This window comes from Pinus tabuliformis, chromosome X (assembly GCF_031772625.1).
Source record: "Pinus tabuliformis cultivar Carrire ecotype Pingquan chromosome X, CPIR1, whole genome shotgun sequence".
In the NCBI taxonomy this organism is placed as follows: domain Eukaryota; kingdom Viridiplantae; phylum Streptophyta; class Pinopsida; order Pinales; family Pinaceae; genus Pinus; species Pinus tabuliformis.
Window position 1 is genome coordinate 286941304 of NC_142308.1, and position 72089 is coordinate 287013392.

Sequence of the window (72089 nt, forward strand, 5' to 3'; positions counted from 1 at the left end):
TCCCATGAAGAGGGGAGCTATCCCTTTGAAAGAGGGGCTTATCCCATTGATGGTGGACCTGATTAACTTCCTCCAAAGCACTATAAATACAGGCATTGGGCCAGAGGGAGGGGAGGTTGAAAGCTGAACATTCCTAAGGGTAGATGCTGCTGAAATTAGGACTCCCTTATAGAGCTTGAGAGGAGAGATTCCAATCCTTCTTAGCTTCATTTGGAAGTGGGTGAGCTGATCAAAGTAAAGGAGAACTCTTGCTGGACCCTGGGAGGGACCTGCACAACACCAAGGCACTGGTTGTAATGGTTTCTTTTGTTTCCAATTAATACAATTAAGTTCATTTTTCTCAACAAGTTGTTATATATAATTTGTTTCATAAACTCCTTGGTCTTTATGATGAATATGTTTTATTATATGAGTTATTCAGGTGCTATGTAATCGTTTGCTTGTTAGTGAATGCAGGCTTCAAGGAGAAGGAGCTCATCTGGATCGAAGGGGCTTGGCTGCTACAAACAAGCGTTGGACTAAAGGTAAGCCTTAAACACCTGGTTGCTTTTATTTTAATGCATATTTAGGGAAAGATAGTGCTTGATTGTTTTGTTTGTCACTAGAAAAGCCTTGTTTTCTAGGGAGGTCGGTTTTGTCCGCAAAATTGACTCTTTCCGCATGACAAACCCTTTTCCAACTCATCATGAAGCATGTGCAGCATGGTCTTGCCTACGACAGAAACACCAATGTATTTCTGCATGTTTTCTGTGCTCATCTTCTAGTCATCGTTGGTGGCCTCTCGCATTATATGCTCCATGTACCTATCGATCTCCAGCTGGACTTGGTTCTTCTCCTTGGCTATGGTGAGGGAACCGATTGATGGGATCTTGTGCATTCTCAGCATGACATCCAAACTCTTGAACAACTGTGCATATGAATCATGTATGCTACTGACGAATGGGGAAAGCTACTCATAGTTTTGGATCTACATCCAGATCTTTGCTTTGTCTAGCTCTGCCTACGCCTTCATCATCTTGGGCAAGTGAAGTGGAGCTCCTTTCTATCTCATTGTTCATTCTTACACATGGGCGATAACAGTGTGTATGTCTCTGAGATTTTGGACAATCTTTCTGATCTGCAGCTGGAAACCAAATAGATGGACAGCCACCTTATGTACGGTGAGAAATCCATCATAGAGTTTCCACATGGTGGCCTCAATAGTTGATACTTTCCTCATCTCTGCAATTGTAAATTCTGCATATTTTTCTGCTTTCTGCCTGGCCTCTTGCAAGTTATTTGTCATATTTTCATTCTCTGCTAACAAGAACTTTACATTTGATCTCATGGCTCCTTCATAAGGCATAGTGGCATCGGCCATGATGACTGGATGCTTCCTAACATCTGGCACTATCACCCTTTCCTTTATAAATGCAGGTGACATGTGATCATCCAGGACATTATTTCTCTGCGCCTGTACAATCTTCTACTGCAACTCATCAAATGACAGACTGTACACATCCATCACCATATTGTCATCAAGGAGAATAGCCTCTCCTTTCTCACTCGAGACTAGTTCCGATACTGGAGGTGGTGGAGACTACAGGTTGACCTCAGATTCTATCCCAACTCCATGTTCGTTGCTTCAACCATTTGCTCGATCTGCTGAGCAAGCTCCCAACCTTGCATCTCCTCACCCTCTTCTTCATCTGCTAGTTGTTCTAACTCCTCAACCTATATGGGTGCAATTTTCTTTGTCATCGCGCCTTGCCCTTCTTCTTTTTCTTGTATCTGCTTCTCTTCCTTCTCTCTCCTTCATAGCTCATGTTCTTCTTTCAACTTCTTCTTTGTTTCCAGCAACTTCCTTTCTACTTCCTCCAACATTTTCTTTTCTCTCTTCCTTCGTTCTGCTCTCTTTATTCATTGTTGCCTCCGCTGCCAAAGCTTCTTTCTCAATGAGATGATCTTATTTGAACTTGTAGATTTGCTTAGCCTCTAGGTTCTCGGCAATCTTCCTCTTACTCTTGTCCTACGCCAGTTTATTGCTTATTTCTACTATGGTTGTTGCTTCCTGTGGTGTTGTTGCTTGCAAAGAAGCTTTCCATTTTGTGGCTATACTAGCTTGTTCATTGAGCTTGAAGTGGTTGTGAAAATATCTCCAAGGGTCCTCCTCTTCCCAATGACATGCCCCATGGATCCACGGATAATACACCCTCGCACAGTGGTTCTTGCAAATCTCATGGGGATCATATGGATTGTAATCTCTGGTGTCGAACTCAAACTTCGCTATCTCCTTGGCTTCAACATCTGCATCCTTCAAGCTCTTAATCTCGCACAATCCAATTCAGAAAGGAAGAGCCAGCCAAGGTGCCTTCTTCCTCCTATGCAGCCCTGATGATAACCCTGTGGAGATGTGATATGCAACCACTTGCATGACCAACTTGTTTGTGGCATACCTTGGTAGAACATGCAAAGGATTTTCTCTGCCAAACATCATGATGAAGGTGCCACCAGTTGAGGCATACCAATCTGCAATGTTAAGTAATGCATGCATCGCTTCTTGGGACATGCAAGGTGGATCCTGCTCAAAGATCAACTTGTACACCAGGGTGATGAAATGGTCACCTAACCTTGCCATAACTCCTTGGTAGCTACACTCAGAAATCAACTTGCAATAAATATTGACGGCATGCTCCTGTGGTGTCCATATCCCATGCCAGGAAACTGATGTTGGGCATAGATTGCATCAAGTAAATACGCGTACATGTAGAATATCACTTGCTCATCCTTGGGTGGATTATGGGTGTTAGTCACATAGACTTTCAACTGATGAGCCAACATATCTAACCAGTTGAATGGTTTTCCATCATTCACCCACCGGTCCAACACAACCACCCAATTTGCGGAAAGGTCTTTGTGCTCTCTTGACCATACAATCTACATTCAAAGATGATCAAGAACCGGTAGGCCTTTCTGAGTGACTTTGTCTTGTAAGCATGATTGGGCGTTGATTTGAAATTTGATGGCTCTTTCACCCAACGCTTTATAATATCTCTGGTGTTTACATAGCTGTGGGTGGCATAGAAAAGTTCATCCATGCAGTTCACCGGCTGAGGTAAGTGATACATCTAATGATAATTCTTTGTCCTGAAGGTAGCAAGTTGTGTTCCACTGGCACTGCTCAATGTCATAGTCTCAGGATATGTGTGTGAGACAATCCAGTGGATGATGTCCGCACATGGGAAGGTGGGGTACCTGTATGCAACCTTATGTAAGCCTGACCAGTGGATATTAACATACACTTGTCAATCCTCTAGATCTTCCTTGAAGTCCCCTGTAAAGATATCCTTGATTTCCTAACATGTTAACTTCATGCCCTTCTCAATGAACAATTGAGTGTCTGCATAAACTGGCAAATTCAGTGACACCTACTCAAATTCTTCCCCAGTGCTACTTTCAATGGTATCTTTTGATGCAACTCTCTTGGAATCCATGTGACTTGTAACTGTTGGAGATTTGTTCGACAACTGTTGTACCTAGAGATAGAGAGGACACTCATGGCATGGAAATATTAGCTTGAAACCAAAAGCACTTCAAGAATAGATCAAACAAAAAATTGGGCAACTGCTGGTAAGAATTGTGCAATACTAGCTCTCAGAGGTGTATGAACTCCATCTAGTTCTGCGCATTGTGCAGTCCTAGCTACAAGTGGGAAGGCACTGCTGACTGGAACTACACAATGTGTAGTTTAGTCAGGATTAGGCTAGCTGGGACTGAGCATTGCGCAATACCATTTGCCAAGTCTCAAGAATGACTCTTGAAACTGCGCAGTGCAAAGTTGGAGCCAAGCCTTGGCAGCCTCTACACAATTCCTGGAGCCAACGTAGAGCCTTGAGATCCAGAAATGTGCATTGCATGCCTAGAAGGAGCTAGATCGAGCTAAGGAAGCCTAGATCTGCACAATGGCAACATGAAAATGAGCATATCTAAGAGTATAAGTGAATGTGGGTGTAAATCTGAGTGAATGATGATCCATGCAAATAAAATGAGTGCAGGAATCAATCAAACTAAAGAAAAATGAAGCATGTGGAGAGAGTCACAGAAACGGCAACTGTTAGTGCAAAAACTGGGTTATGCATGCGACACTTGAGAAAGGAAATGAAAAACATAAAACAACACTTCTATAAGCTTAAACAAATCAAAATTCCAACAGTCATTCAATAAAACTGGTAAAACAACACTCTCACAAGCCAAGCAAACAAAAGTGACAAAAAAAGCAGCAAAAGAATAAAAAAGCAAAACATACCTGGAAATGTTGCAATGACCGTGCCAAATGTTCCTAGATCTCCTTGGTAATGCCAGAGCTCCAAGATTGAATGTGAAAATGAGCTTTGGCAGCGTCCATTAAATATATTTGGTCGATTTAAGGTTTATGACGCGAAGGCCAAAAATAAGGAAAAAGTGACACTTGGCGGCAGTTTCCAAAAATAACTCAAGTGAAACTTCGACTGCTAAAAATAGATCCCTATTTCTTAGGCATTCTTTTTCTATTTTTGCTTGTTCTGGAAAAAACTGTTATGCATGGACGGAGATATTGTGCAGATCTCAGGGGAACTAAACAACTCACTAGCTCATGCATCGGGCAACTTCTGAAGGAAAGCTTATGCGTAATTTCTAGGTTGAGTGGCCCAGGATGCCTCTTACACTCCGCATAGTTTCCCAACTGAAGGCAGACTGTCATTTGGCTCTGCGCAGTTTTGGAGTTGAAGACTCAATATTGGCTCGGACTACACAATTCGTGGACTAAAGGCTAGTTGCCCTCAAGGATTGTGCAGTTCACTAAGGCAAGCCTGGAACTGGGTTGAAACCAAGTGAAGAGATTTGCTTGTGGTTTAGATAGGAAGGCAAGTTAGAAAAAACAATACATAAGAAAAAGATAAATCTCAATTAAATCACAAGTACCTGGGTCGTCGTAAGATCAGCTACAGTGATTTTGGGAGGGAGGATCCAAAATGAAGCATAGGAAAAAATTTGGAGGGTGGTTGTAGCCGCTACAACACGAGGTGAATTCTTTGAACAAACATCTGGAGTAGCTATGGGGTCCTCGTTGTCCCCTATAGTAGCCAACCTCTTTATAGATAAATTTGAAAAGAAATCTCTTGACACTTTCCCATTGAAGCCCAAATTCTGGTTTAGGTTCATGGATGACACTAGTGTCAATTGGCCTCATGGAGACAAGGAGTTTAGTAACTTTTTGGATCACCTCAAGAGTATATCTAAAGATATAAAGTTCACAATGGAGGTTGAGGAAAACAACACTATCTAGTTCTTAGAATTCTCCTCATAAGAAATGAAGATGGATCGCTTGGACATAAGATGTTCAGAAAGAAAGCACACACTGATAACTACCTACATGCAGACTCACGCCATCACTCGGTGCAAAATATGGGGGAACTCAAGAATCTTTTCACAAGAGCTTTCAGAATATTAGATTCCTCCCACGCTGAGGAAGAAATTGAATATTTAAGAAAGGTCTTTGCAAACATCGGATATAAGAATATGGACATCATCAAGAACATTAGAAGAGTTATATCTAGAAATAAAGATAGACAACTTGAAACAAATTCCCAAGTTGATAGCGGAAGGGCTTATCTGCCATACATTCAGGGGGTCAAAGATAAGCTAACTAGGGTTCTAAAAAAGAAAGATATTGAAATATCTTTCAAGTCCATGTCGACCATTAGGCATAAGATGAGTTCAATTAAAGATAGCCCTGATCAACTCAAAGAACGTGGCGCAGACATCAAAAACGAAATAACTTGATCTTCAACACTGGCAGAGCATTCAACTAAGACTTGTCACCATATCTTCCTGGAAGACACAAAAGTTATCGATAATGAGAACCATAAGTATAAATGTAAAATTCTTGAAGCCCTTGAAATCATTAAACATCCTCAAAATCTCAATAGGTATGGGGGTTTGGAAGTAAATAGAAACTGGATCCCCTTACTCTCCCGCACAACCAACACATAATCCTTTTCTTCCCTCTCTCTTTCCATGGCCCCTTTTTTCTCGCCATTAATCACCTTCCCTTCCCTCCCCCCCATATTTGGTTACCTCTTCATTTTTTATCCTCACGCTCCCATCATGCCTTTATCTCATATCCAGATCTAATTATTTTCCTCCTATCTATAAACATTCTAATTGCCCCATTCTAACATAATATCACTATTAGTTCCTTCATATAGTTCCCCCTTATGGAATTTCCTTTTCATATGCCCGATCCCCTATGCCTCCTTTAATATGAAGTATATCCTTCATTAATAATTATTATCCCTATTATTTTATTAATTATAATTAATATTAAACTATAAAATTAATAATAATTAGCTTTATTATTAGTATTATTAATTAGCACTTAATTAGTAATAAAGAAAATCTATTACTAATACTTTGTAATCAATACTAATAATAAAATATTATTATTATTAACTTTATCAATTAATAAATATTCTTAATAAAATATGAATATAATAATATTGATTATTAAATACGCTAACATTAAAACTTATTAATAAAATTTACTAACATCTATAAAAACTAAAATTAAAATAAAATAATAATATAATTTTGTTACGTTCATGTTAATTTTTTATTTTATCTTTACTAGGGTTTTGCTTCATTTTTTGAATTTGTTGGTCGACTCTCAAAATCCCATCCCATATTTATTTCCTCTCACCCTTCTCTTCTTTGCATATTAGTCCTGAAGATGAGTCTTGTTATAGACTCGAAATGTAGACTGAAAAATGGATATTGTGGATAATCTGAATAAAAACTCTCAAAATTTTCACCACAGAAATCTACAAACTCTCATTAGTACCCTGTACAGAAGAGACAGTTGGAATGAGACTCGTAATCTCGAAAAAGTTAAGGTTAAAATTCAAAGAAGAGAAGTTGATTTGTTCTTCCTTAAAAATTGTCATGATCTTAACTTGGTTTTGTCTTTTGCTTTTATAAAACACAGACTTCGCAACCAGCATAACAGAAAAGCATTTGACTGGCTCAGCAAATCCCTGATCTGCCATGAAATCTGCAAAACCATATTCTCTCTAGATCGAATATCATCCACAACCTTCAAGAATCATTTAAATCTTGCAACGACTATTAGGCAGTTCCTGTGGGTTATCATCGATGCCTCAGCTATTATCAAAGCCAAAAGGGAAGGACAATTAACGTGGGAGAAACAAAATGGAAAAATTAACAAATTAAAGTCTCGGTTGATGGAATATCAAAATTCTAGAAACACTATAAACGACAACATTCCAAGCACGACAGTGTCTTGGAGAAAAAGGAACGACATGAATACAAGTATGATAAATGATAGGGTTGATAAACATATGGGTGAAATCATGAATACCTTGGCTAGCCAGCAGAATCACAAAACCAATGATAGACAGAACGTGGGTAAGACCCGCGTATCTGTGGATCCTGGTAACAGTGACATTGTTGAAAGTTCATGAACAAATCGTACACAAGAAAATTGTACCGATATACCATACATCATTAGAGAATGTGAGGAAAATTCGACAACAAACAAGACAACGCATATCAGGATTAATGATGAAAACTACATCAACCGAGGGCCTTCGATAATTAGAAATAGCAACGTTGTCCTCCCCCACAACTATTCCAAGTTAAATACAAGTGTGAGTAACAGCATTGCAAGCTCCTCCTGTAGTAGTTTATGTAATAATAATAAAGAAAAACATGATATAATTAATCAAGTTTCTAACTCTCCTCTTAGCTATTTAGGTAAAAAAGTGGTGAATATTTCTTCATATGAATTACAAAAGGAGGAAGTGGAGGTCCTAAATAAAGGACTCAACTTTTCCATAGCCCCCAATCAGATTCCACTAGAAGAAATTATTTGTAGTCTTGAAGATGGGATTCAAGCGCTTAGGGATGAAGATAGAGAGAAAGTCAGACAAGATTGTGTCATCATCTTAAGAAAAGTGAGGCCTCCTAAAATAAATTTAAACCATGAGAAATTAAGAGCCCTAAAATTTTTAAGGAATAATGAAAACATTGTAATCCTGAAAGTAGACAAAGGAGGGGCTACTGTGGTTATGGATAAAGAAGAATATGCCACCAAAATGAAAGACCACCTATATAATAGTGGCAGCTACAAGAAGCTCAAAGATAACCCTATTTCTAAAATTACCAAAATTGTTAAAAAAACCATCAAGGACTCAAACTTAGACGAAAGAATGAAGAATCACCTGTCTCCTGATAGTGAAATCACCCCGCGAATTTACGGAGCCCCAAAAATTCATAAAGTTGGTGCCCCCCTCAGACCTATTGTCAACACTATTGGGGCACCCACATATCAATTGGAAAAATATGTTGCTAGCACCTTGGCCCCTCTAGTTGGTAAAACAATCTCATTCATTAAAGGCGCCATCCAGTATGTAGAATTCATCAGAAAGGAAAAACCGAATCCTAGGTATAAGATTGTAAGTTTTTATGTTGTCCAACTCTTCACAAAGATCCCGTTAGAGGAAGTTGTATAGGTTGTAAAAGAGGTCACAGATCCCCAAACTGCAAAACTTGCCGAAATATGTCTTCGTTCCACTTTCTTCACCTTCTAAGGTGAATTATTTGAACAAACATCTAGAGTAGCTATGGGGTCTCTGTTTTCCCCTATAGTAGCCAACCTATTTATGGAGAAATTTGAAAAGAAAGCTCTTGACACTTTCCCATTGAAACCCAAATTTTGGATTAGGTTCATGGATGACACTAGTGTCAATTGGCCTCATGGAGACGAGTTAAGTAACTTTCTAGATCACATCAACATTATATCTAAAGATATCAAGTTCGCAATGGAGATTGAAGAAAACAATAATATCCCATTCTTAGACATTCTCCTCATAAGAAATGAATATGGATCGCTGTTCAGAAAGTAAGCACACATTCATAACTACCTACATGCAGACTCACACCATCACCTAGTGCAAAAGATGGGGGTACTCAAGACTCTTTTCGCAGGAGCTTTCCGATTATCAAACTCCACCCACATTGTGGAAGAAATTGAATATCTAATAAAGGTATTTTCATACATTGGATATAATAATATGGACATCATCAAGAACATTAGAAGAGCCAGATCCAAAAATAAAGATAGACAACTTGAAACAAATTCCCAAGTTGTTAGTGGAAGGGCTTATCTACCATACATTCAGGGGGTCACAGATAAGCTAGCTAGGGTTCTCAAAAAGAAATGTATTGAAACCTATTTTAAGTCCATGTTGACCATTAGGCATAAGATGATATCAATTAAACATAGCCCTGATCAACTCCAACAAAAATGTGTTCATAAAGTCATATGTTCATGTGGAAATTGTTATATTGGATAAACTGGAAGATCTGTCATGATTAGACTCAAAGAACATGGAGCAAACATAAAAAATGGCAGAACTCGATCTTTAGCACTGGCGTAGCATTCAACTAAGACTTGTCACCATATATTCCTAGAAGACACGAAAGTTGTCGCTAATGCAAACCATAAGTATAAACATAAAATTCGTGAAGCCCTTCAAATCATTAACCATCCTCAAAATCTCAATAGGGATGGGGGTTTGTAGTAAGAAGAAATTGGATCTCCTTACTCTCCTGCACAACCAACACATAATCCTTTTCTCCCCTCTCTCTTTCCATGGCCCTCTTTTTCTCGCCATTTATCTCCTACCCTTCCCTTCCCTCCCCCCCACATTTGGTTACCTCTTCATTTTTTATCCTCTCGCTCTCATCATGCCTTTATCTCATATCCAAATCTAATTATTTTCCTCCTATCTAAAAACATTATAATTTCCTATTCTAACCTAATATCACTATTAGTTCCTCCAATAGTCCACCCTTAGGGAATTTCCTTTTCATATGCCCCATCCCCCTTTGCCTCCTTTAATATGAAGTATATCCTTGATGAATATTTATTATCCCTATGATTTTATTAATTATAATTGATATTAAACTATAAAATTAATAATAATTAGTTTTATTATTGGTATTATTAATTAGCACTTAATTCGTAATAAAGAAAATTTATTACTAATACTTTGTAATCAATATTAATAATAAATTGTTATTATTATGAACTTTATCAATTAATAAATATTCTTAATAAAATATGAATGTAATAATATTGATTATTAAATACACTAACATTAAAACTTATTAATAAAATTTACTAATATATATATATATAATAATAATAATAAATTATTATGTTCATGCTAATTTCTGATTTTATCTTTTCTAGGGTTTTGTTTCATTTTCTGAATTTGTTGGTCGGCTCTCCTCCTCTTTTCTTCTCCTCTTTTCTTGCATCCATCCCATATTTATTTTCTCTCACCATTCTCTTCTTTGCATATTGATCCTAAAGATGAGTCTTGTTATAGACTCGAAAAGTAGATTGGAAAAATGGATATTGTAGATAATTTTAATCAAAATTCTCACCACATAAATCTACAAACTTTCATTAGTACCCTATACGAAAGGGACAGTTGGAATGAGATTCATAATCTCGAAAAAGTTAGGGTTAAAATTAAAAGAATAGAAGTTGATCTATTCTTCCTTAAACACTGTCGTGATCTTAACTTGGTTCCATCCTTCGCTTGTATAAAACACAAACTTTGCAACCATCAAAACTCTCAAAATATACATGTGGTTTTTTGTGCATATGGTGTTGTGTAAATGTTGTACATGTTGTGTTGTATGCAGGTGGTTCTATGTACATATCGTGCATGTGGCTTTGTGTACATGTGGTGTTATGCACATATCATGCATGTGGTGTTGTATACACATTGTGCAGGTGGTGTTGTGTACACGATTGTGCAGGTGGTGTTGTGTACATGTTCTTATTGTGTACACGTCATACATGTGTTGTGCACATGTGGTATTGTGTTATGTGTAGTACGTAGTCGTTGTATTGTGACATGTATATTCTTTGTGTTGTACTCTATGTACATATATGTATTGTGTTGTACACCAGGTGTAGGTGTATGTGTTGTGTTGTAAACCGAGTGTAGGTGTATGTGTTGTGATGTATACCAGGTGTAGGTGTATGTATGGTGCGGTGTTATATGTGGTGTGTGAATGTATGTGTTGTGATGTACATTGTGTATGTTTATGTGATTGAAGAGAAAGAGAAGCATTGGGTGTTTGTCGAGTTTGGAAACCAATTTGGTGTGTATATGAAAATGATAAAGGACAAAGGCAGAAGCAAGGATCGGTTAAAGGATAAGTATCAGTATTTTATTTCAGTTTTAATTATGAATGTCATCTATGAATCTTATTTATGATGATTTCATGTGATTCATGATTTTGATTCATGATGGTTTCATTTTGAGCTAACCAGATGTGATATGTTTGTACATGACGAATTAATCAACAACTAGTTTGAGTTTTTGTGATAGGAAGTAAACACCAACGAGATATTATTTGAATTGATTTCAAATTGTTTTTAATCTAATGGTGGTTATGTGCTTGGTACAGGAAAGCATGGAAATGCTCGGTTTGGGTGGTTGAAACTGACTGCAAGAATTAGCAGTAGAAAAAGGAATTGGAACATGTAGCAGCATGTTGGTAAAGAATTCAGGAGCAGGGCCATTATGGGACCCTAGTACCCAATAGTGTCCATTGATTTCCATGAGCATGTTATGACTGATCTAATGGTTTTGAGGCAGGGATATGCCTTGGTTTTTGGGCCTTTTGATGCGAGGAAACCTTGCCAAGGGAGAGGTCACCCAAGGGACTATGTAGCAGAGAAGGGAAGGTCAGGGAATGTATTTTTTTTTTTCATTAGCATTGTCAAATGGAACCAAAATCACATTGGGACTGTGCCCTAGAACAATGATCTGGTAACTGTTCACTGAGAGGATAAGTGGCGCAAGATTGTAGCGCTAGACATTGGATGGAGGGTTGACTATGGCAGTGGATTCTGGACTTCCTGAGAAGGAGGTGAATCCTGGTACTACTTTTGAGGGTGGAGGTCTGAGCCTCTAGATTCCATTGTTGCTGATGTGGGCATCGTATTCTTTTATTTGTTGGTTAAACAAAATGTGCATATGTATATATGTGTATATTATTGTAAATACTGTATTGAGTTGGATTTATAAAGTTCCATAGACAATATGACTATTTGATGGTCGAAGCAAATGTGCATAAGTATATTTGGTTGTTATTGTAAATATCGCAATGAGTTGTGTTATAAAGCTCCAGTAAACAATATCATTTTCATATCTTCAACAGTGGTCATTGTAAATATTGCAATGAGCTTCGTTATAAAGCTCAATAGGCATTATGCTTTGTTTTCTGTAGTTTGCTAGTTTATAGGTGTCATAGAACATTGAGGGTGGTGCTCCCCTAAGAGGGACAGGTCTGTAACAGCCCTGGGTTAAAATTTCATGTAATAAAGTTAATAAAGGAAAAAATAAGACCAAGGTCATGGGACATGTATTCCAAGATGAATGGTGGGAAAAACATCCTAGTGGGTGTTCATTTTGGTTTATTGTGGCTAAGGAAATTGGCAAAGGCAAAGAGGCATTAATTAGCATTTTATTTATGGAAATAATGAAAAATAGGAGAAAAGGAAGGTGAAAGGTCACATATTTGCATGAGAAGGAAATTGAATGGAAATGAAGAAAAATTAAGAAATTAGAGGCCTCAATAATAAAAAGGCCTATGAGGATTAGTTCGTGGCCTTTTGAAAGTTTTAGCTTGGAGCTCCCTCTCTCTCTATTCTCTCTCTCTCATACTCTTGCACACACAGAGCATTCTTAGAGCACTCTAGCATTGGAGGAAGGAAGGCAAATGAAGAACATGAAAGAAAATGGAAGCAAAGATAAAACAAGGAAGAGCGGGATCAAGTAGCTACAGCGGGATTACTTGCAGGTATCGAGTTGCATGTAGGATTTCATTGCTATTTTTTTCATGCATGGTACATGCATATGTGACTTTGGTTCTCTTGTTGTCATTGGCAAGGGTTTTCCTAGGTGTGATAGTGGTTTTCATCCCTGCCTTGCCATTTTTGGATAGTCATGGTGTGATGGGGTTCTCTTACTTGGTTGAGATGGATTGTCGGATGGTTTCAAAACTGAGTGGAGCGGTCTCATGAAAAATCACAAGGCCTAGGAATCCATAGACCCGTAAAGTTTGGATTGTAGTAAAGTTTGGTTGTGTATACCCTTGTTGGGCCTAGGAATCCTCGATCAGTAAATAGTGGGATATACGGTAAAGTGTAGAGGGTGGAGACCAACACATCCTCATGGTTTAGGTGGAGAGATCCAGAGGCATCCATGCTTGTATAGGCCTAGTGATCCCTGGACCGATATATGGTGGGATTGTGGTAAAGCCTGGTAGTGTATGTTTCTTATCTGGTCCTGGGAATCCCTCGGTAGGATATACAGTAAAGCCTAGTTGTATCGGTGCTTGCTTCAGGCCTATAAATCCTTGACCGATTCTATAAGGATGTGCATTAAAGCTTGAGAATCATATTTGGTTTTGTTGTGAGTCCCACATTCATGCTTGGAATATGGCACGGGGATGATTGGCTGAAAGAAAGATTTGGTTCAGCCCAATCTATGGTCGAGTGGTAGGTAGAAGTCCCTAACTTGGTTGTCTTTTGCATATGTCAATATGAGCTCTTTTCCTCTTGAGTTGTATGAGCAAATGTGCTTGGTTCTTATGTTATTTTTATGATTGTTCTATCATTGTTAATTTGTTGGTTATATGATGTTTATAAGCATGGATTTATGATAGATCTTAGTTATGGCTCTCATCATGGTTTTATTAGTAAATAAAGGAATAATGAATGTATGACCTAATAGATGATAATACAGCTATTATAAGAGAGCATCAATCATTCTTGACGATTCTTAGATAAGTATGAAACCCCTATGTTCAGATATGTATTTATGATCTGTACATTACATGTTCATTATGTTTTTGACAGAATGTTTGTTATGGATAGGCCTTGTTAGATCAAGTTCTTGTCTAATTTTTGTATAGAAGGCCTTGTCCCTATGTCATTTATCATTTTTTAGAGTTTCATTAAGTTGTAGGCAGAGGCCTTAGTCCTAGCCCTAGAAAAGTGGCTCAGAATTCATGGTTGTTGGCACAAAACTGCCTAGAAAAGTCTGCAGTCGCATGCAGGCCTTGACTTGGGAGTGACTGGGGGTCTAGTTTAGTTAAAAAGCAATTTAACTCGGGGGTTGGGCACCAGGAGTGGTTGGTTGATTCTTGGGAGTCCTATAGCACCTGCGGGAGGTCAATAAAGTTTTGGTTTTTTCGATTCCATGTCCTTAAGGTGATCTAGGAGGTTGAGTCATATCATAGTAACTCTTCATCACATATTTATCCTAGTGGACTGGTAAGCTTGGGTAAGTGTGGGAGAAGGATGCTACATTCTAGGAGAGGGTTTTCATAATTTACCACAACATGACTTGACACGGTCCCTAAGGTTTACGCTACCTCATCAAAGGGCTAATCTAGAGCAATACATTTGCATATTTTCATAAAAAAATTGAAAGGAATAACATACTCAGTATGGACCAAAAGTCAAGATTCCATTTTTTATTTTTAAATAGATAGAAAAGAAATGGGGCATTCATATTAATCACCAAGTTATACTATATGAGGGGAAGGTTCTCAATGAAGATTACCAAATCCAATATTGCAATACCAACATAAACTCAATAGTAATCCTAAACACATGACTAAGAGGAGGGACCTTTGGATATGGAGCTTCAGGTTCTAGGAAAAGAACACGAACATATCCCTTTTTCAAATAGGCTATGAAGGGGAAGTTTCCTTCCCCAACAAATTAAACACAAAACATGCCAGGTCCCTATATTGTTGACCAAATGGAGGAAACCTCATCCTTGGAAGTAAATATTCCAGAAGTAAATTCTTTATTCTCAGCTCTTCATTCAAAGGTGATTATTTGTAGATTTAATGACTTTTGGCCCAAGACACAAGGCTTTCATAAGTGGGTTTACTCCACCTGGACACCCAATTATGACATATTTTTATGCTCAAAGGGATTTTTGTACAATTTATCACATAGGAGAATATGGATTTTACATTAAATGAAGGGCCATGGTTTTGGGGTAGAGTAGGGCTCTTTATTACTCCATGGTTTCGAGAATTTTAATGCAACAAATATGGTTCTAACAACTCTACCAGTTTGGGTAAGACTCCCAAACCTCCCTCTTCCTTTTTGGTGCCATAAGGTTTTAGAGGGCATTGGGAATACTTTGGGCAAGTTCAAAAAGAGCAACATGGAAAGAACAAAGAAAGGTATTTTTACCCTCGCTAGAATATGTGTAGAGATTGACTTGAGCAAAGGCTTAATGGATCACACAATCTTGAAACATCAAAATTTTCAATGGTCTCAATCTTTAGACTATGAGAATATGACATTTAGATGTTGGTTTTGTTATCAAACGAGACACCTTCAAAACTCTTGCCCATAGGCTAAAAGAAACACTAAAAAGAAAAAAGTGCACAAACCAAAGGGATAGCAGTTCTCAGATACACTTTTAATTGATGTAGAAGACGAAGGAAATGTGAATAATCATGTGAACAAAGGGGGTACATAGGAGAATAATGATAAAACTATTCTACAATAGAGTGGGACAGGTTGAGAATAAAATCAGGAGACAGATCAACAAATAAATTTGGTACACAAAGAGGATAGCATAGTGGAAACAAAACACATCCATATATCATATATCTCTATTTCAGACAAAGAGCTTATCCTAGAGACATATGTTAATGATATGGTTTCGGTTCTAGTGGAGACCAAAGCTAGGGATTGGCAACAGGTTCAGAGAAAGAAAGGAAAGAAGGGGAAGATAAGTGACTATATGTGATCCAGGTGGATGTTGGTGGCCACCCACCTATCCCACTTGGACCCCCACAACTGTCTCTTTTAGTTTTTTAGTTTTCTTAATTGTAGCACAATTTACTATTTTTAGCAGTTTTTCGGGTCCTAAACTTCCGAAGTCGTTTTGAGGCCCTAAACGACGTTTTTGGGGAAAACTAGGACCAACATGGGTCCATTGACCGATGTTGCTCTTCCCAAAGTTGTAGTCATCGGATAGATCTTTCTAACGAGCTATGGTGCACGTCAAACGAAGATTGTATGCCAAAGTTACGACTCTGGGAATTTGATGTACCAATTTACCCAAAACGGGGCCCATAGTTTGGCGCTTCATCTCCTAGGGTTAGGTTTTTGGATGTTTAGGGTTTTTCATTGTTTCTCAACAATAAATAGGCCTTCGAGCCTCATTGTAAGACAGTTCAGAGGCATATAGCCGCCACATCTCTTCTTAGAGACAAGCTACCATCGCCCTAGCTAGTTTATTTCCATTTCTATTTGTAAGAATATTTCAGTATTTTACAGTAATGAAATGAAGTATTATTTATGCTGCATCTCTGTGTGTATGGTTATATCTGTAATTTGTTGCGTTCTTATTTAAATCCGGATCAATATGGCTAGATATTCCCTCATGTATTATAGTTTCTTTTTTTTGTTTTATTTCTATCTGCAGGGTCTTGTTGGGAAGAACTTTTTGTTATGCTTTTCTAGCATATGTATATGTTTTATTGCTTAGCCATTCTTGGATCTGGGCACATCCAGGTGAATGTAGGTGTGTATATGTATGAAAAATGTGTTTTCAGGTGTGTATATGCAAAATGTGTTTTCTTTCAAATATGAATAGAAACATGGTTTTTTTCTTAGGAAAAAAAATATAAAAAAAATTAATATATTGTTTTCTTTCAAATATGAATAGAAATACAGTTTTTTTCTTAAGGAAAAAAAATTAATATATTATGTTCTCAACTCTTTATCATATCTATCATATGTTCATTATGTTGATAGGTTTGTCTATTTTGGAATATGGCTTCCATAATTTTAATTAATTATTAGGTGGATGGTAGAGATTTAACCTCCACTAAATATTCTAGAACATTCTTAGTAGTATTCACAAAAAAAAAAGAAAAAGTTAAAATGTATTTCCAAAGTAGTTGTGCACCTTTTTTCCTTTTAATTAAATTAAAAATGTCACATGAACAAGTGTAATATTGGTTTTTTTGGGCATGGTATTAATAAGTCATGGTATTGGCTCATGATACTGTAACAAAGGTTATTTATATAATAAGAATTTCCATGATAAAATGAGGATGAATCTTCATGGTTAAGAATCTTATTATATATATCTATATATATAAGAAAATAATTTAGTTAATTCTTGTGACTATTTTAATTTTAGTAATGTGAGATGCATTATAAATTTTTTGACAAGTATGATGAATTAAGACCTATCAACGTTTACCAACCATTTAATATATATGACTATGCTAATTATCATATCTAATATTTCATATGTAACATATAAATTGTCATATCTTTACTATCAATTCGATTTTATTAATTCACTATTGATGTACTTTTTAGTTTTATTAATTCACTATTGATGTACTTTTTATTTCCATACCACATAATTATTTATATGACTATGCTAATTATCATATCTAATATTTCATATATAACATATAAATTGTCATATATTTACTATCAATTCGGTTTTATTAATTCACTATCCATGTACTTTTTATTTCCATATCACTTAATTATAAAAAAAATAAAAAAACCGTCTTCTGACATAAAAAAAACTCCAGAGATTTCAACTTTAATATGACCCATTAAATAAATAAATAAATAAATTATAAACAATTATATACTCTCTCTAACAACTTTTGTGATTCATATTGTTTCAAACAAAATCTGGTTAAATCAGATTCAAAAATAACCAGATTCAAAAATATGTGGCCAACACAACAATTAACCACATAAGTTTTAATGATTGACCACCTTTTTTTAATGTGATTTCACTTAAAAATATATATATACGCTATTTTTTACCATCTTTTCCCGTTGACAATGTCGAAAACAATTATACACTACTATTTAATGTAGTGACACTCCTCGCCTACACATGGTTTGAATGAATTATCTTTTACTCTCGACAATGTCGAAAACAACTATACACTGTTTAGCGTAGTAACACCCCTGGCCCACACATGATTTGAGTAAATTGATTTTGGATTTTTATTTTTTCTTAAATTAATATATTTTTGGCTTTTGACTTCTATTTAGAGTAAAGGAAACGCAATCATTCATCATTTCTGGGATTATTGTGTTGGAAATATAATAGTGCCCACTCCCTGTGTTCTGCTTCCTGGAAATGTCGACAAACCAAACCTCGCCCCCACACGGTTCCCTACTTTCGCTTTCTGGCACTATCGTAGAATACAGCAACGGAGATTACATGAAAACCAAAATGAAATGGTCAGCCCGAGCCTTTCGGAGCTTGCCTCAATCAGAATTATGAGATTGCCTTCGCTGGCTTCCAGAGTTGAATGATTCTCGGGAAACGAATAATTGAGTTTTAAATAAATTAAATCCCTGACCCCCTGATGATAAAGAAATTCAAGTTTTAAATATATTAAACTCCCCATCTCACGGCGATCATTGACCTTTCTAATTGCACTCAAAACTCATCCATCGATACAAGGGCATTGAAGGAGCAAACATGCGAAATCTCTCTGAACGAGAACTGCATTTACTCCCGCGTGCCTAGATTAGATGGTTCACGCGAGGGAAGGTGAAATTGGACAAAGTGGAACTCATTTTAGCAAGCAAGATCATCATGGTGGTTCATTGGGAACCAGGAGGTAAGGTGGAAGTCATTTTAGCAAGCAAGATCACCACAGTGGTTCATTGGGATCCAGGAGGTAAGCCCATTGTCTCACACTTCTCATTTGGCTAAGGCTTAAAAAATCTATAAATGGATGCATAACAGTGTAATTCCCTGCAAAAAGAGAAGGTTGTCTCTGTCCTAGTTAGTTTTGGTGTTAGGACCCTTGGCAGGGCCTGTGTAACCAGGGAATTCAGGGGAATTTTCTAGTTGTAGAGGCTGAGGGAAGACTGGGGGAGTGTGAGCTTTTAATTAGAGAGTGGGTCAATTCTAATTTAACATACCAGGGAAAAGCAATTGAGGGGGAGTGGGACCAGTTCGGCTTCTGTGTGGCCATTATTGGGATTCTTATTGTAGTGTGTACAACCTCTGATTCAATTGAGGCAATGAGTCATTCATATGATGAATTTTCGATTTTTGGATCCTGGGCCGGTGCCTCCCCCGCTCAGGCAGGATGGTGGGACGTGTAGATAAGAGGCAGGTGATGAGCCCTCCTCAATCAGAAATCACTCCACCCGACTATGAGATTTGTAACAGGATGGCGGGGCATGTAGATAAGAGACATGTGATGAGCCCTCACATGGAATTCATACCTCATGACTGTGAGATTTGTGACAAGGAACACTTTGAGCTTAGAGAGGGATTAGCGGTTATACAGAGGTGTCTTCAGCAGCAGCAGTCGTATGAGATGCAGGGGAGGAAAATCGAAAAGAATTTAAAGATCCACCAGTTAGAAGATGAAATTGATGCCATGAGAAATCAAATTAAGGACCTTCAAATCAAACTCGAATGAAAGAACTCCCAGTCTGCAGACGAAACAAGAGGAATAGACCTCAATCTTCTAGCCGCCATGGAGGACTAGCCAACTTCTTGTGTCTGTGTTTTGATGATAAAATATAAATGTATTTTGCTTTTAAATGAGTTATGTCGGGTACATAGTAGTAGTCAAGAAAAACTATGGGGTTTTTTTGTAATTTCGGAAGGGAATTGGGTCTCGATGAATTGTATGCAAATTGTGATGTCCAAGGTTGGAAATGCACTCAAATCTCCCAGTTTTTGGTGCAGATTAATATAATCATTTTACTCTTTTGTGTTAAAAAAAATTACTTAATATAGAAGAGATGTTGTAGGATTATGTGATGTTATGTAAACATTTTGACTTGGTCAAATTACATAGCTATAAAAATAACAATAAAATACAATTAAAAACATAAATAAAATATAAAAATATAATTATTAATTAAAACATTTTTGTTGGGTCAAAGTACATAAAAACAAAAACAAAATAAAAATAATTAATAATTATAATATTAATTCTTCATACTAGCCTAGATATATCTTGACTCTTCATATTATTTTGATCATTTATTTATTTTATTATTTTGCACAGACTCACACTCTCTAACTCAAAAGAGATGTTGTAAGGTTATGTTATGTAAACATTTTGACTCGTCAAATTACATAACCATACAATTAAAATTAAAATACAATTAAAAATTAAATAAAATAAAAAAAATAATTATTAATTAAAACATTTTAGTTGGGTAAAATTAAATAAAAATAAAAATAAAATAATTAATAATTATCAATTATTAATAATTAATAATTAAACCAAACTATATCCATCTTAACTCTGAATCCAACAAAGGCAGAGATAGATCAAATCTCTTGAAGTGCAAACCTCTTTTAAAGTGAAAAGAAATTTGATCCTTCTCTAAGCTTGGTAGGACTACATCTTCATCATGGCCAATATATCACTCCAATGGGCGCTGGAAATTGAACTGGTGACTTCACATCAAGGAGTGCCTTCCAGACTTTTTAAATCTAAAGTTTGAATTTTTGTAAAAAATTAAAATAAAAAATAGAAATATAATATTTTTTTGTCTTTTCTTCTATATCAGTAAGTTTTCAATAATAAATTACTTACATCATTAAATTCATAATAATATTTTCACAAATGTGATTATAAATGAATTTAAGTATCAGTCTAGATCCATCTTAACTTCGGATCTACCAAGGGCCAAGAGGGATCAAATATATTTCACTCTAAAAAGGTTTGCATCTCAAGGGATTTGATCTCTTTAGGCACTTAGAGTTAAGATGGATCTAGGAGGACTTAATTTTTTCCTTTAAATAGGCTAGATTCCACATGAATGTCATGGTTTCTCGTAAAACTGGAGTTCATGATCTTTTTGGGCCCTTGGTAGATCCGGAGTCAAAATGGATCTAGGTTGGTTTAATTTCTCCCTTTAAATAGGATATATTGCACATGAATACCAAGGGATTTTTTCCTTTAAATAGGCTAGATTCCACATGAATGTCATGGTTTCTCGTAAAATTGGAGTTCATGATCTTTTTGGGCCCTTGGTAGCTCCGAAGTCAAAATGGATCTAGGTTGCATGAATGTCATGGTTTCCCGTAAAACTGGAGTTCATGATCTTTTTGGGCCCTTGGTAGCTCAGAAATCAAAATGGATCTAGGTTGGTTTAATTTCTCCCTTTAAATAGGATATATTGCACATGAATACCAAGGGATATCATAAAACTGGAGCTCAAAAACCACCAATAACTTGACCAAGACAAGTTAACTATGAAATAAAAATTAATAAAAATAATAATATTAAGGTAGAATTTTTATTTTTATTAAAGTTATTTTTATTATTTTAGTTGAAAGTTACTTTTATTTTTGCATAGAGTTATTTTTATTTTGACCTAATAAAAAATGTTTACAGGGCATTACATTAAAACATCTCTACCACACTGGGTTGGATAGAATCTCTCTGAGTGATCAAGTATTAGGTGGATGGTAAAGTTTTAACCTCCAAGAAATATTCTGGAATATTCTTTATAGTATAAACAAATGAAAACTTGATATATATATATATATATATATATATATATATATATATTCAAAGTAGTTATGCCCTTTTAATCAAATTCCTTAATTAAAAATAATATTACATGAGCAAGTGCCATGTAAATTAAGATATGTTTTTTTGAGAATGTAGTATTGATAGCCCATGATATTGTAACAAAAACTTGAATCTCCATAGTAAAATAAGAGTAAATATTCATTATAATTTTTTTTTAATTCTAATAATGTATTATAAATTTAAGTAAATGTTATTGATGTCTATTAATATTTACTAATCATTTAATTTATATAACAACTTGATAATAGTATTAAATTAATAAAAATAAAATATTTATTGTATTTTACTTAACTACTTGATAATAATATTAAATTAATAAATAAATAAATTCTTATCCTATATAACTACTAAATAATAATATTAAATTAATAAAAATAAATCTTTTCATCTATTTAATTTGATGTTGGCAGTGTAGCTGACCTGTTGTTCAGCTCTTGTGGCAATATGAGCATAAACTTTATGCTTCTTCAATTTGCATGATTTCCCCGCTCAAGATTCGCTACCAATAAAAAATTGCTTTTCATCCCACATTAAAGTGATTAGATTTGCACCAATGGAAACCATAAATTTCATCCCAGTAAAGTTAGGTGATGGATCTTTACTTGATTACAGTGGGAAAATTCTTTTGTTATTCCGTTTTAAGAATTTCCAAGTCTATTTCAGTTTCTGAGTTCATTTTCTGATCCAAACAAATCGCAAAAAAACAAAAAATAATTAATAATTCACCATTTTGTTAATTTTATATTTCAAAATATTCTTAAAATCTACTATCCACGTCAGACAAGCCTGGGTCACCAGCAACCTATATAATATATAGAACATCCGTTTGCAAGACGAGAAAAGCAGACTCTGGGAAAATTCAGATGGAGGGCCAAACGCTGGGAAAATTTATGATTTTCTGCGTTTTAATATGCAATATTCGGAGCTTTCATTGTAATGCAAGCCAGAACGACAGAGTGGTAAATATAGGCGTTGTCTTGAACAACAATTCATGGGTTGGAAAAGTGGCCAAAACCGCCATTGAAATATCAGCGGAAGACGTTAACAGAGACACCCCGTTGCTCAACGGCTCTCGCTTGGTTCTTCACTTTCGTGACTCGGAAGGTGATGCGGTTGTGGGCGCCTCAGACGGTAAGTTGCATCTTTTCTGTTTTTATTTCCTGCCATAGACGAAAACCCATTACAAATTCGCACAAGAAATGAATCTGCAGTATCGTTATTTTTTTCTTTTTTCAATATCAGTTTCTCCATCTTCTTACGAGTTTGATGCTTAGTTTTTGTGGGTAAATTCAGCGCTTGATCTCTTGGAAAGACAAGTGGTAGCAATAATTGGACCACAGAAATCTGTCGTTGCAGAATTCGTATCAAATCTCGGAGATGCAGCCCAAGTACCAGTTGTTTCCTTCACTGCTACGGATCCCTTGTTCTCCACCCACTGATATCCGTATTTTGTTCGCATGGCACATAGCGATGCCATACAGATGCAGGCGATTGCAGCTCTGGTTCAGGCTTATGGCTGGAGAAGAGTTACTGCTGTTGACGAGGATCATGAATACGGTTCGGGTGCAATCGCCTCATTGAGTGAAGCGCTCAGGGATGTTGGGTCGGAATTAGAATATAGATCAGCAATATCGTCAACTGCCGATGGGGACGCCATAAGAATTGAGCTATACAAATTAATGTCGATGCAATCCAGAGTGTTTGTTGCCCATGTGGGCCCTTCTCTCGGTTCTAGAATTTTCATGGCGGCCGTGTTAGATAAACAACGATTCTTAATGCGGAATTAAAACTTCAAGAAATTATAAAAAAATTAAAAAAATTGATGCCCAAGGAAAATACCCCAGCGATTGATGCTAGCTTACCATCTGTCACTGTTTTGCTGTACCACAGACAACCTCAGTTACTTGCTAAAAGCAACCACACTTCGTCGATCGATGTTTGAGGTCGAAATCACTCTGCTTCAGGAGCTAAGAACGCAGAGAAAAGCAACCACACTTCGTCCATGTTTGAGGTCGAAAGTATAGTTATCAAATTCGAATTCGAATATATATGATATGGAAATAATTAGACTCTATAAAATCTAATATCGAAAAAATTTGATAATATACATGTTACAAATACTTAAACTTATTAATTTTTTTAATAAAAGTTTTCTATCTAAAACCGAAATCTATTATTTTATAATTTTTTCTAATATAAAAGTTACAGTTTTTTATTATTTATATAGGAATCACTGATTTACAACCAATTTTCTATTTTATAATTTTTGCTATCTATTTGAAACTAAAATTTACCATTTTATAATTTTATCCAATATAGAAGTTACATTTTTTATTATTTTTATATAGAAATTACTGTTTTGCAACCAATTTGCTATTTTATAGCTTTTCTTAATGGAAAAATTATTACTCTAGATTTTTTGATATTACGATTTATTATTTTATAATTTTTTAATATAGAAATTACTATTTTTTTTTTAAATTTGCAAACTGCAAGTTCTCAATATAGTATTTCTTTTCTCTAATTAATTTTTCCCTATCACAGACTCCCTAAAAATACCATATTAGTTTTCCAGCGTGATTGGATTTCAAACTCAAGCCTCGGGTTACCTGCCTTACACACCACCATTGGCATTGCTCAGCTCTTCATCATTTCTAACTGCCGGCAGAATGTGGCGTGGAACAATCTTCGTCTTGTTATCTCTTGCGGCCTTTCCAGCCAACGAGCACTTCGGCGGCGAGATATTTTGGCAATATGCCCAACGGAGAACTGAAGAGCTCTGGGAACAAGTTTCTTACCATCAGTTGATTTCCCTCCTCCTGCCATTGCTCAAGCGATGGAAAAATACTTCATGCACCGTACCGAATTCGATTTTTTTAATCATATTGAACCGAATCAGCGAATTTGCGATTTTTTTTTGCCAATACGCCCGAATTTGGTAACTATAGTCAAAAGCACTCAGCTAAGAATGCAGAGAAACACGCAGAATTGCTTCTCGTACAAGCCATTAAATATCCAAATATAATACTCTAGTTTGGATATTAATATTGTAGCATAAAATGCTTGATTATCTAAATGCATGTAGCTGAATAGGTCAGCGTCTACCAGTCTATTCACGTTAACATATCCATTTACACTTTCGATGTGAAAAACTTAACTTCACTAGAAAGAGATTTACATAAATAAAGATACACTAATGCAAGTACAAGTGCATTCGTTAAACTACAACACACTCAGACCACATAAAACAAAGCAATATGGAAAAATTTTGATTGTTGATTGATGATCCTGCTCACAAACCAATGGCAAAAACCATATACGGGCTCATTCCTTAGATCTGAGAAGGTAACTGTGCGAAGCTCACTTGAGAACGGAATTCTAAAAAATCTAAAGGCACTTCCAAGCTCTGCTCTCTCAACTTGATGGTGTAAAACTGAAGGGGATTGAAATGCAAGCTAAGGGACCAAACAGAAATATATATATAGCCATGCTTCCATCAAGCTTTTGTTGACTATGTGTTAGGTGTTCCACAGATCATGGTAGAGAACTCCAGATGGAGTAATGGACCACTTCAGAAGCTCTCAACAAGAAATTAATTAACTGCAGTTGATTTCCGTAATTTAAGGAAATTAGTGCAGTTGGTTTCCAGAAATTAAGGAAATTACTGCAGTTCACTTCCGTAATTGTAGGTAGTAATTGGGAAAAACTTATTGGAGCTTAACATTCTCCCACTTGATCCATACTTCCAATCTTAATGTCTCATCTTAAAACCCATTAATAATCTGTATTAAGTAATAGATACATGAATCATGGCGAAAAGTCCTCTAATGACGAGTATTATCTTCCATGTATTACTATGTATTTATTCTTATTATAATTTACGTGGCAACAATTTCTTAATGAATAAACCTTATGTTTATTCCTGATCCTAGACAAATGAGTTTTCTCAAATCAAATTAAGGTGCACATAAATATGAGAAAAACATCACAATAATTAAGAATTTTATTAAAATAACATTGTCCATACAACGAGAAACTACATAATGGAACCAAGTCCCATATTCAATACATGATCCTTGAATTTAAACGATGGCATGCCCTTAGTCAAAGGATCAGCGATCATCAACTCAGTGCTGACGTGCTCAACGACCACTTTCTTTTCTTTAACACATTCCCTTATAGCTAAATACTTAATGTCAATGTGTTTATTTCGACTCCCACTTTTGTTGTGTTTAGCCATAAAAACGGCAGCTGAATTATCACAATATATTCTCAATGTCTTAAAGATAGAATCCATAATTCTAAGCCCAGAAATGAAACTCTTAAGCCATACACCATGTAAAGTAGTCTCAAAATAGGAGACGAACTCAGCTTCCATAGTGGAAGTGGCAATCAAGGTCTGCTTGGCGCTCCTCCATGATACAGCTCCACCGACCATCATAAAAATGTATCCTGATGTTGATTTGCGTGAATCAACACATCCAGCAAAGTCAGAATCTGAGTAGCCAATTACTTCCAAAGTGTCCATCCGTCTATACATAAGCATGTAGTATTTGGTTCCTTGAAGGTACCTCATTACTTTCTTTGCAACTCTCCAGTGGTCTAAACCTAGATCACTCTGATATCGTCCCAACATTCCCACAACAAATGCAATGTCAGGTCTTGTGCAGACTTGAGCATACATTAAGCTTCCGACAGAAGAAGCATATGGAATGTTCTTCATTTGTTCCCTTTCAAAGTCGTTCTTTGGGCATTGGTTCAAATTGAACCTATCACCCTTCACAATGGGAGCTACACTTGGTGAACAATCCTTCATCCGAAATCTCTCTAAAATTTTATTAATATAGGTTTCATGTCACAGACCCAAGATGCCTCGAAATCTGTCTCTATGGATCTTAATGCCAATGACATAAGATGCCTCACCCATATCCTTCATATCAAAATTTTTAGAGAGGAATTGTTTCATCTCATGTAGCAAACCCTTATCATTAGTTGCTAGAAAAATGTCATCCACATATAAAACAGGAAAAAAAAGTTTACTCCCACTAACTTTCAGGTATATACATTGATCCATAATGTTTTCTACAAAATCGAAAGAATAAATTACATTATGGAATTTCAAAGACCATTGGCGGGATGCTTGTTTTAAATTGTATAATGACTTCTTGAGCTTGCAAACCAATTGCTCACCATCACTAGAGGGGAATCCTTGAGGTTGTTTCATGTAAACCTCTTCCTCTAGATCTCCATTGAAAAAAGTCATTTTCACATCCATTTGTTGCAACTCCAAGTCGAAATGGGACACTAATGCCATAATAACGCGCAAGGAATCTTTCTTAGATACAGGAGAAAAAGTCTCCATGTAGTCGATTCCTTCTTTCTGAGTGAATCCCTTAGCAACAAGTCTTGCCTTCTATCTCTCAATGTTGCCCAATGAGTCTTTCTTTGTCTTAAAGACCCATTTACATCCAATGGCTTTTGCACCATTAGGAAACTCTTCGTTACTCTTTATGGAATTCATCTCTTTCTTCGTGGCATTGTACCATAATTCTGATTCTTTGCAACTCATGGCTTGTGAAAAAGACTCGGGATCATTTTCGGCTCCAATGTTGCAGTCAGATTCTTGCAGATATACAACATAATCATCAGGAATTGCTGATCTTTTGGGTCTAGTAGATCTTCTTAATGTTGTACCATCATCTTCCTGAGAAGTATGTGGTTCAACTTGTTGTTCAAAAGTTCTTGGCAACTCTTGAACTACCTAATATACTGGAATGTCGTCAGCAACTTGTGGAACTTCAACAATTGGTTGTTCAACACCAGTTTGTACTTGAGGGGTGTTATGAACAATAACCAATCTATGACTTGAGGTGGAAGGTTGAGATTCTAAATGACTCTTCTCAGAAACTATGTTCCTGGTTTGATCGCTCCCACTGATCAAGTCATTTTCAAGAAACTTTACATTTCTTGATTCCACAATTGTAGTGCTGTGAGATGGACAATAAAATCTGTAACCTTTAGACCTTTTAGCATATCCAATGAAATACCCACTAATGGTCCTTCGGTCCAGCTTCTTCTCTTGTAGATTATATATTGTCTCTTTAGATAGGCATCCCCAAACGCGCATATGTCGCAAACTCGGTTTCCAACTTTTCCATAATTCAAACGGCGTTTTAGGAACAACCTTGGCTGGAACTTGGTTTAATATATACACTGTCGTCTCAAGTGTTTCAGTCCACAAGGATTTAGGAAGATTGGAGCTGCTAAGCATACTCTGCACCATGTCCAATAATGTTCGGTTTCTTCTTTCTGCTACACCATTCTGGTCGAGTGAACCAGGCATGGTGTATTGAGCAACAATCCCATGCTCTTGAAGAAATTTAGCGAATGGCCCAGGTGCTTGTCCATCTTCTGTGTATCTACCATAATATTCTCCACCTCTATCTGATCTCACGATCTTAATTTGTTTGTCGCATTGTTTCTCTACTTTAGCCTTAAAGATCTTAAAGGCATCTAATGCTTCACTCTTTTTATGAAGCATGTAGAGATACATATATCGTGAGTAATCATCTATAAAAGAGATGAAGTATCTTTGACCATGTGAATCCATGTCTGGACTACATATATCAGTATGTATAATCTCTAATATGTCCGAACTCCTATTGGCACCTTTCTTTGACTTGTTGGTCTGCTTTCCCTTTATGCGGTCCACACAAGTCTCAAAATCAGTAAGATCCAGAGTATTAAGTACCCCTTCATTTACCAATCTTTTAATTCTTTCTATGGAGATATGACCTAGTCTCCGATGCCATAATTTAGAGGACTCTTCATTAATAACATATCTTTTAGTGCCAGTGTGAACATGCATTGAATCATAAGTGACATTGTTTTGTAAATTAATGCAGTAAAGACCATTAGACAAAATACCATTCCCAACATAATCAGATTTATAAAATAGACTGAAGGATTTTTCTGAAAAGTTAAAGGAATATCCAAAAGGTACAAGCCTTGAAACTGAAATCAAGTTTCTAGAAAAACTTGGAACATAAAAGGTCTTTTCTAATTCTAAAACAAAACCACTACTTAAAGTTAAATAATGTGTTCCTATAGCTTCCACATGTGAGCCCATCTTGTTTCCTGATAAGATACTTTGCTCACTTCCCACTGGCTTCCTTAGGTTTTGCAAACCCTGCAAGGAATTCGAAATGTGAATTGTTGATCCAGAATCAATCCACCATGTGTTAATATTGACATTAACCATATTAGATTCATAACAAACAAACGAGATTAAATTACCTTTGTCCACGAGCCATTTCTGAAATTTGGCGCATTCTTTCTTCATGTGTCCCTTCTTTTTACAGAAGAAACACTTGGAATCCTTCTTGATATCGGCGTGGGGAGGTACTTTACCTTTCCCTTTCCGATTGGCTTGAGATTTCCCTTTCCACGCATTGTCAGCATTGCACTTTCTCCCAATTCCATCACCAGTCTCTCTTCCTTTTGAACACACATGGTCATGAGTTCATTAATTGACCATTTATCCTTATGTGTGTTGTATGAAATTTTCAAAGGCCCGTATTGGTGCGGAAGGGTGTTCAGGATGTAGTGCACCAAGAAGGACTTCAATATTTCAACCTCGAGTTTCTTCAATTGAGCCACAGTGTCCCTCATCTGCACGATGTGCTCGCACACACCTTTCACACTAGTGAGCCTTAGGGATGAGAACCTCATGATTAGGGTGCTTGCTAGTGCCTTGTCTGAAGTGACGAAGTGATCATCAATGGCCTTTAGCAAGTCTCGGACCTTTTCATGCTGATCAGCGGAACCACGAATACCAGCTGAAATTTTAGTCTTAATGAACATCATGCTTAGGAAATTAGATCTCTCCCATCGTTCATAAAGCGTGATGTCCACTGCAGTGCTGGTATTAGTGAGTGTCGGTGGTTCATCTTTCCTAATAACATAGTCTATGTCCATCCACCCCAAATGAAAGAGAACCCTTTCCTTCCAAACCTTATAGTTATCTCCCTTAAGTTCAGGGATATCGCAACGAATTTCAGAGAAATTTGTAGGTTGTACAACTGCATCAAAATTAAAGATCACATGTTTATATTAAAATTGAGGCCTAAATAAAATTTTGTGTTTTACCAATATACATCATGCTCAAAATTGAATCTACTGACATAAAAATTGCCTGTGGGCCAAATTCCTAATTCAAGCAGATTCAATTATTCTTTATGATAGAATCTATCAAATTATTCACTTAATTCGTAATTCTAAGAGTATATTATGATTGTAATTTGATATAAATTCTATCTTAGTTTTGAACTTTATGATAAAACTATTGATTCATAATTCCTGTGGGTAAGTTATGAATATTTTATCCTAATTAATTACATAAATATAATAAAAATTCTTGTGGGATAAAATTTATTACATTTAATATAATTAATTACAATTTAATGTCTAAATAATCTTTACGTGATCCTAACCAATCATAATATATAATATTATTTAATTAAAGATGTTGTGGCTATTCTCTAATCAATTAAAATTATATGGATCACTAAACAGTGTTTATTATAAATTTCATAAACAAAAATATACACAGTACTTCACATTTCATGCTACGCGAAATGGCATATGCACAGTTTAATCTTCTACCTTATTCCTCTACGGCTGGGTTCTATAGGGAAGTAAAATATGGCTCCCAGCTTCGCGAAAATAGCTGCTGGCTCAGTGCTGTCTGCTTCTGGAGGGCAAGCTCCTGCCCATATTGTCAGTGAAGCCCCAGTGCCCACTGTCCAGGTGGTCCAGGCCTCACTCGATGAGGCTTTGAAGTTTTTTGAAAGTGCCCTAATTTGTCGGTTCAATGGTTTTTGGCCGCGACTAACAGCTCTCCACAATTGGATCTCGGAGGTATGGAAGCTTGTCATTTCTGATGAGATTAATATCTACCCTTGTGCTAGGGGTTTCTTTATAGTAGATTTTGAAAATCCTGAAAGAAGACAATGTATTCTAGATTCTGGCCCTTGATTTTGGGAAAAATCAGGCCTATTCATGAAGCCATGGAACCCATCATTCGATCCCTCAACAGCAGTGATAACCTCAGCACCAGTTTGGGTGAGATTGCCAAGCCTACCTTTGCATCTTTGGAATCTCTCCTCGCTAAAATCCATTTGAAATGCAATTGGAAAATTTTACTGCATGTGCCCAGAAACAGAGGAATATGCCAGAACCACCTATGCACGCATTTGTGTGGAAGTGGACTTCAGTTCCGGATTCCCAGCGGAAATAAACCTAACAAGTAAAGATTATGTGTGGAACCAGAAACTCGATTATGAAAGTGTCCTCTTTCGATGTCGATCCTGCTTTGAGACATGCCATCTAGCCAAAAATTGCCCAAAAGCCTCCCAGAAAAATCCTGGTAGAAAAAACCACCACAGATCTACTTGGTGGGAAGGAGCACAAAAAGAACACTACACTGTCATCAAAGAAGAATACTCTAGAGAAAACTCTGAATCACAAGAAATTGGGCAAGACAAAAACAACTCTCAAGACAAGCATGGAGAAAGCCCTGTCCAACAACAAAAAAGTGCACTCGACAACCCCTCAAGCATCAATAATTATGAAGATTCAAATATCGTACAAAATAAATCTTCATTTAACAGCCAAGCAGATCTCCTAGACCAAACTTCTTCTCCGACTATCTTCAAAAGGATGAACACAATAGATCGCGAAGCTAAGACACCAATGTCCCAAGAACCAGAAGAGATGAAGGAGATGCAAGATAAAGACAGTTGGAAGACTGTAGAGAAAAAAAGAAAGCTACAACACCAATCTCGCCAAGAAAGACGAGGATCCAGACAATTAAAAACTAAAAATATTATAGGTCCGATAGACCAATTTGGTCTCAGTGGACGGTAACCACTATCATCATCATCATGATCATCAATATGAAGTAATTTAAAAAAACATAGAAAGCGGAAACAATTACCACACTGACGAAACACTTAAAAATTTACTTATAAAATTATAAACATTTCTTTAACGAAAGTAAAAAACAATGTTTGGTGAAAAGAATAAGTCAAAATGACATTTTAAATAAACTCCATATGACTCCGCACTAATATAAGCAGAACTATAAGAAAACTATAAGGACATAGTATGAGTAAAAACTGCCATAAATATCAGCGTTACTGTAAATGACGGCAATAATTCCTCACAAGATAAAATAAAATAAAACATCATTGTAAATTTGCACTCACCAAGGCAGAGATAAAATAACGCTCTGATACCAAATGTTAGATAAACAACGATTCTTAATGCGGAATTAAAACTTAAAGAAATCATAAAGAATTGAAAAAAATTGATGCCCAAGAAAAATACCTCCAGCCATTGATGCTAGCTTACAATCTGTCACTATTTTGCTGTACCACAGACAACCTCCGTTACTTGCTAAAAGCAACCACACTTCGTCGATGTTTGAGGTCGAAAGCACTCCGCTTCAGGAGCTAAGAACGCATAGAAAAGCAACCACACTTCGTCGATGTTTGAGGTCGAAAGCACTCAGCTAAGAACGCAGAGAAACACGCAGGATTGCTTCTCGTACAGGCGATTAAATATCCAAATATAATACTCTAGTTTAGATATTAATATTGCAGCATAAAATGCTTGCTTATCTAAATGCATGTAGATGAATAGGTCAGCGTCTACCAATCTATTCACGTTAACATATCCATTTGCACTTTCGATGTGAAAAACTTAACTTCACAAGAAAGAGATTTACATAAATAAGGATATACTGATGCAAGTATAAGTGCATTCGTTAAACTACAACACACTCAGACCACATAAAACAAAGCAATATGGAAAAATTTTGATTGTTGATCGGTGATCCTGCTCTGTTCAAACGCAGACCAACAGCAAAAACCATATACGGGCTCACTCCTTAGATCTGAGAAGGTAACTGTACGAAGCTCACTTGAGAACGAAATTCTAAAAAACCTGAAGGCACTTCCAAGCTCTGCTCTCTCAACTTGATGGTGTAAAACTGAAGGGGATTGAGATGTAAGCTTGGGGACCAAATAGAAATATATATAGCCAAGCTTCCCTCAAGCTTTTTTTGGCTATGTGTCAGGTGTTCCACAGATCATGATAGAGAACTCCAGATGGAGTAATAGACCACTTCAGAAGCTCCCAACAAGAAATTAATTAACTGCAGTTGATTTCCGTAATTTAAAGAAATCACTGCAGTTGGTTTCCATAAATTAAGGAAATGACAGTAGTTCATTTCTGTAATTATAGGCAGCAGTTGGGAAAAACTTAAAGGAGCTTAACAGGCCCATGAAATAGGAATGATGGATGCTAGTTATGTTTGGATAACTACAGAGGAAGATACTAGCCTTTGGGATGTTATGTTGAATGATTCTACAACTGACTCTATGCAAGGTCTCCTGGGAGTCAAAACTTATATTCAGAATTCTGGCAGTCTTGAAGATTTCACTAAAAGGTGGAAAAGCAAATTTAGAGTTGAAAACCCAGATGAAGAAAAGGTTGAGCTCAATATCTACGGTTTATTCGCATACGACGCCGTGTGGATGATAGCTCGAGCAATTGGGAATTTGGGAACCGCAGAGTTTAATTCCTGGAACCCCATAAATCCTCCACCAATTGGAAATACGACAGGTTCCACAGAAATTGGGGTGTTTCAGGAAGGACCACAGTGATTGAGCGAGCTCCTCAAGACAAATTTTAGAGGTTTAAGTGGGGTCGTTCAGATGCACGATGGGGAAATTGTGGGTTCTACTTATGAGATTGTGAATATGGTGGGTAACGGCTATCAGGTCGTTGGGTATTGGAATAATAATACTATTGCCAATCTTGGACCAGTGATTTGGCCTGGAGAATCCACATTAGTTCCTCAAGGTTGGGTGTAGCCAACTAGTGGTAAGAGGATGAGAATTGGGGTTCCCATAAAAGATGGGTTTACTGAATTAGTCAGAGTAAAATTCGATAGAAGTCGCAACGAAAGCCATGTCATTGGTTTCTGTATAGATGTGTTTGATGCTGTTTTGAGTCGGCTTGACTATGCACTGCCATATGATCTCATTCCTTATGCTAAAGAGGGCCAAAACCGAACACATTCCTATAACGATCTTGTCCAACAATATTACCTTAAGGTCTGTTCTTTGATTTTTAGTTGAATTGAAATTTCAAAATTGATTCTTGGTTGAATTGTAATTTTGATTCTTGTTAAGTCGAGGTTAAATGTCATTCTATAACCATCTTGTCCATCAAGTCTACTATTTCTTGATTGAATTGTAATTTCAATTCTTGTTTTTCTAATGTAGTTCACTGTACCAATCTGGTTTTCTGATCTTGTCTATCAAATCTACCTCAAATATCACAACATAGATTCTAATCCATATAGATTTATAAATTTAAATGTCACAACACCTGATTTAAACCTCATTACATAGATAAACGTGTCACAACAGATTTAAATCCCAATGGAAAAAAAACAACAACATACCCACCCCACTACCTTGACAGATTTAAGATTCAATTCTTGTTAAGATTCAATTCTTTGTTATTTCACTCTTGTCGTTGCTGATTTCGAATTTTCCTGATAGGAATTTGATGCAGTAGTGGGCGACACCGCAATCTTAGCAAATAGGAGTAGGTTTGTTGATTTCACACAACCGTATATAGATTCGGGTTTTGTTATGGTTGTACAAACCAAAACAAAGGCAGTGAGTCACACTTGGGCATTTATGCTGCCTTTCAGTCGAGGCCTGTGGTGCACAACAGGCGTATTCTTTGTATGCACAGGAATTGTGATATGGCTGCTTGAGCATAGAATAAATCCCGAGTTTAGAGGAAAGCCCAAAGAGCAAGTGGTGACTCTGCTCTGGTATTTTACTCTGTATTCTTACATATGTAAACTGTTTTATTTCTATGGTGTAGTTGTGGGGTGTGGTATTCACAGTTTGTTTGTCATAATAATGCTTGAACCTTTTGGAGATTGAACTAGTTTTTTAAAAAGTGGTGACTCTGTGCTGCTATTTTACTTTGTATTCTTATATATGTAAACTATTTTATTTCTATGGTGTAGTTGGGGTGTGGCATTCACAGTTTGTTTGTCATAATAATGCTTGAACTTTTTGGAGATTGAACTAGTTTTTTAAAAAGTTTACCGGTGGACATTTTGAACATATGATTATTTCTTTTAGTAAGGTTTGAATTATGGAATATGTTGGAAATAATCTCAATTACTACACTTAATGTTGATAAACACTACATTTATGGAGTACAAACAAATCTTTCGAGTACAAACAAATCCAGTGGTAGATTTTCTATTTAACCTGAAGCAACCTGAAAGTAAATGAAATTTTTTTACCATACTCTGTTTTTCCTACATAGATATGCAGTCACATCTGTAAATCAAAACCATAAAAAATATGAATGCCCAATAAAAATGGTTGAACTGCCCAATGTGAGTTTTCACTGCCCTCAAATAATATACATTATTATTATATAGGTTTACATGTTGAGTGGGCCTAATGGTTAAGAGCATGTGTTTCTTCCTAAGAAGTCACAGGTTCAAAACCAGAGCGGGTAGAGTATGTATGTCTTGCTAAACTTAGCAGTGAAATAGAGTATGTATGAGTATGTATGTGTTGCTAGACTTAGCAGTCAAATAGAGTATGTATGTCTTCATAAACTTAGCAGTCAAATAGCTGCACGGAGGTATGTATGTCTGGCTAGTCAAAAAGGTATGTATGTCTTCGTAGACTTAGTAGTCAAATAGCTACACGGAGGTGGGTGGGTCTCTTGTCCCCACAAAAAAGGGGTCTCATACACCAATTTTGTGTCTCGCTTGGTAGTGACTTTAAAATTAGATGATAATAATAATAATAATATTTTCCATCTTAGTGATATATAAAAAAAGTCAAAAGTTGTGTAAATAATATTTCACTAATTGAGAAAAACATAGTATTTACTGTGTGAAACAAAGAGTCACAGTAGAATTTTATAGATCCTGTTTGTACTCCTCTGTAGATTTTGTTCTACTGTGGCTAAAAAGAATAGTAGCCTCTGTTTTTCTCATAAATGTATTTCCACTTTTGAAAATCAAAATCCAAATATATTTTGATGCGCGCTTTGTTATGAGTTTTAGTTTCTAATTGACATTTGCACCATACTCTGTTTTTGTCGGTATTTTGTTCCTCTTTTAACTTCTCCATTCGTCCCGTTGTTCTAGGTTTTCGTTGTCGACGCTGTATTTCACACACGGTAAGTTATTATCCTTCGAACTAAAATGCCTTGTGGCCATTTAGAATGATCCATTTGAATGTTTTCCGGCCTTACTGGTCTACTGTACTGCAGGGGAGAAGCTACTGAGCCATTTGTCACGAATTGTGATTATAATCTGGCTATTTGTAGTTCTAATTTTGAAATCCAGCTATACGGCCAGTTTGACATCTATGCTCACAGTTTCACAACTGGAACCTACTTTTCAAGATGTGGCGTCTCTCAGTGCCAGTGGAGTAGCAGTAGGGTATCAGGAAGGGTCTTTCGTAGGTGACCTCCTGCAGGATCCGGCGTTTGGCATCGCCAAAGAAAATCTCCGACCATATTCGACACTAGAGGAAGCAGGAGAGGCTCTCGCAAAGGACCCAAAGAATGGGGTGGCTGCAATTTTCGACAAGATTCCTTACGTTCACATTTTTCTAGCTTCTCAACGCGAGTATACAACGGTTGGACCTATCCACAGGACTGGAGGCTTCAGCTTTGTAAGTTCCTTCAAACCATTTTTCTAAACTACAGTGCATTTCGCTTCTTCCATGCCCAATATCTGACTAGATCCTCTGCACAGGTATTTCCCAAGGGTTCTCGCCTTGTCTCTGATGTTTCCAGGGCTGTTCTATCTTTCTCAGAGGATAAAGAAATACGGGAGATTGAAGACAAGTGGTTTAGAGCACTGTCTACATGGATTCCGGAGGAAATGCAAATTCCGATCCGTTGGGCATTCAGATTTTCTGGGGTCTTTACGCAATCACAAGAGGGGCATCATTGATAGCTCTAATTATCTGCATTGGTTAAGCTCCATTAAATTTTTACCAACTGTTGTCTACAATTATGGAAGTAAACTGCAGTCATTCCTTAATTTCTGGAAACCAACTGCAGTAATTAATTTCTTGTTGGAGCTTTTGAAGTGGTCTATTACTCATCTGGAGTTCTCTACCTTGATCTGTGGAACACCTGACACATAGCCAACAGAGGCTTGATGGAAGCTTGGCTATATATTTATCTGTTTCGTCCCCAAGCTTGGATCTCAATCCCCTTCAGTTTTACACCATCAAGTTGAGAGAGGAAAGCTTGGAAGTGCCTTCAGATTTTCTTATCTGGTAGTACATGCAATACACGTCGTTGTTGCAACCAGCTGAGTGCTTTGTTTGCTGTTATGTCGCCTTTTTCATTTTCATTCATTCGGCTCACGTACTTCATGTCCACCACATTGATAATGGACTCACGGCGCTCTGCGTGATCCCACTTCCACTTTGAATATTTTTTCCTGTATGTCTCAGCACTTGGATGTTCTTTATTGGAAGTCGTTCCAAGTACCAAAGATAGCTTCGGACCATGTATGGTGAACCCCACACTCTGATCAGCGAAGTGGCATTTGCATTTTGCAATTAGTTTAGCTGTAACAAATTCCCCCTCGCTATTTCTGATTTTGAGCGCACAGAGAAACTGTTCCAAGAGGTTCTGTTCTGCGTTAAGCATAAATTGAATAGCTGAATTTCAGGCATTTCGTTCTTAGGATAGCTTTTGCTTCAACGGTTCTGAAATTAATTGAATCTTCTTCAAATCACTGGTTTGAAAGAGTGAACAACGCCTGCAAACTCAACACTGGTGGAGGCTTCCAGAATCAAAAATTATTACTGGTATTAACATCAATGGCTGGAGGTAATTTTTCATTTGGGCGTTTAAGTTTTGATTCTATGTTTATTCCGCATTAAGTTTAGATTTAGCGATTGTAGAAATTCTATTATTAATTAGAATAATCGTTATTTTTTGCTAACATTTGGTATCAGAGCCATAATTTATCTCTGCCTTGATGTGTATAAATTTATAATTGTGCTCATATTTAATTTGCGTAAAGCAGTGCTTTAATTTAATTTTAATTTTAATTTTATTTATCTTGTGAGCGAATAGCTTGTTTGCTTGTCTATGTTTGTTTGTTTTATAAACTTACAGACGGAGCCTGAAGTCAAGCCAGCTAGCCTTCGAACTGCATTTGCTATGCAAGTGCAAAGTAGATCAATGCTGCTTCAGTCTATCTCCAGGTTTTGTTTATAAACTGAACAATCGATTTGCAGTCATTTACGGTAATGCTAACTACTTTAACTTTAATTTTAATTTTGTGAGGAATTATTACCGTCATTTACAGGAATATTTATTGTATTTATATAATTAATTAGGATAAAATATTCATAACTTACCCACAGGAATTATGAGTTAATAGTTTTATCATAAAGTTCAAAACTATGAATAATTGAATCTGTTTGAATTGAGAATTTAGCCCACGGGCAATTTTTATGTCATTAGATTCAATTTTGAGCATGATTTACATTGGTAAAACATGAAATTTTATTTAAGCCTCAAATTTTATCATAAGCATGTGATATTTTAATTTTGATGCAGTTGTACAACCTGCAAATTTCTCTGAAATTCGTTGTGATATCCCTAAACTTAAGGGAGATAACTATAAGGTTTGGAAGGAGAGGGTTCTCCTTCATTTGGGGTGGATGGACATAGACTATGCTATTAGGAAAGATGAACCACCGGCACTCACTAATACCAGCACTGCAGCGTACATCACGCTTTATGAACAATGGGAGCGATCCAATCGTCTAAGCATGATGTTCATTAAACTAAAATTTCAGCTAGTATTCGTGGTTCCGTTGATCAGCATGAAAATTTCTGAGACTTGTTGAAGGCCATTGATGATCAATTCGTCACTTCAGACAAGGCACTAGCAAGCACCCTAATCATGAAGTTCTCATCCCTAAGGCTCACCACTGTGAAAGGTGTGCGCGAGCACATCATGCAAATGAGGGACACTGTGGCTCAATTGAAGAAACTCGAGGTTGAAATATCAGAGTCTTTCCTGGTGCACTACATCCTGAACACCCTTCAGCACCAATACGGACCTTTCAAAATCTCATACAACACACATAAGAATAAATGGTCAATTAATGAACTCATGACCATGTGTGTTCAAGAGGAAGAGAGACTGGTGATGGAACTGGGAGAAAGTGCAATGCTGGCAATGCATGGAAAGGGAAAATCTCGAGCCAATTAGAAAGGGAAAGGTAAAGTAGCTCCCCAAGCCGATATCAAGAAGGATTCCAAGTGTTTCTTCTGTAAAAAGAAGGGACACATGAAGAAGGAATGCGCCAAATTTCAGAAATGGATTGCGAATAAAGGTAATTTAATCTCGTTCGTTTGTTATGAATCTAATATGGTTAATGTTAATATTAACACATGGTGGATTGATTCTAGATCAACAATTTACATTTCGAATTCCTTGCAGGGTTTGCAAAACCTAAGGAAGCCGGTGGGAAGTAAGCAAAGCATCTTATCAGGAAACAAGATGGGCTCGCATGTGGAAGCTATAGGAACATGTTATTTAACTTTAAGTAGTGGCTTTGTTTTAGAATTAAAAAAGACCTTTTATGTTCCAAGTTTTTCTAGAAACTTGATTTCAGTCTGAAGGCTTGTACCTTTTGGATATTCCTTTAACTTTTCAGAAAAATCCTTCAGTCTATTTTATAAATCTTATTATGTTTGGAATGGTATTTTGTCTAATGTTCTTTACTACATTAATTTACAAAACAATGTCACTTATGATTCAATGCATGTTCACATTGGCACTAAAAGATGTGTTATTAAAGAAGATTCCTCTAAATTATGGCACCGGAGACTAGGTCATATCTCCATAGAAAGAATTAAAAGATTGGTAAATGAAGGGGTGCTTAACACTCTGGATTTTACTGATTTTGAGACATGTGTGGACTGCGTAAAAGGAAAGCAGACCAACAAGTCAAAGAAAGGTGCCAATAGGAGTTCGGACATATTAGAGATCATACATACTGATATATGTAGTTCAGACGTGGACTCACACAGTAAGAGATACTTCATCTCCTTTATAGATGATTACTCACGATATATGTATCTCTACATGCTTCATAAAAAGAGCGAAGCATTAGATGCCTTTAAGATCTTTAAGGCTGAAGTAGAGAAACAATGTGGCAAGCAAATTAAGATCGTGAGATTAGATAGAGGTGGAGAATATTATGGTAGATACATAGAAGATGGAAAAGCACCTGGGCCATTCTCTAAATTTTTCCAAGAGCATGGGATTGTTGCCCAATACACCATGCCTGGTTCACCCGACCAAAATGGTGTAGCAGAAAGAAGAAATTGAACATTATTGGGCATGGTGCGGAGTATGCTTAGCAGCTCCAATCTTCTTAAATCCTTGTGGACTGAAGCACTTAAGACGGCAGTGTATATATTAAATCGAGTTCCAACCAAGGTTGTTCCTAAAACGCCATTTGAATTATGGAAAGGTTGGAAACCGAGTTTGCGACATATGCGTGTTTGGGGATGCCCTTTTGAAGTGAGAATTTATAATCCACAATAGAAGAAGCTGGACCCAAGGACAATTAGTGGGTATTTCATTGGATATGCTGAAAGGTCTAAAGGTTACATATTTTATTGTCCATCTCACGGCACTAGGATTGTGGAATCAAGAAATGCAAAGTTTCTTGAAAATGACTTGATCAGTGGGAGCGATCAAACCAAGAACATAGTTTCTGAGAAGGATCATTTATAGTTTCAACCTTCCACCTCAAGTGATAGATTGGTCATTGTTCACAGCACCCCTCAAGTACAAATTGGTGTTGAACAACCAATTTTTGAAGTTCCGCAAGTTGCTGACGATGTTCCAGTAGATCAGGGAGCTCAAGAGTTGCCAAGAACTTTTGAACATCAAGTCGAACCACATACTTCTCAAGAAGATGATGGTACAACATTAAAAAGATCTACTAGACCAAAGAGATCAGCAATTCCTGATGATTATGTTGTGTATCTGCAAGAATCTAACTATAACATTGGAGTTGAAAATGATCCCGAGTCATTTTCACAAGCCATGAATTGCAAAGAATCAGAATTATGGTATGATGCCATGAAGGAAAAGATGAATTCCATAAAGAGTAACGAAGTTTGGGATCTTGTTGAGTTTCCTAATGGTGCAAAAGCCATTGGATGTAAATGGGTCTTTAAGACAAAGAAAGACTCATTATGCAACATTGAAAGATACAAGGCAAGACTTGTTGCTAAGGGATTCACTCAGAAAGAAGGAATCGACTACACGAAGACTTTTTCTCCTGTATCTAAGAAAGATTCCTTGCGCATTATTATAGCATTAGTAGCCCATTTTGACTTGGATATGCAACAAATAGATGTGAAAACGGCTTTTCTTAATGGAGATCTAGGGGAGGAGGTTTACATGAAACAACCTGAAGGATTCCCCTCTAGTGATGGTGAGCAATTGGTTTGCAAGCTCAAGAAGTCATTATACGGTTTAAAACAAGCATCCCGCAAATGGTATTTGAAATTCCATCATGTAATTTCTTCTTTCGATTTTGTAGAAAACATTATGGATCAATGTATATACCTAAAAGTTAGTGGGAGTAAAATTTGTTTTCTTGTTTTATATGTAGATGACATTTTGCTAGCAACCAATGATAAGGGTTTGCTACATGATGTGAAACAATTCCTCTCTAAAAATTTTGATATGAAGGATATGGGTGAGGCATCTTATGTCATTGGCATTAAGATCCATAGAGATAGATTTCGAGGCATCTTGGGCCTGTCACAGGAAACCTATATTAATAAACTTTTAGAGAGATTTCGGATGAAGGATTGTTCACCGAGTGTAGCTCCCATTGTGAAGGGTGATAGGTTCAATTTGAACCAATGCCCAAAGAACGACTTTGAAATGGAACAAATGAAGAACATTCCATATGCTTCTGCTGTCGGAAGCCTAATGTATGCTCAAGTCTGCACAAGACTTGACATTGCATTTGTTGTGGGAATGTTGGGACGATATCAGAGTAATCCAGGTATAGACCACTGGAAAGCTACAAAGAAAGTAATGAGGTACCTTCAACGAACCAACGACTACATGCTTATGTATAGATGGACGGACAACTTGGAAGCAATTGGCTACTCAGATTCTGACTTTGTTGGATGTGTTGATTCACGCAAATCAACATCAGGATACATTTTTATGATGGCCGGTGGAGCTGTATCATGGAGGAGTGCCAAGCAAACCTTGATTGCCACTTCCACTATGGAAGCCGAGTTCGTCTCCTGTTTTGAGGCTACTTTACATGGTGTATGGCTTAAGAGTTTCATTTCTGGGCTTAGAATTATGGATTCTATCTCTAAGCCATTGAGAATATATTGTGATAATTCAGCTATTGTTTTTATGGCTAAAAACAACAAAAGTAGGAGTTGAAATAAACACATCGACATTAAGTATTTAGCTATAAGGGAACGTGTTAAAGAAAAGAAAGTGGTCATTGAGCACGTCAGCACTGAGTTGATGATCGCTGATCCTTTGACTAAGGGCATGCCACCATTTAAATTCAAGGATCATGTAATGAATATGGGACTTGGTTCCATTATGTAGTTTCTCATTGTATGGACAATATTATTTTAATGAAATTCTTAATTATTGTGATGTTTTTCTCATATTTATGTGCACCTTAAGTTGATTTGAGAAAATTCATTTGTGTAGGACCGGGAATAAACATAAGGTTTATTCATTAAGAAATTGTTGCCACATAAATTATAATAAGAATAAATACATAATAATACATGGAAGATAATACTCGTCATTAGAGGAACTATCGCCATGATTCATGTATCTATTACTTAATACAGATTATCAATGGGTTTGAAGATGAGACATTAATTTTGGAAGTATGGACCAAGTGGGAGAATGTTAAGCTCCATTAAATTTTTACCAACTACTGCCTACAATTATGGAAGTAAACTGCATTCATTCCTTAATTTCTGGAAACCAACTGTTGTAATTAATTTCTTGTTGGAGCTTCTGAAGCCTTGATCTGTGGAACACCTGACGCATAGCCAACAGAAGCTTGATGGAAGCTTGGCTATATATTTATCTGTTTGGTCCCCAAGCTTGAATCTCAATCCCCTTCAGTTTTACACCATCAAGTTGAGAGAGCAGAGCTTGGAAGTGCCTTCAGATTTTCTTATCTAGTAGTACATGCAATACACGCCACTGCTAAGTGTTCTATTTGCTATTATGTCGCCTTTTTCATTTTCATTCATTCGGCTCACGTACTTCATGTCCACCACATTGATAATGGACTCGCGGTGCTCTGCGTGATCCCACTTCCACTTTGAATATTTTTCCCTGTATGTCTCGGCACTTTAGATGTTCTTTGTTGGAAGTCGTTCCAAGTACCAAAGATAGCTTCGGACCATGTATGGTGAACCCCACACTCTGATCAGCGAAGTGGCATTTGCATTTTACAATTAGTTTAGCTGTAACAAATTCCCCCTCGCTATTTCTGATTTTGAGCGCACAGAGAAACTGTTCCAAGAGGTTCTATTCTGCGTTAAGCATAAATTGAACAGCTAAATTTCAGGCATTTCTTTCTTAGGATAGCTTTTGCTTCAATGGTTCTGAAATTAATTGAATCTTCTTCAAATCACTGGTTTGAAAGAGCGAACAACGCCTGCAAACTCAACACTGGTGGAGGCTTCCAGAATCAAAAATTATCACTGGTATTAACATCAATGGCTGAAGGTAATTTTTCATTTGGGCGTTTAAGTTTTGATTCTATGTTTATTCCGCATTAAGTTCAGATTTAGCAATTGTAGAAATTCGATTATTAATTAGAATAATCGTTATTTTTGGCTAACAGCATTTTTCGGCTTCTCTACGGTTTCAAGAGAGATGGTAATGTTAAGCGCCCTGGTGAAATGGGTGATCAATAAGTTGGGAAGTCTTAAAGTCCTTGACCACAGAAATGAAATCGTTCTTGAACTACGTGGACCAAAAGGAGGGATCAAGAACGAGCAACAGTCCATGCTCTACCCCCTGTTTCACAACTAGCCCTTCAGCTCACGGAACCAGTCCTTTTAGAACCAGTGCGCTGCCCACAGGAAGTTTTTCCTTCTCGAATCATGCACATGTGCCAGATGCAGATGAAAACACAAATTCTCGCTCTTCAACCGTTTCAGCGCCTGAGATAACGGAAGAAATCCCACCAAGCAGAACACAACCCGTTTCAGTGACAGTCAAATGTAGACGTTCCACAAAACGCATTACAATGAGCAGACTTTACCAAAATTCTTGAACTTCAACCAAAACCTGTCTTTTGTGTTTTGTGACATATATATTCATTAGGTTGAATGCTTAGAATTCAGCTGTTGGTTTCATAATCTTTACAAAATCTTTCTTTCTAAGTGGTTGGCTGTTTTTTTATTCGGGTTTTAGTATCACCTTGACATGTTTGTTATTTGGAAATTTGGGGTTTAGTATCACCTTGACATGTTTGGAAATCATTTTTATTCCAAAGATAACCAATTTATTAATATGAAAAATGGAAATCAGTTTTACATGAAAAATAATTGGTTCAGAGTTCTCAAAAAATTGTTTAAGAAATAGTTTAGTTGATCGACTCCCTGTTACTAATCTTTTTTAAACTAGCAAAAAAACGGACTTTGTAACCAGCATCTCGGATCCTTAAACCATCACTCTTTCTAGATGAAATAATGAACTACATTACAACTGCATTTTTCATACTAATATATATGAAGTAATAACTGGTATAGGCGCCAAACCCCTCCAGAAGAAATGACTAATGTAATCATCATAACAATTAATGGCACAGTTTCTCAATCGATCCATACTGCAGACATCTTATTCAACCATGGTCTATCTTCAACCATGGGATTAGAAAGTCAAATTACACCTTCCTTGAAGGGCAAGCTCTGAGTGACTAGAAACTCATTGGAGAATTTGAATGGCCACATTATCCTGAGGTGATATTCACCTGGTTTGCTTCTGCATCGTAATGGCTCCAACGTATCTTTAACTTCTCCTGAAGAAATATGTGGCCGGTAAGGTATTGGTATATTTTCAAGCCTTGTAGATTTATGTGCGAGAGCAAACATATCAGGACAATGTGGCTGATAAGGTATTGGTATATTTTCAAGGTTTGTAGATTTATATGTGAGAGTAAACATATCAATTTCTGCATTTTAATGACTATAACGTATGTTTAACTGTTTTTGCTAACTCTTTTTCCAGAAATATGTGGCTCCTTAGGTATTGGTATATTTTTAAAGGTTGATAAATTTATTTGTGAGAATACTCTTATCAAGTTTGTTCAGGATAAAATGAATTATTAAATAAATATTTTGATTAAACTCAATTTAAATTAGATTGAAAAATAATGCAAGGTTATTAATTCTCATTATATTAATTTAAATTTATTTAGAGATTCTATTGTTGGGGGTTTTTCTGATAAAATCCCAAAAACAAATAAATTGAACAGAGAATAAAACTCTGTTTTCTAACACAGGATCTTTAACACAGCGGAAACTTTTAAAAAAAATTATTTGCAGCAGACAGAGTTTTCACACACACCACAAATTTCTATTCATTAATAAAAGCAACTGTTGTTGCAGACTTCTTCCTCTCTCAGAGGGATTACACAGGAACACTTCAATTCCAGTTCCAAAAATGATTACTCTGTTTCACTTTTCAAGTCTTCACACTACTAAAAAAAAAATTACATACGCTGCTGCGTGCTCCCCTTTTTTTACTACTTCGCACTGCTGTGCATTACAATTCTCTTACATGGGTGCTGCTGCGTCTCCCCTCTTCACTCATTAACACACAAAAATATTACATATATATATGACAACAAGAAAAACAAACTTCACGTTTTCACTTGCCATGCTTCCGTAAAAGAAATAATAAAAATTAAATGCTTTTACCAACTATTACTTGAGCCCATACTCCCGCTGAAATAAAATTAAAAACTTCACCAAAACTTACCAACCCACAATAAATAGCATTTACTGTTTTACTGGCATTTACTGGCGGCAAGTTAAAAACTTTTACTTCACGTAAAATTTCATTTAATGCTGGCCTATACTTCACCCATTGACTTCATTTAAATCGCATCGCAGAATCCCATTTGGTCGGAACACAAAATTGGGGCACACACATATGGTGCGATCTGCGATATGCGATCGGATCGCATCGCACCATCGCAATCGGAGAAATCAAGTGAACAGACGAAGGCTCCAAGCATACTTGCGATTTGCGATCTGCGATCTCATCGCATCGCAAGGATAAGGAAAAACAGTTTGATGCTGCTGTTTAATTTTTGCTGCAGTTGAAATTACAATTTCAACACTCCCCTTTAATTTCAACTGCTGGGTTATCAATCATACCCAGACGCTTCCTTAAAAACTCAAAACTTTTCTGGTCTAATGGCTTTGTCAGAATATCTGCAACCTGTTCCTGAGTCCTGCAATGTTGTAGAACAATTTCTCCATTGTTCACCAATTCTCTGATGTAGTGAAACCTTGTATCAATGTGTTTCGTTCGCTTGTGAAACACAGAATTCTTGGTCAACGCAATAGCTGAGCTATTGTCACAGAAAATCATTGTTGCTTTTGCCTGCTCTTGGCCTAAGCTCCTCAACATTCTTCTCATCCAAACTGCTTGACATGCTGTTGTTGTAGCTGCCACGTACTCTGCTTCTGCTGTAGACAACGCCACAATTGGCTGTTTCTTGGAAGCCCATGAAATTGCTCCTCAGAATTCTTTTTGCTGCTTGCCAATGTGCCTCTTTTGGGCTCTCCATGAATCTGGAAATCAAACTAACAGCAAACATTATGTCAGGCCTAGTTGCAGTTAAATACATAAGGCTGCCAACTATGCTCTTATACAAGCTAGGATCAAAATCCTTGCTGTTGTCCTCTTTGCTGAGTTTTAATCCCATTACCGTGGGAGTGATTGCTGCTTTGCACTCTTGCATGTGGAATCTTTCCAACACTTCATTTACATATCTTGCTTGAGAGATAAAAATCCCATTTTCATTTTGATCTACTTCTATTCCTAAGAAGTATCTCAGCAAACCCATGTCAGTCATCTCAAATTCCTCTTTCATGACTAATTTGAAATTTTCAATGAGGTAGTCATCATTACCTGTAAAAATAACATCATCAACATACAAGACAACAATTAAAATCTTACCATCCTTTTCTTTGATGTAGACGGTGGGTTCTCCCTCACATTTGTCAAATTCATTTTCCAGTAGATAGGAATCTATCCTACTGTACCACGCTCTTGGCGCTTGCTTCAGCCCATAAAGATCTTTCTTCAATCTGCACACTTTGTGCTCTTGGCCTTTCTTCTCATAGCCTAGAGGTTGTTCAATGTAAACCTCTTCCTTTAACACTCCATTCAGGAATGCCGACTTCACATCCATTTGGTAAACTTTCCATTTGTTTTGTGTTGCTATGGACAGCACTGCTCTCACGGTTTCCATTCTTGCAACCGATGCGAAAGTCTCCTCATAGTCTCTTCCATACTGCTGCTTGTATCCCTTGACAACCAACCTTGCCTTGTGTCTTTCAATTTTTCCTTCAGCATTGCACTTGGTCTTATAGACCCATTTGACTCCAATGACTTCTTTACCTTTTGGTAGCTCAACCAAATCCCATGTCTTGTTTCTTTCTATGGCATTCATCTCCTCATCCATAGCTTCTATCCATTTCTTATCTTTAATAGCATCTTCGAAATGAATAGGGTCATCAACATGACAATATAATGCAAACAAAGAATTCATTCCTTCATTATAAATTTCACTCAAGTTTTTGAACTTCTTACCTCTTTCACTTGGTGTGCAAGTGCTTGAAGATGCACTTGAATTTCCTCCTTGTGGTGTGCTTGGAGAAGCACTCTCATTTCTCCTCAAGGGTGTTCCTTGCTGTCCTTGTGTTGGCGCTGCTGTTTGGGGATGTATTTCTACCATTTCCTCATCATCTTCATCATGAGACAAATAGTTTTTAACATTAACTGTTTTCTCTATGCTTCCATCCCAAGCTTCCTCCTCAATAAATTGAACATCTCTGCTCACAAAGAACTTCTTGGTAGATGGGATATACAACCTATAAGCTTTGGATTCCTCACTGTATCCAATGAAGATACATTTCTCCCCTTTGCTATCCAACTTCCTCCTTAGCTGATCTGGAATGTGTGCATAGGCCACACATCCAAAAATTTTCATGTTGGTGACTCCTTGCTTTCTCCCACTCCATGCCTCTTCAGGTACTTTGTTCATCACAGCTTTTGTAGGACACCTATTCAAGATATATACTACACAGTTTACGGCTTCAGCCCAATAATCATTTGGCAAATGCTTTGCCTTCAACATGCTCCTCGCCATATCCATGATGGTTCTGTTCTTCCTTTCAGCAACTCCATTTTGCTGTGGGGTGTACCTAGCTGTAAATTGCTTATTGATTCCATTTTCTCTACAAAAACATAAAAATTCTTTGGAGATATACTCACCTCCTCTGTCTGTTCTCAAGACTTTAATACGCAGCCCACTTTGATTTTCCACAAGTGCTTTGAAATTTCGGAATTTTTCAAACACTTCACTTTTATTCTTCAAGAAATAAACCCAAGTCTTTCTTGTAAAATCATCAATGAATGTTAGAAAATATTGGCTGCCTGCTAAAGATGGGTTTTGCATCGGTCCACATAAATCTGAGTGGACAATCTCTAAGGGTGCTTTTGCCCTTATGCTTTTACCTGAAGGAAAACTTTCTCTGTGTTGTTTTCCCAATATGCAGCCTTCACAAAGGCTGTCTGGTTTCTCTATCAATGGTAATCCTCTTACCATTCCTTTTCTGCTCAACAAGTTAAGACCTCCAAAGTTGAGATGTCCAAATCTCAAGTGCCACAACCAATTTTCATCCTTTGGCACACTTTGGAGAGCCTCTTGGGTAACTGCTACCATTGCATCTTTGTTTTTTAAATCTGCTCTTATTTTGAGAGTGAACATTCTATTCCTCGTCATCCTCACTTCAGCAATGCATCGCTTGCTGGGTGGAATATCCATGATGGTGCATACATCATTCTCAAAGAAAACATTGTAACCTTTTTGGACAAGCTGTCCAATACTCAAAAGGTTACATCTCATTCCAGGAACGTAATAGACATCTGTTATGGTTTTCTTTTCACCTTGCTTTGTAAATATTTTAACTTCTCCTTTACCCATAACAGAAATTTTGCTATCAGTCCCAAGTGTGACTTGTGACTTCACACTTTGATCTAAAGCAGAAAACAAAGCTATGTTTCCTGTCATATGGTTGTTGCAACCGGAGTCTAGAAACCATATGTCATCACTGTTTGTTTCAGCCATGTTACAAGCTAAAAATACATTATCTTCGCTGACATTTTCTCTAGTAATATTTGCACTAGAGCTATTATTCACATCATGCTGCTTCTTCCTACATTCACTGGCATAATGCCCATATTTTTTACAGTAATAACATTGGACATTGGATTTTTCATACCTTTGTCCTTGAGTATGATGTTGTTCTCCTTGTTGGCTGCTGCCTTGACCTTGGTTCTGATTTGGATTGTTGCCTCTTCCTTGAGCATTCGCTGGACTGTTCCTTCCGCCTCTGTTCTGGCTTCTGCCTCTTCCTCTCTTGTTTCCTCTGCCTTGACCTCTTCCTCTTCCAAAGGACATCTGGGTCTTGAAGGCTTGCTCTAGAGATGAGTTTTCATTTCTACTCAACCTCTGCTCATGTGTGATCAGTGATGCATGAAGCTCACCAACTGAAAAATTTGAGAGATCCTTTGTCTCTTTTATGGTGGTGACAATCACATGGAACCTTGAGGGTAGGCACCTCAATAGTTTCTCCACAATCCTCCTTTCTTCAAGTATCTCTCCATGAGATCTTATTTGTGTGACCAGGCCAATTACTTGAGTGAAGAATGAGTCAATATTGTCTGACTCCTTCATGTTCAGATTCTCAAAATCTTTCCTCAGCAACTGTAGCTTTGCTGTCTTCACTTTCTCCATGCCTTGATAGGTTGTTTTAAGAGTTTGCCATGCATCTTTGGATGTCTTAGCTGCTGCTAACCTTGGAAACACGCTTCCATGCACTGACTGATACAAGAAGAAAAGGGATTTTGAGTCCTTCTTCTTGCAGCTCTTTAACAGATCCTTCTCTCCCTGAGTTAAAGCATTAAACTCATTTTCATCTGCTGGTTGTTCAAAACCATCTTCAACTATTTCCCATAAGTCTTGGGAAGCAAACAAGGCTTTCATTGTTATTGCCCAATAATCATAGTTTTTGCCATCAAATAATGGGAGCTTCATACCCATGCTATTGCTGGTGCTGGTGCTAGCCATTCTTGCACTACTTGACTATGCTTCAAATACCTCACTGTGTATTTAAAATAACAGACTGTCTTCAACAGCAACACACAAAAAAAAACTTGAGAAATACCTTGGATTCTTTTGCCTGAGTCTTCACACTGCTGGAGAAGTTGCTGCAATAAGAATCCTTCCTTCAGCTTCTTTGAACCCTTCAAAGAGCCTGGACTAGCTCTGATACCACTGTTGGGGATTTTTCTGATAAAATCCCAAAAACAAATAAATTGAACAGAGAATAAAACTCTGTTTTCTAACACAGGATCTTTAACACAGCGGAAACTTTTAAAAAAAAATATTTGCAGCAGACAGAGTTTTCACACACACCACAAATTTCTATTCATTAATAAAAGCAACTATTGTTGCAGACTTCTTCCTCTCTCAGAGGGATTACACAGGAACACTTCAATTCCAGTTCCAAAAATGATTACTCTGTTTCACTTTGCAAGTCTTCACACTACTGAAAAAAAAAATTACATACGCTGCTGCGTGCTCCCTTTTTTTACTACTTCGCACTACTATGCATTACAATTCTCTTACATGGGCGCTGCTGCGTCTCCCCTCTTCACTCATTAACACACAAAAATATTACATATATATATGACAACAAGAAAAACAAACTTCACGTTTTCACTTGCCATGCTTCCGTAAAAGAAATAATAAAAATTAAATGCTTTTACCAACTATTACTTGAGCCCATACTCCCGCTGAAATAAAATTAAAAACTTCACCAAAACTTACCAACCCACAGTAAATAGCATTTACTGTTTTACTGACATTTACTGGCGGTAAGTTAAAAACTTTTACTTCACGTAAAATTTCATTTAATGCTGGCCTATACTTCACCCATTGACTTCATTTAAATCGCATCGCAGAATCCCATTTGGTCGGAACACAAAATTGGGGCACACACATATGATGCGATCTGCGATATGCGATCGGATCACATCTCACCATTGCAATCGGAGAAATCAAGCGAACAGATGAAGGCTCCAAGCATACTTGCGATTTGCGATCTGCGATCTCATCGCATCGCAAGGATAAGGAAAAACAGTTTGATGCTACTGTTTAATTTTTGCTGCAGTTGAAATTACAATTTCAACATATATTATGTTTGAATGTAATTATTTTAATTAATTGTATAATTTAAATTTATTTATTTAGAAATTGTAATGTTCTAAATATAATAAAATTTGGAGAAAATAGTTTTAGAAATTTAAGCTCTCCGCAATATAAACAATTTGCACAAACTAAACCACAAAATTTATAGTAAAACCTAGAAATAGAATCCGCAACTAAATAAAAGACAATATAAACATGCTAAAGATCTCAACATTATTTTATTAATATGTAAATAAGTTAGTACAAGAGCAAGAATATGGTTGAGATGATGGCCCCAAATAGATCTACAATAATGTGGCAACTGGCCTCCAAAACAAACTGTAAATCAATAAACTGCAACCTAAGAATTTTGAATAGATTCACCAAGGGAAAGGATGCTCACCTACTCTCAATGAATCACTCAAGGATTTTTGTTCAAGAGCTACTGTTGAAGTAGAGAATTCGGTTCTCAAGAAAATAGAGGTGTCATTGATAAAAAGGCTTATGAAGATTAACAGGCCTGGACAGTATCCCGATGGAGTCACTTCAGGAACACAAGCATTCCTCCAAATCCAGCGAGCTTGGATAGTACCCCGACAAAGTTACTTGCTTCACCTCTCTGCACGAGAAGCCTTTCTCTTCTTTCGCTTTTATTTCAATTTTTTCATTTTTCATTTTTCAAAAAACTGTGCATTGGCACTTATTTATTTCATGAGGTGGAAGAAGGATCCCGACTTGTTGAGAGTAGAAGAGGTTGTCCCTTTAGAAAAGGATGTTTATATATACCTCTGACAGTCTTGTTAAGATTTTCCCCCTCACCTTACTCTACTTGACTGAGTTGACAAGGGTTAACCGAATATAGAAACTGATTAGAGTAGGTGGTACCAGTTAAAAGTGCAAGCGTTGTGATTACACCAAGACTCACTCCGAAAGGAACGTATTTTCCATCAAGGTATCATCGACTAAAAGAAATGCAAGATCTTCATAAGGAGAGGGAATGTACAGATAACCCAATGTTGATAGTTGTACAAGTCCTCTTGTATTTCACCATGCTTGTTTGAAGAATCCAAACATGGTTTCATGGGGAAACTAATCTTAAGGGTGCAAAAAACAAACAAACATGAAAACGAAAGAAGTAAAACGAAAGCGAAATCAAGTAAGCAAAAAAAATAGGAAAGAAAGCACTACTACTACTCCTAAGCTAAGAAAAGCATGGGCCTACTCAGATGAAGTTATATTCCAATGCAGCCACCGGTGCATTGGTTGACCCATGTAAGTGATGGTATGGTTAAAAAAAAAAAATATCCAAGTATACCAACAAGCAAGAAAGCTAAAGCAATGCAAACCAAAACGTTTGAAGTTTGAATGTGTCTACAGAAAAGAAACGATTACAATCACATGAAAGGCACCCTGCAGGCGTATCATGAGGTTGTGTCACATTGTGCTTGTATGACAAGAATGTATACTCTTTCGAACGTGACAAATGAACAAACATGAAAAAGGAAGAAAATTTTCATTTCACAACAGTGCTCACTATATATGACTCCTCCAATGCATGAGCGATAGGATCGTGTGATTTTGGTGGAGGGTGTGAAAATTGTAAACTAGATTGATTTTCAATGTAAAAAAGAGAGTGATGAGGAGCCTGGGATGATTCAATATATTTCTGATCGGAAGTGGAACTGACCTCGCGGCTACGAGAACCTGACATAGCCATCAACTCGGGCTGAAGTGCCTTGACGATTTGATGGGTTTCCACTTCATTAGAAGATGGATCATCAAAGTCAGTGGCTTAGAAATATTGATAGTAGGTGAATCATAATCGTGATCAGATGAATGAGTGAAAAGATCATGACAGACATGATCAAAAAATTTAAGATGGACACCGGCATACTCATGGTCTAACGAATCATAGAGAGGGGTTGATGAGAAACAAAAAATTTCACCCTTTGAATTTCCAAAATGGAAAGATGAGAGCTCAGGTAGATTTGAGAAGAAAGATTTGTCCTCTCCACAATCAGATGACAAACTGATATCCTACGTGTCATGTGAATGATCGGAAGTAGGAACATCCGGGAATAAATTTTCACAAGAAAAATTAGAAATGGAAAGATCACATAAGATGTCAGGATAAAGCGAACGAGGTGCGGATAGAAGGAGGTCATCCTTCACCGCAACTTCTTCTTTAGATTCCCATACATACTCGTCAAAAATGATAGCGTCGGTTGGCCACTCAACACCAACTCCATTCATAACTTGATCCTCATGAACACCACATGTAAAATCTTGAACGGATGAACACAAGACACCAAAATCTAGATGATCAAAGGAACCAGTAGAAGGAGGTCAAGGCGATGAGACCATGTGACAACCTTCAGGCTTGCAGTCCAATTCTACGCAAAAATCCAAAGTAGGTGGGGTGGGAGGAGGTGACAGTTCAACAGGTAGGTTCGCAACTTCTCCCATCTCGTCCAGCAAGAGCTAGAGTTGTTTGATGATAAGAGGATGGAGGGTCACTTGTGACAGCAACCTTGTCCATCCCATATTTAGAAGCTCTAACACTGAGATATGTTGGGAGGGGATCGAAAGATTCTAACTCGTGTGGCTTTTCGAGATGTGAAGAAGATACTGAAATATTTCAGTCAGAAATTTCCAGTCAACTCCATCTTCCATAAATTCAAAATAGTAATGACGAAAACATTCATAAAAGTGCGCAACAGATTCATCAGATGCTTTTTGAAAATTCAGATATTTGCGATTAAGTGATTTATGTCATAACGAAAGAAATCATGACCTAACTCTCTAATAATGTGATTGAGAAACTAAATAGAGGTTGTGGGAAATGTGAGAAACCATTGCTTAACACACCCTTCGAACATGTAAGCAAACAACCCAGGGGAAATTTCGTCTGAGGGGACTTCATTCCTGTGACAGAAACCCAAAAAGGAAACTCTGTGAATTAACAAGGTTGTTCCAATTTCACCATCATATTTAAGTTGTGACAAGTCATTTATGACATCCTCTGACACTTCGAAATCATGAGCATGAGAAAAACATGTCAGGCTGAGATTTTGATGTAAGTCATGAATGGTGTGCAGATATTCAAAATAGACTTTGAGGGCTCAACTTGTCATCTAGACCTCCTTCTAGTGCAAGAAATGTTGATGATGTTGGACCCGCCAACATTCAAGGGGATCTCCCTGGTAAAAATCCCCAACTAGACCTCAGAACATTTGGAGTAGGAGTCCCAACAGTGGGTGGTAATGTAGTGCCTTAACCACAGTAGCGCACAGAGGTAAGTATTATGACTTTGGTTGGAAGCAAGTGTGTGACCTTGCAGTGAGTCAAGTGAGATGCATGGGGGTTCTCACACATGGAGGGGAAAATGAAGTGTGGCCCTTAGAAGCCTGTAATAGTACGCAGCCTAAACGGAACACGCGAGCATAATGACATCACATGCTGCAATGTGGAATAGTACACAAAACAAATTTACGGGTTAATCCAACAACATGCATTCAACAAGATTCATACAATTGCATACAAAGTAGATCATAATCAAATGTGTAATTCAAACAACATACATTGCTAAAGCAACCAGAATAGTCCAACTATAATAACAACATATGCATGAAAGAATGTTGGCTCAGTTATTATTATTGTAAGGGAAAGTTCCATCCATACATACACCATTGACAACCACTAGCCCAAATAGTGGAACATTACATTCAAGAACACATGCTCATCCAAAGAAATATACTCTTTCTACTTTGTGGAGAAGCCAAGGCTCGTCACAATACTTCCAAGCCTTCTCTAAGCCAAATTCTAGCCAAAAGCTTGGCTCTTAAAAGCCTCTTCTATGAGTTATGAGGTTCTATTTATAACAAAGGGTGGGGTGACCCTTGACATTCCCCTTTGACTCTTTGACTACCCTCATGACTCTTCAACTTCTTTACAAATAACTCATTACATTACATAGTGATTGTTCACATTCCACTAATGACACTTGGAATTTCACTTACAACATATTTACAAATAATATACATTTTCCACATGTACCCATGTGAGACAAAATAGGCTAGAGACAGCCTAACAAGACAAAACATTATGACTCAGAAGTTTGGGGAAAGACCAACTCAACAACATCCACTTGATGACTCTCGGTGACATACTGATACCAAGCTTGGTATTGTGTTATGGTGTCCCCATACTGCTTTATAGTGTCCTTCTAATAGCGGACCCTTGCCTCCATATCTTGTGGGTATATGGTCTTGGAACCCTTTTCCAACTCATCATGAAGCATGCGTAGCATGGTCTTGCCTATGGCAGGACCACCAATGTATTTCTACATGTTTTCTATGCTCATCTCCTAGTCATCTTTGGTGGCCTCTCACATTAGATGCTCCATGTACCTATCAATCTCTAGTCGGACTTGGTTCTTCTCCTTGGCTACGGTGAGGGAACTGATTGACGGGATCATGTGCGTTCTCACCATGACATCCAAACTCTTGAAAAACTGTGCATATGAATCATGTATGCTACTGACAAACGGGGAAAGCTCCTCATAGTTTTGGATCTACATCTGGATCTTTGCTTTGTCTAGCTCTGCCTACGCCTTCATCATCTTGGTCAAGTGAAGTGGAGCTCCTTTCTATCTCATTGTTCATTCTTGCACATGGGCGATAACAGTGTGTATGTCTCTGAGAGTTTGGACAATTTTTCTTATCCGCAGCTGGAAACCAAATAGATCGACAACCACCTTATGTACGGTGAGAAATCCAGCATAGAGTTTCCACATGGTGGCCTCAATAGTTGATACTTTCCTCATCTTTGCCATTGTAGATTCTGCATATTGTTCTGCTTTCTGCCTCGCCTCTTGCAAGTTCTTTGTCATATTTTCATTCTCTGCTAACAAGAACTTGACATTTGATCTCATGGCTCATTCATAAGGCATAGTGGCATCGGCCATGGTGACTGGATGCTTCCTAACATCTGGCACTATCACCCTTTCCTTCATAAATGCAGGTGACATGTGATCATCTAGGAAATTATTTCTCTGCGCCTGTACAATCTTCTACTGCAACTCATCAAATGACAAATTGTACACATCCATCACCAATTCGTCATCAAGGAGAATAGCCTCTTGTTTCTCGCTCGAGACTAGTTCTGATACTGGAGGTGGTGGAGACTACAGGGCGACCTCAGATTCTCTCAGCATGAGGTCGGTATCTTGGTCATGTGGCTCCTGTCCCAACTCCATGTTCGTTGCTTCAACCATTTGCTCAATCTGCTGAGCAAGCTCCCGATCCTGCATCTGCTCACCCTCTTCTTCATCTACTGGTTGTTTTGACTCCTCAACCTATATGGGTGCAATTTTCTTTGTCATCGCGCCTTGCCCTTCTTCTTTTTCTTGTCTCTGCTTCTCTTCCCTCTCTCTCCTTCATAGCTCATGTTCTTCTTTCAACTTCTTCTTTATTTCCAACAACTTCCTTTCTGCTTCCTCCAACATTTTCTTTTCTCTCTTCCTTCGTTCTGCTCTCTTTATTCATTGTTGCCTTCACTGCCAAAGCTTCTTTCTCAATGAGATGATCTTATTTGAACTTGTAGATTTGCTTAGCCTCTAGGTTCTCGGCAATCTTCCTCTTACTCTTGTCCTACACCAGTTTATTGCTTATTTCTACTGTGGTTGTTGCTTCCTGTGGTGTTGTTCCCTGCAAAGAAGCTTTCCATTTTGTGGCTATACTAGCTTGTTCATTGAGCTTGAAGTGGTTGTAAAAATATCTCCAAGGGTCCTCCTCTTCCCAATGACATGCCCCATGGATCCACACTACACCCTTGCACAGTGGTTCTTGCAAATCTCATGGGGATCATATGGATTGTAATCTCTTATGTCGAACTCAAACTTCGCTATCTCCTTGGCTTCAACGTCCACATCCTTCAAGCTCTTAATCTCGTCCAATCCAATCCAGAAAGGAAGAGCAAGCCAAGGTGCCTTCTTCCTCTTATGCAACCCTAATGATAACCCTGTGGAGATGTGATATGCAACCTCTTGCATTACCAACTTGTTTGTGGCATACCTTGGTAGAACATGCAAAGACTCTTCTCTGCCAAACATCATGATGAAGGTGCCACCAGTTGAGGCATACCAATTTGCAATGTTAAGTAATGAATGCATCGCTTTTTGGGACATGCAAGGTGGATCCTGCTCAAAGATCAACTTGTACACCAAGGTGATGAAATGGTCAGCTAACCTTGCCATAACTCCTTGGTAGCTACACATGGAAATCAACTTGCAATAAATATTGACGGCATGCTCCTGTGGTGTCCATATCCAACCCATGCCAAGAAACTAATGTTGGGCATAGATTGCATCAAGTAAATACCCAGACATGTAGAATATCGCTTGCTCATCCTTGGGTGGATTCTGGGTGTTATTCACATATACTTTCCACTAATGAGCCAACATATCTAACCAGTTGAATGGTTTTCCATCATTCACCCACTGGTCCAACACAACCACCCAATTTTGCGGAAAGGTCTTTGTGCTCTCTTGACCATACAATCTTCATTCAAAGATGATCAAGAACCGGTAGGCCTTTCTGAGTGACTTTGTCTTGTAAGCATAATGGGTGTTGATCTGAAATTTGATGGCTCTTTCACCCAACGCTTTATAATATCTCTGGTGTTTATATAGTTGTGGGTGGCATAGAAAAGTTCATCCATGCGGTTCACCAGCTGAGGTAAGTGATACATCTAATGATAATTCTTTGTCCTGAAGGTAGCAAGTTGTGTTCCACTAGCACTACTCAATGTCATAGTCTCAGGATATGTGTGTGAGACAATCCAGTGGATGATGTCCGCACATGGGAAGGTGGGGTACCTGTATGCAACCTTATGTAAGCCTCACCAGTGGATATTAACATACAGTTGTTGATCCTCTAGATCTTCCTTGAAGTCCCATGTAAAGACATCCTTGATTTCCTAACATGTTAACTTCATGCCCTTCTCAATGAACAATTAAGTGTCTGCATAAACTGAAAAATTCAGTGACACCTGGTCAAATTCTTCCCCAGTGCTACTTTCAATGGTATCTTTTGATGCAACTCTCTTAGTACCATGTTACTTGTCACTGTTGGAGATTCGTTCGACAACTGTTGTACCTAGAGATAGAGAGGACACTCATGGCATGCAAATATTAGCTTGAAACCAAAAGCACTTCAAGAATAGATCAAACAAAAAATTGGGCAACTGCTGGTAAGAATTGTGCAATACTAGCTCTCAGAGGTGTATGAACTCCATCTAGTTCTGCGCATTGTGCAGTCCCAGCTACAAGTGGAGAGGTACTGCTGACTGGAACTGCGCAATGTGTAGTTTAGTCAGGATTAGGCCAGCTGGGATTGAGCATTGCACAATACCAGTGGCCAAGTCTCAAGAATGACTCTTGAAACTGCGCAGTTAGAGCCAAGACTTGGCAGCCTCTGCGCAATTCCTGGAGCCAAGGTAGAGCCTTGAGATCCAAAAATGCGCATTGCATGCCTGGAAGGAGCTAGATCGGGCTAAGGAAGGCCAGATCTGCCCAATGGCAACATGAAAATGAGCATATCTAAAAGGATAAGTGAAGGTGGGTGCAAATCTGAGTGAATGATGATTCATGCAAATAAAATGAGTGCAGGAATAAATCAAACTGAAGAAAAATGAAGCATGTGGAGAGAGTCACAGAAACGGTGACCATTAGTGCAAAAACTGGGTTATGCATGTGACACTTGAGAAAGGCAATGAAAAGCATAAAACAACACTTCTATAAGCCAAAACAAATCAAAATTCCAACAGTCATTCAATAAAACTGGTAAAACAACACTCTCACAAGCCAAGCAAACAAAGTGACAAAAAAAGCAGCAAAAGAATAAAAAAGAAAAACATACCTAAAAATGTTGCAAGGACCGTGCCAAAGGTTCCTAGATCTCCTTGGTAATGCCAGAGCTTCAAGATCGAATGTGAAAATGAGCTTTGGAAGCGTCTATTAAATATATTTGGTCGATTTAAGGTTTATGACATGAAGGCCAAAAATCAGGAAAATGTGACACTTGGCAGCAGTTTCCAAGAATAACTCAAGTGAAAATTCAACTACTAAAATAGATCCCTATTTCTTAGGCATGCTTTAATTTCTCTTTTTGCTTGTTCTGGAAAAAGTTGTTATGCATGGATGGAGATATTGTGTAGATCCCAGGGGAACTAAACAACTCACTAGCTCATGCATCGGGCAGCTTCTGAAGGAAAGCTTATGCGTAATTTCTGGGTTGAGTGGCCCAGGATGCCTCTTACACTCTGCACAGTTTCCTAGCTAAAGGAAAACTGTCATTTGGCTTTGCGCAGTTTGGAGTTGAAGACTCAATATTGGCTCGGACTACACAATTCGTGGACTGAAGGTTGGTTTCCCTCAAGGATTATGCAGTTCACTAAGGCAAGCCCGGAACCGGGTTGAAACCAAGTGAAGAGATTGTCTTGTGGTTTAGACAGAAAGGCAAGTTAGAAAAAACAATACATAAGAAAAAGATAAATCTCAATTAAAGCACAAGTACCTGGGTCGACATAAGATGAGCTATTGTGATTTTGGGAGGGAGGCTCCAAAATGAAGCATAGGAAAAAATTTGGAGGGTGGTTGTAGCCGCTACAACATGAGGTGAATTCTTTGAACAAACATCTGGAGTAGCTATGGGGTCCTCGTTGTCCCCTATAGTAGCCAACCTCTTTATAGATAAATTTGAAAAGAAATCTCTTCACACTTTCCCATTGAAGCCCAAATTCTGGATTAGGTTCATGGATGAAACTAGTGTCAATTGGCCTCATGGAGACAAGGAGTTAAGTAACTTTCTGGATCACCTCAAGAGTATATCTAAAGATATAAAGTTCACAATGGAGGTTGAGGAAAACAACACTGTCTAGCTCTTAGACATTCTCCTCATAAGAAATGAAGATGGATCGCTTGGACATAAGATATTCAGAAAGAAAGCACACACTAATAACTACCTACATGCAAACTCACGCCACCACTCGGTGCAAAATATGGGGGAACTCAAGAATCTTTTCGCAAGAGCTTTCAGAATATCAAACTCCTCCCACGCTAAGGAAGAAATTGAATATTTAAGAAAGGTCTTTGCAAACATCAGATATAAGAATATGGACATCATCAAGAACATTAGAAGAGTTATATCCAGAAATAAAGATAGACAACTTGAAACAAATTCCCAAGTTGATAGCAGAAGGGCTTATCTACCATACATTCAGGGGGTCAAATATAAGCTAACTAAGGTTCTAAAAAAGAAAGATATTGAAATATCTTTCAAGTCCATGTCGACCATTAGACATAATATGAGATCAGTTAAAGATAGCCCTGATCAACTCCAACAAAAGGGTGTTTATAAAGTCATATGTTCATGTGGAAATTGTTATATTGGAGAAACAAGAAGGTCCTTCAAGATTAGACTCAAAGAACATGGCGCAGACATCAAAAATGAAAGAACTCGATCTTCAACACTGGCAGAGCATTCAACTAAGACTTGTCACCATATCTACCTAGAAGTCACAAAAGTTATCGCTAAAGAGAACCATAAGTATAAAAATAAAATTCTTGAAGCCCTTGAAATCATTAAACATCCTCAAAATCTCAATAGGGATGGGGGTTTGGAAGTTAGCAGAAACTAGATCCCCTTACTCTCCCACACAACCAACACATAATCCTTTTCTCCCCTCTCTCTTTCCATGGCCCCTTTTTTCTCACCATTAATCCCCTTCCCTTCCCTCCCCCCATATTTGGTTACCTCTTCATTTTTTATCCTCCCACTCCCATCATGCCTTTATCTCATATCCAGATCTAATTACTTTCCTCCCATCTATAACATTCTAATTGCCCCATTCTAACATAATATCACTATTAGTTCCTTCATGTAGTTCCCCCTTATGGATTTTCCTTTTCATATGCCCCATCCCCTATGCCTCCTTTAATATGAAGTATATCCTTCATTAATAATTATTATCCCTATTATTTTATTAATTATAATTAATATTAAACTATAAAATTATTATTAATTAGCTTTATTATTGGTATTATTAATTAGCACTTAATTAGTAATAAAGAAAATTTATTACTAATACTTTGTAATCAATACTAATAATAAAATATTATTATTATTAACTTTATCAATTAATAAATATTCTTAATAAAATATGAATATAATAATATTGATTATTAAATACACTAACATTAAAACTTATTAACAAAATTTACTAATATATATATAAATTAAAATTAAAATAATAATAATTTATTACGTTCATGTTAATTTTTTATTTTATCTTTACTAGGGTTTTGCTTCATTTTTTGAATTTGTTGGTCGACTCTCCTCCTCTTTGCTTGCATCCATCCCATATTTATTTCCTTTCACCCTTCTCTTCCTTGCATATTAGTCCTGAAGATGAGTCTTGTTATAAACTCGAAACGTAGACTGGAAAAATTGATATTGTGGATAATATGAATCAAAACTCTCAAAATTCTCACCACAGAAATCTACAAACTCTCATTGGTACCCTGTACAGAAGAGACAGTTGGAATGAGACTCGTAATCTCGAAAAAGTTAAGGTTAAAATTCAAAGAAGAGAAGTTGATGTGTTCTTCCTTAAAAATTGTCATGATCTTAACTTGGTTTTGTCCTTCACTTGTATAAAACACAAACTTCGCAACCAACATAACAGCAGAGCATTTCACTGGCTCAGAAAATCCCCGATCCGCCATGAAATTCGCAAAACCATATTCTCTCTAGATCGAATATCATCCACAACCTTCAAGAATCATTTAAATCTTGAAAAAATTATTAGGTAGGACCTGTGGGTTATCATCAATGCCTCAGCTACTGTCAAAGCCAAAAGGGAAGGATGCTTAACGTGGGAGAAACAAAATGGAAAAATTAACAAATTAAAGTCTCGGTTGATGGAATATCAAAATTCTGGAAACAATGTAAACGATAACATTCCAAGCACGATAGTGTCTTGGAGAAAAAGGAACAACGTGAATACAAGCATGATAAATGATAGGGTTGATAAACATACAGGTGAAATCCTTAATACCTCGACTAGCCAGCGGAATCATAAAACCAATGACAGACAAAACGTGGGTAAGACCTGCATATATGTGGATTCTGGTAACAGTGACATTGTTGAAAGTTCATGAACAAATCGTACACAAGAAACCTGTACCGGTATACCATGCATCATTGGAGAATGTGAGGCAAATTTGACAACAAACAAGACAACACTTATCAGGATTAATGATAAAAACTACATCAACTGAGGGCCTTCAATAATTAGAAATAGCAACGTTGTCCTCCCCTACAACTGTTCCAAGTCAAAAAAGTGGTGAATATTTCTTCATATGAATTACAAAAGGAGGAAGTGGAGGTACTGAATAAAGGACTCAACTTTTCTATCGCCCCCAATCAGTTCCGCTAGAAGAAATTATATGTAGTCTTGAAGATGGGATTCAAGTGCTTAGGGATGAAAATAGAGAGAAACGCAGGCAAGATTATGTCGTCATCTTAAGAAAAGTGAGGCCTCCTAAAAGAAATTTAAACCATGAGAAATTAAGAGAACTAAAATTTTTAATGAATAATGAAAACATTGTAATCCTAAAAGAAGACAAAGGAGGGGCTACTGTGGTTATGGATAAAGAATAATATGCCACCAAAATGAAATACCACCTATATAATAGTGGCAGATACAAGAAGCTCAAAGATAACCCTATTTATAAAATTACAAAAATTGTTAAAAAAACCATCAAGGACTCAAACTTAGACAAAAGAATGAAGGATATCCTCTCTCTTGATAGTGAAATCACCCCATGAATTTACGGAGCCCCAAAAATTCATAAAGTTGGTGCCCCCCTCAGACCTATTGTCAACACTATTGGGGCACCCACATATCAATTGGAAAAATATGTTGCTAGCACCTTGGCCCCTCTAGTTGGTAAAACAAGCTCATTCATTAAAGACTCCAACCAGTATGTAGAATTCATCAAAAAAGAAAAACTGGATCCTAGGGATAAGATTGTAAGTTTTGATGTTGTCCAACTCTTCATAAAGATCCCGTTAGAGGAAGTTGTATAGGTTGTAAAAGAGGTCACGGATCCCCAAACTGCAAAACTTGCCGAAATATGTCTTCGTTCCACTTTCTTCACCTTCCAAGGTGAATTCTTTGAACAAACATCTGGAGTAGCTATGGGGTCTCTGTTGTCCCCTATAGTAGCCAACCTCTTTATGGAGAAATTTGAAAAGAAAGCTCTTGACACTTTCCCATTGAAGCCCAAATTTTGGATTAGGTTCGTGGATGACACTAGTGTCAATTGGCCTCATGGAGACAAGGAGTTAAGTAACTTTCTAGATCACCTCAACAGTATATCTAAAGATATCAAGTTCACAATGGAGATTGAGGAAAACAATAATATCTCATTCTTAGACATTCTCCTCATAAGAAATGAATATGGATCTCTTGGACATAAGGTGTTTAGAAAGAAAGCACACATTCATAACTACCTACATGTAGACTCACACCATCACCCGGTGTAAAAGATGGGGGTACTCAAGACTCTTTTCACAGGAGCTTTCAGAATATCAAACTCCACCCACGCTGAGGAAGAAATTGAATATTTAATAAAGGTATTTTCATACATCGGATATAAGAATATGGACATCATCAAGAACATTAGAAGAGCTAGATCCAGAAATAAAGATAGACAACTTGAAACAAATTCCCAAGTTGTTAGTGGAAGGGCTTATCTACCATACATTCAGGGGGTCACAGATAAGCTAGCTAGGGTTCTCAAAAAGAAATGTATTGAAACCTCTTTCAAGTCCATGTCGACCATTAGGCATAAGATGATATCAATTAAACATAGCCCTGATCAACTCTAACAAAAATGAGTTTATAAAGTCATATGTTCATGTGGAAATTGTTATATTGGATAAACTGGAAGGTCCGTCAAGATTAGACTCAAAGAACATGGTACAGACATAAAAAATGGCAGAACTTGATCTTTAGCACTGGCGTAGCATTCAACTAAGACTTGTCACCATATATTCCTATAAGACACGAAATTTATAGCTAATGCGAACCATAAGTATAAACATAAAATTCGTGAAGCCCTTCAAATCATTAACCATCCTCAAAATCTCAATAGGGATGGGGGTTTGTAGTAAGAAGAAATTGGATCTCCTTACTCTCCCGCACAACCAATACATAATCCTTTTCTCCCCTCTCTCTTTCCATGGCCCCCTTTTTCTCACCATTTGTCCCCTTCCCTTCCCTTCCCTCCCTCCCACATTTGGTTACCTCTTCATTTTTTATCCTCTCGCTCCCATCATGCCTTTATCTCATATCCAAATCTAATTATTTTCCTCCTATTTATAAACATTATAATTTCCCCATTCTAACCTAATATCACTATTAGTTCCTCCATATAGTTCCCCCTTATGGAATTTCCTTTTCATATGCCCCATCCCCTTTGCCTCCTTTAATATGAAGTAAATCCTTGATTAATAATTATTATCCCTATGATTTTATTAATTATAATTAATATTAAACTATAAAATTAATAATAATTAGCTTTATTATTGGTATTATTAATTAGCACTTAATTCGTAAAAAAAAAAAAAAAAAAAAAATTTAAAAAAAAAATTATTATTACTAATACTTTGTAATCAATATTAATAATAAATTATTATTATTATGAACTTTATCAATTAATAAATATTCTTAATAAAATATGAATGTAATAATATTGATTATTAAATACACTAACATTAAAACTTATTAATAAAATTTACTAATATATATATATATATATATATATATATATATATATATATATAATAAATTATTATGTTCATGCTAATTTCTGATTTTATCTTTTCTAGGGTTTTGCTTCATTTTTTGAATTTGTTGGTCGGCTCTCCTCCTCTTTTATTCTCCTCTTTTCTTGCATCCATCCCATATTTATTTCCTCTCACCATTCTCTTCTTTGCATATTGATCCTAAAGATGAGTCTTGTTATAGACTCAAAAAGTAGATTGGAAAAATGGATATTGTAGAAAATTTTAATCAAAACTCTCAAAATTCTCACCACAAAAATCTACAAACTCCCATTAGTACCCTGTACAGAAGGGACAGTTGGAATGAGATTCTTAATCTAGAAAAAGTTAGGGTTAAAATTAAAAGAATAGAAGTTGATATATTCTTCCTTAAACATTGTCATGATCTTAACTTGGTTCCATCCTTTGCTTGTATAAAACACAAACTTCGCAACCATCAAAACTCTCAAAATATACATGTGGTTTTTTGTGCATATGTTGTTGTGTAAATGTTGTACATGTTGTGTTGTGTGCAGGTAGTTCTATGTACATATCGTGCATGTGGCTTTGTGTACATGTGGTGTTATGTACATATCATGCATGTGGTGTTGTGTACACATTGTGTAGGTGGTGTTGTGTACATGAGGTGTTGTGTACACGATTGTGCAGGTGGTGTTGTGTACATGTGGTATTGTGTACACATCATACATGTGTTGTGCACATGTGGTATTGTTTTATGTGTAGTACATAGTCGTTGTATTGTGACATGTATATTCTTTGTGTTGTATTGTGTGTACATATATGTATTGTGTTGTACACCAAGTGTAGGTGTATGTGTTGTCTTGTAAACCGAGTGTAGGTGTATGTGTTGTGATGTATACCAGGTGTAGGTGTATGTATGGTGCGGTGTTATATGTGGTGTGTGAATATATGTGTTATGATGTACATTGTGTATGTTTATGTGATTGAAGAGAAAGAGAAGCATTGGGTGTTTGTCGGGTTTGGCAACCAATTCGGTGTGTATATGAAAAGGATAAAGGACAAAGGCAGAAGCGAGGATCGATTAAAGGATAAGTATCAGTATTTTATTTCAGTTTTAATTATGAATGTCATCTATGAATATTATTTATGATGATTGCATGTGATTCATGATTTTGATTCATGATGGTTTCGTTTTGAGCTAACCAGATGTGATATGTTTATACATGATGAATTAATCAACAACTAGTTTGAGTTTTTGTGACAGGAAGTAAACAGGATTGCAAGTGTAACTTATTGACGAGCCACCAATGAGATATGATTTGAATTGATTTCAAATTGTTTTTAATCTAATGGTGGTTATGTGCTTGGTACAGGAAAGCATGGAAATGCTCGGTTTGGGTGGTTTAAACTGACTGCAAGAATTAGTAGTAGCGAAAGGAATTGTAACAGGCAGCAATATGTTGGTAAAGCATTCAGGAGCAGGGCCATTGTGGAACACTGGTACCAAATAGTATCCATTGATTTCCATGAGCATGCTATGACTGATCTGATGGTTTTGAGGCAGGGATATGCCTTGGTTTTTGGGTCTTTTGATGCGAGGAAACCTTGCAAGGAAAGCATCACCCGAGGGACTATGTAGCACAGAAGGGAAGGTCAGGAATGTATTTATTTTTTTTCATTAGCATTGTCAAATGGAATCAGAAGCACATTGGGACTGTGCCCTAGAACAAGGATCCGGTAACTGTTCACTGAGAGGATAGGTGGCGCAAGATTGTAGCGCTAGACATTGGATGCAGGGTTGACTGTGGCAGTGGATTCTGGACTTCCTGGGGAGGAGGCGAATTCTGGTACTACATTTGAGGGTGGAGGTGTGAGCCTCTAGATTCCATTGTTGCTGATGCGGGCATCGTATTCTTTTATTTGTTGGTTAAATAAAATGTGCATATGTATATATGTGTATATTATTATAAATACTGTATTGAATTGGATTTATAAAGTTCCATAGACAGTATGATTATTTGTTGGTCGAAGCAAATGTGCATAAGTATATGTGGTTGTTATAGTAAATATCGCAATGAGTTATGTTATAAAGCTCCAGTAAACAATATCATTTTCATATCTTCAACAGTGGTCATTGTAAATATTGTAATGAGCTTCGTTATAAATCTCAATAGGCATTATGATTTGTTTTCAGTAGTTTGCTAGTTTATAGGTGTCATAGAACACTGAGGGTGGTGTTCCCCTAAGGGGGAGGGGTCTGTAACAGCCCTAGGTTAAAATTTCATGTAATAAAATTAATAAAGGAAAAAATAAGACCAAAGTCATGGGACATGTATTCCAAGATGAATGGTGGGAAAAACATCCTAGTGGGTGTTCATTTTGGTTTATTGTGGCTAAGGAAATCGACAAAGGCAAAGAGGCATTAATTAGCATTTTACTTATGGAAATAATGAAAAATAGGGGAAAAGGAAGGCGAAAGGTCACATATTTGCATGAGAAGGAAATTGAAATGAAATGAAGGAAAATTAAGAAATTAGAGGCCTCAATAATAAAAAGGCCTATGAAGATCAGTTCGTGCCCTTTTGAAAGTTTTATTTTGGAGCTCCCTCTCTCTCTATTCTCTCTCTCTCACTCTTGCACACTTAGAGCATTCTTAGAGCACTCTAGCATTAGAGGAAGGAAGGCAAATGAAGGACATGAAAGAAAATGGAAGCAAAGATAAAGCAAGGAAGAGCAGGATCAAGTGGCTACAGAGGGATTACTTGCAGGTATCAAGTTGCATGTAGGATTTCATTGCTATTTTTTTCAGGCATGGTACATACATATGTGAATTTGATTCTCTTGTTGTCATTGGCAAGGGTTTTCCCAGGTGTGATAGTGGTTTTCATCCCTGCCTTGCCATTTCTGGATAGTCATGGTGTGATGGGGTTCTCTTACTTGGTTGAGATGGATTGTTGGATGGTTTCAAAACTGAGTGGGGCAGTCTCATGAAAAATCACAAGGCCTAGGAATCCCTAGACCCGTAGAGTTTGGATTGTAGTAAAGTTTGGTTGTGTATAACCTCGTTGGGCCTAGGAATCCTCGACCACTAAATGGTGGGATATATGGTAAAGTGTAGAGGGTGGAGACGAACACATCTTCACAGTTTAGGTGGAGAGATCCAGAGGCATCCATGCTTGTATAGGTCTAGTGATCCCTGGACCGGTATATGGTGGGATTGTGGTAAATCCTGGTAGTGTATGTTTCTTGTCTGGTCCTAGCAATCCCTCGGTAGGATATACAGTAAAGCCTAGTTGTATCGGTGCTTGCTTCGAGACTATAAATCCTTGACCAATTCTATAAGGATGTGCATTAAAGCTTGAGAATCATATTTGGTTTTGTTGTGAGTCCCACATTCATGCTTGGAATATGGCACGAGGATGATTGGTTGAAAGAAAGATTTGGTTCAGCCCAATCTATGGTCGGGTGGTAGGTGGAAGTCCCTAACTTGGTTGGCTTTTGCATATGTTAATATGAGCTCTTTTCCTCTTGAGTTGTATGAGAAAATGTGCTTGGTTATTATGTGATTTTTATGATTGTTCTATCATTATTAATTTGTTGGTTATATGATGTTTATAAGCATGGATTTATGATAGATCTTAGTTATGGTTCTCATCATGGTTTTATTAGTAAATAAAGGAATAATGAATGTATGACCTAATAGATGATAATGCAGGTATTATGAGAGGGCATCAATCCTTCTTGACGATTCTCAGATAAGTATGAAACCCCTATGTTCAGATGTGTATTTATGACCTGTACATTACATGTTCATTATGTTTTTGACAGAATGTTTGTAATGGAAAGGCCTTCTTAGATCAAATTCTTGTCTAAGTTTTGTATGGAAGGCCTTGTCCCTGTGTCATTTATCATTTTTTAGAGTTTCATTAAGTTCTAGGCAAAGGCCTCAGTCCAAGCCCTAGAAAAGTGGCTCAAAATTCGTGGTCGTTGGCACAAAACTGCCTAGAAAAGTCTGCAGTCGCATGGAGGCCTTGACATGGGAGCGACTGGGGATCTAGTTTAGTTAAAAAACAATTTAACTCAAGGGTTGGGCACCAAGAGTGGTTGGTTGATTCCTGGGGGTCCTATAGCACCTGTGGGAGGTCAATAAAGTTTTAGCTTTTTTGATTCCATGTCCTTAAGGTGATCTAGGAGGTTGAGTCATATCATAGTAACTCTTCATCACATATTTATCCTAGTGGACCAGTAAGCTTGGGTAAGTGTGGGAGAAGGGTGTTACATTCTAGGAGAAGGGTTTTCAAAATTTACCACAACATGTCTTGACACGCTCCCTAGGGTTTACGTTGCCTCATCAAAGGGCTAATCTGGAGTAATACATTTCCATATTTTGATAAAAAAAATTGAAAGGAATAACATACTCAGTATGGACAAAAAGTCAGGATTCCATTTTATTTGTTTTTTAAATAGATAGAAAAGAAATGTGGCATTCATATTCATCACCAAGTTATACTATATGAGGGGAAGGTTCTCAACGAAGATTACCAAATCCAATATTACAATACTAGCATAAACTCAACAGTAATCCTAAACACACGACTAAGAGGAGGGACCTTCGGATATGGAGCTTCAGGCTCTAGGAAAAGAACACAAACATATCCCTTTTTCAAAGAGGCTATGAAGGGGAAGTTTCCTTCCCCGACAAATCAAACATAAAACATACCAAGTCCCTATATTGTTGACCAAATAGAGGAAACCTCATCCTTGGAAGTAAATATTCCAAAAGTAAATTCTTTATTCTCAGTTCTTCATTCAAAGGTGATTATTTGTAGATTTAATGACTTTTGGCCCAAGACACAATACTTACATAAGTGGGTTTACTCCACCTGGACACCCAATTATGACATATTTTTATACTCGAAGGGATTTTTGTACAATTTATCATGTAGGAGGATATGGATTTTGCATTAAATGAAGGGCCATGGTTTTGGGGTAGAGCAAGGCTCTTTATTACTCCATGGTTTCGGGAATTTTAATGCAACAAATATGGTTGTAACAACTCTACCAATTTGGGTAAGACTCCCAAACCTCCCTCTTCATTTTTTGCGCCACAAGGTTTTGGAGGGCATTGGGAATACTTTGGGCAAGTTCAAAAAGATCGACATGGAAAGAACAAAGAAAGGTATTTTTACCCTCGCTAGAATATGTGTAGAGATTGACTTGAGCAAAGGCTTAATGGATCACACAATCTTGAAACATCAAAATTTTCAATGGTCTCAATCTTTAGACTATGAGAATACGACATTTAGATGTCGGTTTTGTTATCAAACGAGACACCTTCAAAACTCTTGCCCATAGGCTAAAAAAACACTAAAAAGAAAAAAGTGCACAAGCCAAAGGGATAGCAGTTCTCAGATACACTTTTAATTGATGTAGAAGATGAAGGAAATGTGAAGAATCATGTGAACAAAGGGGTACACAAGAGAATAATGATAAAACTATTCTACAACAGAGTGGGACAGGTTGAGAATAAAATTAGGAGACAGATCAACAAATAAATTTGGTACACAAAAAGGATGGCACAGTGGAAACAAAGCACGTCCACATATCATATAGCTCTATTTTAGACAAAGATCTTATCCTAGAGACATATGTTAATGATATGGTTTCGGTTCCAGTGGAGACCAAAACTAGGGATTGGCAACAGGTTCAGAGAAAGAAAGGAAAGAAGGGGAAGATAAGTGACTATATGTGATCCAGGTGGATGTTGGTGGCCACCCACCTATCCCACTTGAACCCCCACAACTGTCTCTTTCAGTTTTTCAATTTCCTTAATTATAGCACAATTTACTATTTTTAGCAGTTTTTTTGGGTCCTAAACTTCCAGAGCCATTTTGAGGCCCTAAACAATGTTTTTTGGGAAAACTGGGACCAACATGGGGCCATCGACCGATGTTTCTCTTCCCAAAGTTGTATTCATCGGATAGATCTTCCTAATGAGTTATGGTGCGCATCAAACGGAGATTGTATGCCAAAGTTACGACCTCAGGAAGTTGATGTACCAATTTACCCAAAACGGGGCCCAAAGTGTGGCACTTCATCTCCTAGGGTTAGGTTTTTGGATGTTTATGGTTTTTCATTGTTTCTCAACAATAAATAGGCCTGCGAGCCTCATTGTAAAACAGTTCAGAGGCATGTAGCTACCACATCTCTTCTCAGAGATAAGCTACCATCGCCCTAGCTGGTTTATTTCCATTTCTATTTGTAACCATATTTCAGTATTTGACAATAATGAAATGAAGTATTATTTATGTTGCATCTCTGTGTGTTTGGTTATATCTATAATTTGTTGTGTTCCTGTTTAAATCTGGATCAATATGGCTAAATATTCCCTCATGTATTATAGTTTCTTTTTTTTTGTTTTATTTCTATCTGCAGGGTCTTGTTGGAAAGAACTTATTGTTATGCTTTTCTAGCATATGTATATGTTTTATTTCTTAGCCATTCCTGGATCTGGGCACATCCAGGTGAATGCACGTGTGTATATGTATGAAAAATTTGTTTTCAGGTGTATATATGCAAAATGTGTTTTCTTTCAAATATGAATAGAAATATGGTTTTTTTCTTAGGAAAAAAAATATAAAAAAAGTAATATATTGTTTTCTTTCAAATATGAATAGAAATACAATTTTTCTCAAGGAAAAAAAATAATATATTATGTTATCAACTCCTTATCATATCTATCATTATGTTCATTATGTTGATAAGTTTGTCTATTTTGGAATATGGCTTC

General features: G+C 37.0%; 1 protein-coding gene across 1 annotated transcript; it reads left to right on the top strand.

Moving 5' to 3' along the window:
- The first annotated feature begins 22595 nt into the window (after nucleotides 1–22595).
- On the top strand, nucleotides 22596–36814 carry LOC149139524 (glutamate receptor 2.7-like). Its single transcript, XM_089450755.1, has 7 exons — nucleotides 22596–22863; nucleotides 23026–23155; nucleotides 23201–23460; nucleotides 33124–33437; nucleotides 34368–34648; nucleotides 36200–36530; nucleotides 36614–36814. Exons 1-7 carry the CDS (start codon nucleotides 22596–22598, stop codon nucleotides 36812–36814), a joined length of 1785 nt encoding a protein of 594 aa, XP_089306881.1.
- Nucleotides 36815–72089: the final 35275 nt, after the last annotated feature.

Bases quoted from the DNA above. Each gene is read 5' to 3' on its own strand.
- LOC149139524 (XM_089450755.1), top strand. From the start codon at position 22,596: ATGGAGGGCCAAACGCTGGGAAAATTTATGATTTTCTGCGTTTTAATA. The intron at 22,864-23,025 runs GTAAGTTGCATC...GGGTAAATTCAG, and splicing joins GGTTGTGGGCGCCTCAGACG to CGCTTGATCTCTTGGAAAGA. The intron at 23,461-33,123 runs GTTCTAGAATTT...GGATAACTACAG, and splicing joins CCATGTGGGCCCTTCTCTCG to AGGAAGATACTAGCCTTTGG.